The sequence below is a fragment of the Suricata suricatta genome, chromosome X (assembly GCF_006229205.1).
Source record: "Suricata suricatta isolate VVHF042 chromosome X, meerkat_22Aug2017_6uvM2_HiC, whole genome shotgun sequence".
NCBI classification, from domain to species: domain Eukaryota; kingdom Metazoa; phylum Chordata; class Mammalia; order Carnivora; family Herpestidae; genus Suricata; species Suricata suricatta.
In genome coordinates this window covers 30,930,093-31,002,181 of record NC_043717.1, presented here as the reverse complement: position 1 = coordinate 31,002,181, position 72,089 = coordinate 30,930,093, and the positions used below count along the sequence as shown (strand labels likewise).

General features: G+C 41.4%; 1 protein-coding gene across 1 annotated transcript; it reads right to left on the bottom strand.

Moving 5' to 3' along the window:
• Positions 1-24,224: 24,224 nt before the first annotated feature.
• Positions 24,225-56,494, bottom strand: LOC115283546 (cytochrome b-245 heavy chain). Its single transcript, XM_029929726.1, has 13 exons — positions 56,263-56,494; positions 53,938-54,033; positions 52,564-52,674; positions 44,717-44,801; positions 42,800-42,945; positions 40,602-40,792; positions 37,398-37,527; positions 34,676-34,768; positions 31,912-32,165; positions 30,913-31,075; positions 29,718-29,864; positions 27,591-27,715; positions 24,225-26,505 (listed from the first exon to the last, which is right to left on the bottom strand). Exons 1-13 carry the CDS (start codon positions 56,305-56,307, stop codon positions 26,379-26,381), a joined length of 1,713 nt encoding a protein of 570 aa, XP_029785586.1. The 5' UTR covers positions 56,308-56,494; the 3' UTR covers positions 24,225-26,378.
• Positions 56,495-72,089: the final 15,595 nt, after the last annotated feature.

Below are 72,089 nucleotides of genomic sequence, written 5' to 3'. Positions count from 1 at the left end.
GACAATCAAAAGATCACCTTTCTGTTGGAGAATAGGACTCATCTGAAGACCACTGGTCTTTTTATAATATTGAACCTGAGATTTACTACCGAGTCCCAAGCAGAAACATAGTTTCTCTGGTGAATCAAATACGCAGAAGTAGCAAGCCACTCCACTTCCCAAAGCAGAAATGAGGGAGGGAGCAAAGAAAGAGCGGTAATGTAGTATGAACGGAGGATTCTCCTCGCGGGGAACCAAGTGAAAGAGAACATTGTGAGTGGAAATTAAGAGCCTCTCCCTTAACACCTGGAAATGATTCTGAGGTTTAAACCCTGTGTAGCCTAACATTGTACAGGCTGAAGACAGCATGTCCTTGGGCCAGTATGTCCCAGACGTCATTACTTTGTCTTAATTTCATGGCCTACCAGGCCCTACCGTCCCCTCCCACCCTATCCCAGCCTCCACCATTTGGCTAGTGGCCAGACACTGCACCTGTTCCACCAATGATCCACAGGCAAGGGGAGAAAGCTAAGCCAGCTATTGCCCCGACTTAAGGCCAAGTCAGTATGTGTGGCAACCTTGATAATGTGAGCTACGGAGCTACCACTGAACTACCCTTCCTTGGTTCATCAGTACGCTCATTCTGGAGGGCGGTTCGACAGCGTCTATCCAATGTTTAGGTGTCCTATCCCATGACCATGGTTCCTAGACTCTATACAAAAGAAATACCAACATTGATGGATGAAGGAAAAAACCCAAGAATTTTCCTTGCCATATGGTTGTAAAAGCACATTTAAAAAAAGAAAACCAACTAAAACATCCACCACCATAACAAGAAGTAAATTGTGGAGAAGAAAAAGAGGAGGTATCACCTTGTAGTTTATGTCAGAAACAGTTAAGCAATTATATATTCATTTTAAAATTTAATTTAAATTACACATAAATGCATTTTTATTTGAAGCCTTTCCACGTAACAAAAGCTTAAAGAGCCTTTTGCCCTCTATCCTGTCTTCTCTTTGCTTTCCCACTTTGCCATCCACTCCCAAGGGTAATAAGAGGTAATAATTGCTGTGCATAGTAATTTCAATGTATATAATTCCAAGATTTTCCCATATATATATATATATATATATATATATATGTACTGTTGGAAAATTGTATAAGTAAATAGGAGTCTGCAGACTGCTCCTCTTAGATAACAGTATACCCTGAGGATCATTTTCATGTTAACACATACAGAGCCGCCTTGTTAAGTTTGGCTACTCTATTGCATCCATAGGATGAAATGAGCATACTTTATTCCTTTCTCTCTTGGTGGACAACTGGGTAATTCCCAATGTTGCACTCTCACAAACAACACTGACTTGAATACCTTTGCACAAACTGCCGTGTGTCTATATGCAAATGTTTCTCTAAAAACACTTTAAATGGGGCGCCTGGGTAGCTCAGTCGGTTGTATCCAACTTCAGTTCAGGTCATGGTCTGCGGTCCTTGGGTTCGAGCCCTGCATGGGGCTCTGTGCTGACAGCTCAGAGCCCACAGCCTGCTTCAGAGGCTGTGTCTCCCTCTCTCTCTGTTCTTCCTTTAGTCGTGCTCTCTCTCTCAAAAGTAAGTAAGTAATTATATTAATATATTGCATTACTTCTGTAATTTAAAAGCAATGATTTGTCCTTTTTTTAAAAGATTATTTAGGGGCACCTGGGTGGCTAAGTCGGTTAAGCATCTGACTTTGGCTCAGGTCATGATCTCGCGGTTCGTGGGTTCAACCCCTACGTTGGGCTCTGTGCTGACAGCTAGTCTTCAGATTCTGTCTCCCCCCCCTCTCCAACCTTCCCCTGCTCGCTCGCGCGTGCTCTCTCTCTCAAAAATAAATAAAATATATTTTTTAAAAAGCTTATTTACTGAGAGTTTGAGCATGAGCGGGGGAAGTGTTGGGAGGGAGGCTGGGAGAGAGAGAGACAGAGCCAGAGACAGACAGACAGAGAGAGGGAGACAGAGAGAGAGAGAGAGAGAGAGAGAGAGAGAGAGAGAGAGAGAGAGAGAGAATATCTAGCAGGCTCCACACTATCAGCACAGAGCCAATGCAGGGCTTGAACTCATGAACCCGGGAAAAATAATCATTTGTCTTAAGACAGAACACCATATGGGGAGGAATTTTCCTTCCCAGGGACACATATACAGCGTACACATACATGGTTAAAGAGATCTTGTGCCGGCCCTTAAAACAAACTCAGGAGCAAAAAAAAAAACAAAACAAAAACAAACAAACAGTTCTAGGCAGAAGTAAGAAGCACCTGGTGAAGAATCCCAGGGGATAGCAAAGCCTCCAGCAAGTGCAAGCTGGAAGAGGGGAAGTTAAGAAGGCCCAGAGCGGACTAAGAAGGGAATAGAGTGAGAAAGGCTCATGCTAGAATCCTAGAGCTGGAGGGGACTTGGAGGTTGCCTATGCTAACCCCCTGGCCACAACAGAGACTCTTTCTACAAACGCATTTGGCGGAGGGCTTAAGAGGGAGGTTGTGTAGGAGCGGGAATAGGGGGTGTGTTCTACATCCAAACCTAGTGGGCGGAGTAATGTCTTCCTTTAAACTGGCCGCCTTTGATGCTGAAATTACTTGACTAAGGAAGCAGGGTCGGGGTTCCGGAGGAAAAGCACTGGGAAGTCTTGATCCCAAGCAAATACACACGCACGTGCACACTGAGGGTTGGTACAGGCTTTGAAACACAGAATATTGAAATTCTCGGTTTGCCTTCTCTTTAAGGCATTTACCTGCCTGTGCAGTTTAGCTGTGCCGCCACCAGGGGACAGAAGGATGCCACTGTTTGTGTACTGACTGTGAACTTGAAAGTTTGTGCTCGCCCTGAGATTCAGAGAAAGCCTCTGCTCGCTTTGATACTCAAGATGTCTAGCCATAGATCTCCAGCTTTGCCTATAAAACGTATCTATGGTCTTAAAATGATTCAAATCTGTCAGACTTTAAACCCGTCACCCTGGAACCCACGTTTTCCAGGCCTCCAAGTATATGAGTGGGAGAAACCGTGGCAGTCTGATTTATATAGCAACTCTTCCTCAGAGAAATCACTGGAATTCCAAATCTTTCTGTTCCATTTGAGGTCTCCCAGCTGCGACTCATTTGTATTCCTCAGGGGCCCTTCCTGGCCTCCTCTTGCCAACCTCCCAAACTTGCTCTCCTTCCCTGGGCCCTTTCCACACACAGCCCAGGGTGAGATCAGAAACTCCCGCAGTAAACGTTCACTTCATATTCACTATGTGCCAGCCACCGTTCCAGGCTCGGGGGGGATCAAACCTAACCCTTCCCCCGTGGAGCTTACACTCCAGTGGAGAGGCAAACAATAAACAAATGTGCTCGGACGGTAATAGTTGTCATACGAAAGTAATAATAAATAAGAAGTAATGCACGTGTTACCAGACGGCGGTTCCTGAAAGCAGGTTCTGCTGCTCGCCACTCAGTCAGTACTTGAGAGACAGGGGATGGTGGGAGAGGAAACCTTTGTGCAGGACACTGGCAGTCTGGGAATATGGCAGGCTAAGGTCCCAAAGACCACGTCCCCGCTCCAGGCATAGCGGGAGGTTTTTAAACGGGAAGGCACGGGAAATGGCCACGGGGCTACACGCAGGAGAAGCTCTCCTTAGGAGGCTTCCAGATTCCTCCACTCGGCCAGGAATCAAGGCTCCCAGGTGTCTCTTATTGAGGATACCAGGGTCAGCGGTGGTTGGTTGTTTGCGTGCAGTCGGGCCGTATCTTCCATAAAATCTGATCCTTTGTTCCTCGAGGCTGGTGGTCTGCAGAATCTCAAGGGAAGTAGGTTAATTTTGCTACAAACAGGGGTTTAGGTCAGCGTGCAGGGAGTACAGAGGCTCATCGATTGGCGTGCTGTCACACAGGGGAGGGTGACAGGGAGTGATTCAAGGAGGGGACAGTGACAGAGCTGGTATTTTCCATGGGGTTGTTGAGAGCAGACCTCCCTCCGAAAGGGACTATGGGAGCTGAGACCTGGAGGTGAGGGGGTGAGTCACACGGTTGTGAGACCAGATGCATACCAGGCAGAGGGAACCACAAGTGTAAAGGTCACGAGGTGAAACCAATCTTGGTGTGTTTGTGGGATGACAAAGTGGCCAGTGTGGTGGGAGGCGAGTGAGAAGGGGAGAGAGAGATGGGAAACAGGAACAAATAGGGAACAGGGGACTCAATCACATAGGGCGATTTGTGCGTGAGATGATGTAGCCCCGATGGCTTCAAGCAGAGGAGTGATGTGGGCACCGTCGCTGCTGCATTAAGAGTAGACTGTAGGTGGGCAAGGATGGAAGCAAAGAGCCCAGTGGGGAGACCATTGCCATAGGTCAGGTGAGAGATGGTGGCTCAGTCTAGGATGGTGGCAGTGGAGAGGGATGAGATGTGGTCACATCCTGGAAATGTTTTAAAGGTAGGGTTGATAGGATTTGATCATAAATTGCCTGTGGCATTTCAAAGAGGGGTCGGGGACAGGTTTTGGTTGTGCCCGAAGCAAATGGAGTTTTCCGTTTACTGCAGTGGGACAGACCGTGGGGTACGCAGAGAAGTAGGAGAAAAACTCCAAGACTGTGGGCTTCTGAAAACTCAAGGAAAGAAAGTTTTGTAAGAAGGACAGTGTGACCAACCAGTGTGACCAACCATGTCACACACACTTCTGCAGCTGTGGCTACAGGTGCTGCCTGGCTCTCAGTCTCACTGGCATCGGTGGACTTTCCTGCCATGTCCAATGCTTGCTGGGTAGGGAGATGGTCCTCCTTTCCCGAGTGCTGGAGACGGTTCTCATACTTGACCTCAAAATGATGGTCTTCTGTGTTCTGTTCTCAGTTCCTGGTTTCCTGGAGCTCCTTTAGAGACAGACAACTGAACTCTCATCCTGTACCAGGAGACAAAGGGCCATGTCACTAAGAACTGTATTCAAAAATCTCTCCAAGAAGGACAGATACCATATGTTTGCACTCACAGGTCTAACAGGAGAAACCTAACAGAGGACCATAGGGAGGGGAAGGGGGAAAGAGAGTTGGGGAGAGAGAGGGACTCAAAACCTGAGAGACTATTGAATACTGAAAACAAACCGAGGGCTGAAGGGGGAGGGGGAGGAGAGAAAGGAGGGTGGTATTGGAGGAGGGCACTTGTGGGGAAGAACACTGGGTGTTATATGGAAACCAATTTGACAATAAACTATTATTAAAAAAAAATCTCCTCTCTAGCATACCCTGTTCAGTTCTTGGAACAAGTCTAATAAGAAGTCACGGGGTGTCTGGGTGGCTCAGTTGGTCAACGACTACCTCTTGATTTCTGCCTCTGCCCCGTTTGTGCGCACTTGCTCTCTCTTTCTCTAAAAAATGGAAATAAAATAAAAAGCAGAATCCAGAGTGGTTTTTTTTTCCACCTGGAATGCTGCTTCAGGTTGACCATCTACCTCAGCCCGACCCCCTGCAACTCGATCACCATTACACTCTCACATCCAATCTTCCCAGATAATCACAAGCACTCCAGACTCAGTGGCCTTATATCTGGAAACCACACTGTACTTTATTTAATAATTATGCTTTAAACATTTTGTTCAGGTAAATGGAATTACTAAAATAGATTATCCTCAGTTGTTAACTGTTTATTTAACATCATAACCTAATTGTGCTTTTATATACTGTCACTAATCAAAATTCTAGGTTTGAAAGGAGAATTCTCTTGCAAGATCATCTTTTGAGGTCAACTTCCATCCTGCATACCGGTGAATTTTGGTATCTCTGTTCATTTACCTTGATCATCACTGTTTTAAGATGATACAGGGTAGTAGTTATGTTTTGTGGAAAACACACCATCTACATTTAAATGCTAACTCCTTTATTTCCTAGATGGGTAGCACTGGGGAAATTGCTTAATACCGCTATGCTTCAGTGTCCTGCTCTGAAAAGCAGGAATAATAACTGTGAGGATTAAATGAGATGAAGCATATAAAGTCCTCTGCACATAGTAGAAGCAGGAGATGGAGCTTGCCTGAGCTCGGGTCTGTAAGGGACGAAAATGTTGAACACAGCCTCTTCTTAATGCCCAACCAACATGCCCTGGCCAAGTAGTACAGCAAGAAATAAACCTTTACTTTTATTGCTTTAAGGCATTGAGATTGGGAGTTGTCTGTTACTGCAGCATGACCTAATCGTGACTGACTGACATAGAAACTGAGATTGGAAGTAGGGCATACTATAACAAAACCTAAAATTAGTGACTTTCATATGGTAATCTGTTGATGGGTGGCAAAGAAACAGATAATGAAGTTTGAAAAAGTGAAGATCTCTGTTATGCAGAGGCAAAACATTGGTTTAAAAGAAATGTTGCCTGTAGTCATGTGGGAAGAACTTCATGTATCTGTGAAATCTGGCTAGGTGCACAAGATGGAAACCACAAGGCTAGGAATATTGTTGTTGGCTATTCACTGAGAATTCACTGGCTTGCAAGTAGAAATTATAGTAACTCTTGGGTTGCAATGAACATTCCTGGACTTGGAGCTTAATGCCGTGACAGGATGGGAGGCCTTTGGGGTTGTCAACCTTGGGCAAGGGCTGAATGTATTTTGCACACAAAAAGGATCATGAACTAGTGCCATTCTCCAAGTGTCCAGGATTACTTGTAGGGACATAACAGGATGGCACCTTCCAGGACCCTTAGTATTAGGTATAGGGAAGCCAAAGAAGTAAACACAGTCCTTTTCAAGTCATGTTAAAATTGTGAGCCTCTATCCTGGAGCAGTAGGAAATTTTAAAGGGTTCCTAAAAGAGGCATGACTGAGGATGGGCTGGCCGGAATTGCATTCCCCACTAGAACTTGCAATAGCCAATGTTTTTTGTGTGTGTGTTACGAAATTTACATTTATTTACATATTAATGGTAGGATTTGGACATCTTTTTTTCTAAGAATATAATTTATTGTTATAGTTATTGTTAACAAAACATTGACTTTTTCCCAGCCAATGTTTTGTCAACAATAACTATGCACAACTCTGATCATGTGAAACAGCATTAAAATATTCAAAAACTAAAACAATATAATATAACAACATAAAATATAACAAAATATAATATAGAGTAAAAGCAAGAATTCCCTTTCACTTAACCCCAAGTCCATTCTCTTACTCCCCTATTTTCAGGCCTTTGCCACACAGCTAAACACACAGAGCCCATTTTTTTTTTACATTAATGGGATCATATATATAGATCTACCTAGATGACTGTACTATAAACCTTCCAGTGTGTGAATACACTATAATAGTTTATCGATGTACAATTATGTTTCCAATACTGCATAAACATCCTAACAAAACTTAATTTCTCTTTTAAGACCCTTTTGTTACATAGACATAAAATTAATTAGTCTCTCAAGGGTTATGGCTTCACTGCTGCCCATGGAATTTGGGTCACATTTCCAGAGCCTTACACCAGCCAAGAGGGCGGGAGCATTTGGACATTCCCCCCATCATCTGTCCATTTTTCCCATCAAACTTAGTATCTTTCAGCTATTCCTGTGCCACATCTGGGCATGTGAAATTCTTTCCAGGAGACTTCCCATGGGCTCACCTTCATGTCCCGATGGCCTGTCCCTTTTCTCCCTCGCGTCTTCCCAACATGCCACCCCTTCTGTTGTACCTTTAATTTTATATTGTCAAGGTTGATAACTTTACTTTCCATTTTTTACCACAGCTAATTCTTCTGTGCTTTGTCTATTAATTAATTCTCAAATTTAAAACAGATAGGCATTTATAACATTTTGACATATTTGTGCCAAAATAATATGCAACAATTATATATATGTATACATATACATACATACGTACATATATATACATGCATACATATATACACGCACACACACACACACACACACACATATATACACATTTAACTTCAAATCGAATTGTGTGCTAGGATTATGTTTCCTTCTCCATGAATCTAAGCTAATGACTATACCACTAAAAAGAGAATATTCCTAGACTATTTGAATATATTTCCTTTTTAAAAAAATGTCTATTTATGTGTTTTGAGAGAGAAAGCCCATGCGCATGCGGTCTCACGCATGCGGTGGGGAGGGGCAGAAAGAATCCTAAGCAGCCTCTGCACACTGTCAGCACATAGCAAGCAGGGCTCGAACTCACGAACCCTGATATCACGCCCTGAGCTGAAATCAAGAGTCAGATGCTTAAGCGACAGAGCCACCCAGGCGCCCCTTTCTAACACTCCTACCAAATGCTTTTAGCATATGCTCAAGAAGCCCAACTCTCTCTATCCCCACGTATTCCGTTCTGTCTCTACTTCCTGGAGATCACTGTTGCAGCACTCTTTTCTCCCGCTTCTCTCTGCAAGAGCTGCTCAGCCTGAAACACTGCTCAGCCGTCATCCTGAGGCCTTCTTTCTCTGCTTTCCTGGGTTAGACACGTTGCTCTCTAGATCTTATTTCCTCATTTCTTTTAGTGACTTCCTCATTTTTCAAAACTACAGCGTCAAGTGACTTCTCAAGAAAGAGTTATGAGAGGTTAATTTTAGTATACCTAAAACTCTGAAAACATCTGAGAGTTCCAATTTCTCTGCCTCCTCACCAACACCAACGCTTTTCCACGTTCGCTGCGTTGTTGGATGTGAGGTGGAATTGCCTTGTGATCTTAATTTGCATTTTCCTGAGGGCTGATGATATTGAGAATTTTTCATGTTTACTGGTTATTTGGATATGTCTTGTTGTGACGTGGGTGTCTAAGTGGTTTGTTCATGTTTAGATTTTTTGTCTCTTTGTTATAGATCTGTGTAAGTTCTTTATATATTCAGAAGATAAGTCCTTTATGGGCATATGTATTATGAACATCTTCTCCCAGTCTGTGACTTGTCTTTTAATTTTTTTTTAATTTTTTTAACGTTTTATTTATTTTTAATACAGAGAGAGACAGAGCATGAGAGGAGGAGGGGCAGAGAGAGAAGGAGACACAGAACCAGAAACAGGCTCCAGGCTCTGAGCTGGCTGTCAGCACAGAGCCTGATGCGGGGCTCGAACCCACGAATGTGAGATCTGACCTGAGCCCGAGTCGGAGGCCTAACTGACTGAGCCACCCAGGTGCCCCATCTTTTAAATTTCTTGTCAATACATTTTGATGAACACAATTTTATAATTCTAAATTTTTGTAAAGCCCAATTTTAATTTTTTTATGTTTAGTAATCATTGTATACTGTTTATTAAATCTTTGCCTATCCCCAAGATCATAAATATAGACTCCTCTGCTCTATTCTAGAAGTTCTGTTTTCAAATGTAGGTTACCTTTTTCAATTTAGGTTACTTAGGTCTATGCTCTCTCTAATTTTGAGATGTGGTATGAAGCAGAGGTTTAGCTTTATTTTATTCAGTATGGATATATAATTGCTCCAGCAGCATTTATTAAAAAAAGAAAGACCATCCATCCTTTCCGTTGACTTATTGCAATGGCACAATATATACCTATAATGTAATACATAATATTAACTTGAATATATATGAATTTGAATATATATATTTGCTTATTTTTCTATTTTTGTTCTGATACTAGGCTGTCTTAATTACTATAGCTTCATAGTGCTAGTAGGAGTATAAATTGCGACAACCACTTTGGAAATGTCTCGTGGTGTCTAGTAAAGCAAACATATACTTTACTATGATTCAGGAATTTGACTCCCACGTTTTTTTCCCAAGAGAAATGAATGCATTTGTTTACCAAAAGACATGGAAGAATGTTTGTACATCTTTATTCATGACAGCCAAAAATTGAGAATAAACCAAGTGCTATTAATGGAAAATGGGTAAATGAATTTCAGTGGAGTTATACAATTCAAGATTATACCACAATAAAAAAGAACAAATTCCTGCTTCCTATAAAATGGATGAATCTCAGATATATTTTTGAGCAAAAGACAGAAAATTGAATATACTATACAATTCTAGTATATGAAATTCAAGACTTGCAAAACAAACATGTGATATTAGAAGTCAAAATTGTGGTTACCTCTAAGGAGCAGAGTATTGACTGTCAAGGGGCATGATGAAAATTGGGTTCCAGAAATGTTCTGTATATTGATCTAGGTGATGGTACATGGGTAGCTAAATACACAGATTTATTGAGTTGTACATTTAAGATTAGTGTTCATTATACACTTTGCTTTACATATGTCATATATATCAATACATTAAAAGAAGGAAATGGAGGGGCACCTGGGTCATTCAGTCGGTTGAGCATTGGACTCTTGATTTCCCAGGGTAATGGGATTGAGCCCCGCATTGGGCTCTGCCTTGAATGCTGAATGTGGAGCCTGCTTGGGATTCTCTCTCTCTTCTCTCTTAACCCCCACCCATTTGCATGCATGTGGTCTCTCTCTCTCTCTCTCTCTCTCTCTCTCTCAAATTAAAAAAAAAAGGAAATGGAAGTCTGAAACTGTTTTTGTTGTGCCTCATAGTTGAGTGATTAGCTAGGTTAAAGGACACAAACTGTGGGCTTCTTCTTAGATCCCCTCAAATGCCTCCTTACTTGCCCTCTTGGACAGCACCCCATTTCTGTGGAATTGCCCCTTTTCTTCCAGACTTCAATGAAATGTCCCAACACAGCACGGGAGATTTAGTTCCTGACATGTCTCTGGATAATGGCTGGATAATGCAACCCAAAAGTGTGTGAGTGAGTGTGTGTGTGTGTGTGTGTGTGTGTGTGTGTGTGTGTGTGTGTGTGTTGGGGGTGATGAAAAGGAAAAACTGTTTTTCCTCTCAACCCTACTTCACTTTTGGTCACCAAATGTGTGGACATTGTCTCACACTGACCAAATTTCCAACATTGGCTGGGTGTCCTACAATTCAATTCCGTTCGGACACTACCTGGAATTAACTCAGATTTCACAAGTTCAGAGCTCAGTCCTACAAGACCACTCCCATTTCAGATGACAGTCACAGGTCTCAGGTTGTCATCTATACTTCAGAGTGATCAGCTCTAAGCCAGATTCCCATGAACCCCTCCTCAGATTTGATAAATTGTTAGAGTGGCTCAGGGAACTCAGGAAAACCATTTACTTATCAGATTACCAGTTCATTACAAAAGGACCCAACTCAGGAATGGCTGGGTGGCAGAAGCACATAGGACAAGGTAGGTGGGAGGGATTGAGGACCTTTCATGCCCTCTCGGGGTGTGCCACCCTCTCAGCACCTTGATGTGTTCAGCAACCTGGAAGCTTTCTAAACTCTCTAGTTCAGAGGTTTCTATGGAGGCTTCATCACACAGGCAAGGCTCGATTATTAACTTAGTCTCCAGCCTCACTCCCCTCCCTGGAGAATGGGGGTGGGGCTAAAAGTTCCAAGCTTCCCACCATGGCTTGGTCTTTCACGTAACCAGCTTCCATCCTGAAACTGTCCAGGAGCCCATTAAGAGGCACTTCATTAGAACCAAAGATGCTCCTATCACTCAGGAAATTCCAAGAAATTTAGGAGCTGTAGATCAGGAACTGGGTCAAAGACCAAATGTTAGATCAAAAGATACTTCTGGCACCTTCTTTGCTTAGGGAATTACAGATTTTAGGAGTTCTGGCCAGAAACCTGGTACCTCTGTACTGTCTTTCTGGAACTTGTATACATTAGATAATGGACTCTCCTTTTTTCAGTTCCATGTCACTATTCTCCTCCTTTATATCTGGTATTCCAGGGTACCTTTCTAAGCTTTAGCATCCTCTTCAGATAATTCTGGTTTGGTTTCCTTCCTCCTAATTCATGAATTATCATTTCTCTACCAATTATCCAGTCTCTAGGGATATGTTGAAACCTTTTATCCCTTGAGGTCATCATCTAGTCTCTTTGCATGGGTTATCTATTATTTTTTTTTAATGCACTTTAAGACCTTGGGAGAAAGAGAAGGAAAATTGCCTAGGGTCAGTTTCCCATCTTGACCTGTTATGACATAGTTGAAGCTGTCTTTGTCATGTGACTTGTGGGTTTCATGGCTGTTTAACAGGACTACCTTTTTCTAAGCATTAGGCATGTTTTTGATTCCTTTAGCCAGAGTAACTTTCTAGAGACAAGTTTAGAGCTCTCTGCCATCCAAAGCAATCAACCCCACCTGCAGCAGACCTTTATCCAGCAGGTCAAAACTTCTTCATTTCTGAAAATAACTAACTGTGCTTTTTAAATACCACTAAGAAAGAGGAAAGTGAAACATTTACTCGTATATTCTGTATCTTTCACTTCCAGCAGAATATTTAAGGAGTTATTTTTTTGAAAAATAAAACTCTGTTCTTCTTCCTTTAATGCCTTAAATGTCACAGAATTTTTATCTTCCCTCCCTGATTTTAAAGCAACCTAATTCTTTATTTTTATCTTTATTTTAATTTATAAACAAATTTCACTTATTTAGGTAGAATCTACACAAGTTCCCCTTTCCTTTCCACCAGAAATCTGGGCATTACTGTACTGGAAATGGACAAACTTATCATACAAAATTTACCTCAAAACTCACACACACTAATACAATACTTAAGCCATCTGGGAATACCTTGGCACAAGCCATTCTCAATGCTTGAACTTTCCAGATGACTAGGGATTTACCTTTTATTTATTTATTTATTTATTATTATTTTAAGGATTTACCTTTGTAAAAAATGTTTATTTTTGAGAGAGAGAGAGAGAGAGAGAGAGAGAGAGAGGATGAGCGGGGAAGGGTCAGAGAGAGAGAGGGAGACACAGAATCCAAAGCAGGCTCCAGGCTCCAAGCTGTCAACACAGAGCCTGACGGGAGGCTCAAACACACGAGCCATGAGGTCATGACCTAGCCAAGGTCGGATGCCTAACTGACTGAGCCATCCAGGTGCCCGAGGATTTATCTTTTAAACATGGGCAAAAATCTTAATCATTACGCATGAATATTTTAGCTGACTTTACATGTTTTAGCCCTTTTGTGAATGGACTGTTAAAAACATGATTGCCATTACACAGATTATTGTACCAAATTGTAAGCTCTAATAAATATTCTCAGCTCTTTAGGTCCTGGATAACAGACTGATCAGAGAAAAAGCTCAGGATATATATCATTTGTTGAATAAGTGTATAAATAAATGCATTAATACAGAAAGAAAGAAATGCAGTACAATGATGCTCTTAGGTTCTGTTGAGGCACATGAAATTCTTTTATGTTATACCAAATGATGCCACACTACTGTGCTTCTGAGGTTTTCTGTCTGCTTGTGGTGTTCCTTTTTACTCTTGCTTTAGATTCTCTTGTTTCAATGTCTCTTGTTATGATTGTGTATATACCTACCTCTAAAAATCCTCTTCTTTTAACTCAGCACTTATTTTTTATTACATTTTTTATTATTTTATTTATTTGACAGAGACAAAGACATCAGGAGTTGGGGAGAGGCAAAGAGAGAGGGAGAGAGAATCCCAAGCGCGCTCTGCTCTGCCAGCACAGAGCTCGACGCGGGGCTCGAACTCACAAGCCCCACTGAAACCACGAGATCATGACCTGAGCTGAAACCAAGGGTTGGATGCTTAACTGACTGAGCCACCCAGGCACCCCACCACTTCCTATTAAGCATGGATTTGAGACCAAGATCACTAAATTTTTTTGGCAAGTAAAAATAAGCTCTGAGTTGAGTTTCTGATTGTTTTTTTTTTTTTAATCAGAGTTTAATGTGATGTTTGTGGATTTTAGTTCAATTTTGGTTGCTCAGACACTTTCTCCTGCCCTCCCATCCAGTTTTTACTTCTATTTCAGATAGTAAGATTGCCAGGTAGCTTATTTCTACATGGTGAAACAACGTGCTAGTTATTGGGGTAGAAGTGTCTAATATGAATTACCTGTATTTTTTTATGGCAATACCTTTAGGTTCTATGAGCCCTGGGATTTTCAAAGCAAGCATAACTCCATGTAAGTCATGATAATTCAGAAGATATAGTGTGTTCCTCAAAGTAAAGATAGTATGTTCTTTATGGTAATCCCCAGAAAAGTTTGCTATGCAATGTAAGCATGAATATAATCACCTAAAACTCTCTTCCTGGACCCCTCCATCTCTTTCATCAATTTTTGATACCATTTATATCAGTAGCTTCGTTGCCTAATAAATGATCGTAAAGTTAGGGCACCAGGGTGGCTCAGTCAGTTAAGTGTCCAACTTCAGCTCAGGGCATCTCATGGCTCGTGGGTTTGAACCCCACGTTGGGCTCTGTGCTGACAGCTAGCTCAGAGCCTGGAGCCTGCTTCAGATTCTGGGTCTCCCTCTCTCTCTGCCACTCCCGTGTTGACACTCTGCCTCTCTGTCTGCTCACACTCTGCCCCTCTTTCTCTCGAAAATGAATAAATCTTAAAAAAAAAAGATGTCTCAAAATGCATTTTTATATATACCACAGGGAAAGTAAACTTTGCTGAACATTTGCTACAAAAGAAAAAAGTGCAAAAATTCATGTTCTTAAAGGGTGTTTTACAGCCTACTTCCATTGTGAGTTGGATGTGGTCAACTTGCTATTGCTTTTGATCTCAGTAAAGCCACAGGCACATTGGCCCTAGCGGAATCAAACGCCAGGTGATAAATGCAACAGAATGTTGACACACACAGATGTCAGTTTAACATTTTAGCTGTGGGTGATACAGTCTCCAACTGGAGAACAGAGTGATCAGATAGCTCTGTGAACCGGCAGCAGCTAGATCTGGAATGACCACCATGTGAACTGAATGGTGTCCCCTGGTGATCTTAGGCCAATACAGGCTTGTTCATTAACCTCAGACTCATTTCTTATGCCCTGAATTTGCCCCCATCTGACAAGAAACAGTGATGTTTAGCTGTTTCCATGGGAGTGGGAAGGTTAGAGATTTTATTGTTACTTAATTGGGAATTGCATGACTAAAAAGAGGAAGCAATGTTTAGCAATCAAGTGATCTAACACAATGGCATACTTAGGGATTACTTAATATTTTAAAGTAATTCTAAAATTTATGAAGAACTTTTGAGCCTGATTTTCATATAAATCAAGTTTACTATATCTGAAGCAATCTTCTCTGATGGATACATTTCAGAATACAATACTTTGGGCTGTTTTCAAAAGTCAGACGGGCACAGTTCCCAGGTCATTGACTCTCAGAGCAAGACTGTGAAAATAAGCTCACAGTGGCTGCTACTCACGTACAATAGTTCTTAGTACTTCCTTTTGTCCACAACACAGTGTGCATCAAAATTTAGTTTCTTCTTACGCTTTAAACTGCTTTCTTGAACACTGCTAATCTGTAAGCAATAATGAGTATTAACTGGAATATCCGATTGTTGAGATTCCTCATCAAGATAACAGAAACTGCAGTTTTAAAAGAATCTCAGGTCACCTGGTTGATCTTTTGTTAAATTTTTAGAAATCTCTAGGGGTCAGACATTCTAGCCTACATCAGCAATTTGTTTTTCACCCAACAACACTTACAGTTGTGAAATTCTGTCCCTTTATAACTTGCCTTCTTCCTCATACAATTTTATTTCCTAACACACCCACACATATACTCATACCCACACACATTCACAACATGTACAGTAGTTGCCCATTCTCTGCCAGATAGAGATACATTATAAATAAAACAAATATCAAAAAGTAGATTCTATACATATTACTACATTTTAAATGTTTATTTATTTTTGAGAGAGAGAGACAGACAGACAGACCATGAGTGAGGGAGGGACAGAGAGAGACAGGGAGACACAGGATCTGAAGCAGGCTCCAGGCTCTGAGCTGTCAACACAAAGCCCGAAGCGGGGCTTGAACCCACGAACTGTGAAATCATGACCTGAACCGAAGTTGGACGTTTAACCGACTGAGCCATGCAGGCGGCCCAATTTTATACATATTATTGAGTCATCCTGGAACCTCCTTTACTCCAAACAGGATACTTTCATTTCTTGATAGGTCCTATCTTATCTTAATTTGAAAGTAAAAATTAGGTTACATGGAATACATGGTGACATAGGAGAAGCCAGCTCTGCAGCCTCCCTCCCCACAGAGACTAATAATCAGACACTATTCATGAACAAAAACAGCTATGGGAGAGCTCTTGAGTCCACTTAGGACATTTTAGAAACACAGTTGAACAAAACAACTGAGGTTAATCACACAAAAAGAGAAGGAAAACAAATTCAATTTGTCTGCATCATTCCATCTCCCAGGCCAGCGTTGTTTAATACCAAGAAGGAACTTCCCAGTTACAAAGCGTTCCTCTCATCTGAAAAGAGTGGGCTAAGTGACCAGCTTCCCCAGCCTCTTGGGACACTGCATAAAGGTTCCGCTTCACATTTACCCCACCCAGACCTGCAAAGTTGAGATGTATTGAGCCAGCTAAGAATAAGGAAGAAAACCAGAGGCTGTTATTAGCAAACACACAGCCGCAACAACCATTGTTCACAGACACTGCTCTGAGGATAAACTCAGTAGATTTTGCCACTGATGAGGCCAAAGGCTAGCGCAGCTGCCATGGACCCCCTATACATCTCTCTAACTTTTGCCCCAAGGATATTCATTTGCTGACGCTGGCTTCTTGAGTTCTCCTGCTCCCTTCCCACTCCCATCCTTACCAGAGCCTGGGACCAGCACCTGCAGCCATTTATGTCTCTGTGGCTGGGCAAGTGTTGAGATGCCACCCACCGAAGTCCCTGCCCGTCCCCACCAGAGCCCAGGAGCCATGCTCACAGTCAGCTCTAGCTTCTGCAGCTGCACAAATGCAAGACATCAGCCTAGCCTCCCTGCCCCCCTCAGCTGACCCCACTACTATACTTGCTCTGAAGGCTAGCCCCTTCAGCTCTGTACCTGCCCACCACTGGCCTGACGCCAGTCATTGGCTCCCACTGCAGCCAGCAGGCACAGGGAAAGAGGATACAGCCATGGGTGACTGCATCACCAGCCAGGGCCTTTGCAGTGCCTGTGGCCCCAGATCAAGCCCTTCTTCCATCATTGGCTGGCACCACCATGCCTACCTATAGCTAGCCCCTCTGGCTTTGTATGTGTACACTCCCAGCCTGTACTTGTCACCAGCCTCCACTGCAGTGTGCATCCCTGCAGGGAGAGTATGCAACCACAGGAGAGCACTCCAACAGCCAGGTCCTCTGCAGCTGCTAGTGAGCCCATAGTTAGTCCCGGTCCTTGTCACCTGCTCTGGTGCCCATCGTTATGAATGTGTCTGCAGCTGGCCCCTGTGGTCAAGTGTGTGTATACCACCAGCTCCGGACGCCAACACTGCCTACCCTGATCTTTAACTACTGGAACTGGAGGTGCTATTTAGAACCCCAATAGCCCTTGCAGACATTGAAGACTCCTCACAGTGCTAAAGACCACATAGTTATTGATGCTATGGATTGCAGTGGCTTGAGCCAAAGAGACAGCACACTTCCCCAGTCCTGGTGTTGCCACATTCCCCCACACGTGGTGCCTTGTACCACTAGACCCAGTGGATTACAGCATGATCCATTGTATTCCCACCCACAGATGAAACGCATCCCTTACTGAACTTACTCCGTAAAGTCTGGAGAGAGGTGACTGCTTCTTCAAATGTGCAGATATCTATGCAAGGCTACAAGGATCATGAAAAACCAGGGAAACGTGACACCACAAAGGAATATAATAAAACCTCAGCAGCTGGCCCCAAAGAAATGGAGATCTGAGAATTGCTTGACAGACAATTCAAAATAATTATTCTACCAAAGCTGAGAGAGCTATGAAAGAACTCAGATAAACAAGTTAACAATATTAGGAAAACAATACAAGAACAAATTGAGAAGCACTACAAAGAGATAGAAAAAGTAAAAAAGAACCAAATAGAAATTTTGGAGCTAAGGAATACAATGATTGAATTGAAGAATCCTATTGAGAGCTTCAAAAGCAGACTTGAGTAAGCAGAAGAGAGAATCAGTGAGCTAGAAGACATATCAATTGAAGTTATCTAGTCAAGGGGCAAAAAGAAAAAAGAAATGAAGAAAGCCCAGGTAAATTATAAGACACCGTAAAAAGAAATAATGTACATATCACTGGAGGCTCAGAAGAGGAAGAGATGAGGAAAGAGGTAGAAAGGTTAATGTCTGAGAACTTCTCAACTCTGGGAAGAGATTTAAACATCCACCTTCACGAACCTAATTGGTGACCTAAATATTTTAATCCAAAATAATTTTCTCCAAGATACATAACAAAACTGTCTACAACAGAAGATGAAAAGAGGATTCTAAAAGCAGCAAGAGAAAAAAAATCTCATACAAGGAAACACCCATAAGACGATTAGCTGATTTCTCAGCAGAGACCTTACAGGCTGGGAGAGAATGGGATGATATATTCAAAGTACCCAAAGAATGTGCCAACCATGAATACTTTATCCGGAAGCACTGCTTTTCAGAATGGAATGCAAAATAAGGACTTTAATAAACAAAGCCAAGGGATTTCATCACCAATAAATCTACCTTACAAGAAATGTTGAAAAGAATTCTTCAAGCTAAAACAAAAGGGTACTAATTAGCAACATGAAAACATGAAAATATACAACACACTGGCAAAGGTAAGCAGAGAGTCAGATGTAGAATCCTCTAATACTGTAGTACAGTGATATGTTAACTACTGAACTCTGGTATAATGGTTGAAGGAGAAAAGTATTAAAATTAGCTATAGCGGCAACAGTTTGTTAATTATTACATAATATAAAAGATGAAAATTATGACATAAAACACAAGAAGGTGAGAAAAGGGGTATAGCTTTTGTATATGATCAAAATTAAATTATCGGTGTAAAATATGATGTTTTATGTAAGCTTCATGGGTTCCATAAAGCAACAATATACAATATGTACACAAAAGATAAAGAGAAGGGAATCAAACTATAGCACTATGGAAAATCATTAACTTACAAAGGAAGGCAGTAATAAATGAGGAGAAGAAAAATGGATATACAAAATGACCGGAAAACTATTTAAAAGATGAAATTAGTACATACTTAACCTATCAACAATTATTCTAAATGTTAGTGGATTCTCCAATCAAAAGACAGGGTGGCTGGATGGATAAAAAATAAGACCCAACTGTATGGTGCCTATAGAAGACTCTTTAGCTTTAAGAGCACACATAGGCAAGGGGCGCCTAGGCGGCTCAGTCGGTTAAGCATCTGATTTCGGTTCAGGTCATGATCTCATGGTTCATGAGTTTGAGCCCTGCATCGGGTTCTGGGCTGGAGCCTGCTTCAGATTCTGTGTCTCCCTCTCTGTCCCTCCCCCATTTGTGCTCTCTCTCTCAAAAATAAATAAATGTTACAAATTTAAAAAAACCCACAAAAGCAGCAGAATAAATATTCTTCTCAAATGCACACAGAAATTCTCCAGGATAGACCAAATGATAGGTCATAAAACAAGTCTTAGCAAATTTAAGAAGATTGAAATCCTAAGTGTCTTTTCTGACCACAGTGATATGAAACTAGAAATCAATAGCAGGAGGAAACTGGAAATTTTACAAATATGTGGAGATTAAACATGTTCCTGAATAACCAGTAGATCAAAGAAGAAACCAAAGGTAAATCAAGAAATAGCCTTAAAAAGACAAAAACGGAAACCCAATATGTCAAAACCTATGGGATGCTGCAAAAGCAGTTCTATGAGGGAAGTTCATAGCAATACATGCCTACATTAAGAAACATCTCAAATAAGCAACTTCATTTTAGTCCTCAAGAAACTAGAAATAGAACAACAAACTAAGCCCAAAGTTAGCAGAAGGAAGGAAATAAAGATCAAAGCAAAAATAAATAAAACAAACACCAGAGAAATAATAGAAAAGATCAATGAAACTAAGAGCTGGTATTTTTGTAAAGATAAACAAAATTGACAAAAGTTTAGCTAGACTAACTCATAATAAAAGATAGGACTGAAATAAATAAAATCAGAAGTGAAAGAGACATTATAACTGATACCACAGAAATATAAAGGATCATGAGAGAATACACACTATATAACCCAAAAGAAATGGATAAATTCCTAGAAACATACAATCTACCAAGGCTGAGTCATTAAGAAATACAAAATCTGAATAAACCAAGAAAAAAACAAGAGTAAAAAGATTGAATCAATAATCAAAAACCTCCCAACACAGAAAATTCTAGGATCCCATAGTTTCACTGGTGAATTCAACCAAACATTTAAAGAAGAATTAATCTCAATCTTTCCCAAACTTTTTTGAAAAATTGAGGAGGAGGGAACAGTCCCAAACTCATATTATGAAGCCAGTATTACCCTGATACCAGGGCCAGATAAGGACATCACAAGATAAAAAAAAATATAGGCTAATGAAAACAGATGCAAAGATCCTCAACAAAACACTAATAAACCAAATTCAACGGCACATTAAAAGGCTCGCATGCAATGGTCAAGTGGTATTTGTCCCTGGGATTCAAAGATTATTCAATATACACAAATCAATAAATGTAATATACCATCTCAATAGATGTAGAAAAAGCATTTGACAAAATACAATATCTTTTCAGGATAAAAAATTTTCATAAATTGGGTATAGAATGGAGATACCTCAAGACAATAAAGGCGATACATTGACAAATCCACAGCTAACATCATACTCAATGGTGAAAGGTTGAAAGCTTTTTCTCGAACATCAGGAACGGGAAAAAGGTGCCCCCTCTCATCACTTCTATTCAAGAGAATACTGGAAGTCCTAGCCAGAGAAATCAGGCAAGAAAATTAAATACAAGACATGTAAATAGTAAAGGAAAATTAAAATTGTCTTTTTTTAGAACTAATCAATGAATTCAGTAAAGTTGCAGGATACAAAAATCAAAGACAGTTGTATTTCTATATACTAACAACAAAACATCTAAAAAGGAAACAAAACACTCCAATTCACAATAGCATCAAAAATAATAAAATATTTAGGAATAAATTTAACCAAGTTGGTGAAATATCTGTATACGGACAACTACAAGAATTGAAGGAAAGAAATTTCAAAGATAGAAACAAATGGAAAGATATCCTGTGTTATGCCTCTGGAGAATTAATAGTTAAAATGTCCATATTATCCAAAGCCGTCTATAGATTTGATGCAATCCCTATCAAAATGCCAATGACATTTTTCACAGAAATAGAATAAACAATTCTAAATCTATATGGAACCACAAAAGATCCTGAATAGCCAAAGCAATCCTGAGAAAGAACAACATTAGAGGCAAACTATGCTACAAAGCTATAGTAATAAAAACAATATGGTGCTGGCATAAAAACAGACACATGGACCAGTGGAACAGAATTGAGAGCTCAGAGATAAACTTCCATACGTATATGGATGACTAATATTTGACAAGGGAGCCAAGAATACTCCATGGAGGGAAAGGATAGTCTCTTCAGTAAGTGGTGCTTGGAAAACGGAATGACTATATGCAGAAGAATGAAATTCTTCTATCTTGCACTATTCACAAACATGAACTTGAAATGGATTAAAGACTTAACTGTAAGACCTGAAGCCATAAAACTCCTACAAGAAAACATAAGGAAAAAAGGCCTTGAGGTTACTCTTGGCAGTGATTTCCTGGATATGACACCAAAATTGCAAACAATAAAAGCAAAAACTTATAAGTGGGACTACATCAAACAGACAAAAAGCTTCTACACAATGAAGGCAACAACAAACAAAATGAAAAGGCAACCTATTGAATGGGGTAAAATGTTTGCAAATCATACATTGGACAAGGGGTTAATATCAAAAATATATAAAGAACTCGAACAACTCAATAGCAAAATCAAGCAATCCAATTAAAAATTGGGCAGAGGGAGAGCTTGGGTGGCTCAGTCAGTTGAGCATCCGACTTCGACTCAGGTCATGATCTCACAGTCCATGGGTTTGAGCCTCGTGTCGGGCTCTGTGCTGACAGCTCAGTGCCTGGAGCCTGCTTCAGATCTGTGTCTCCCTCTCTGCCCCTGCCCCACTCGCTCTCTGTCTCTGTCTCTCAAAATAAAGTAATAAAAACATAAAAAAATAAAATAGAAAAAAATTGGCAGAGGAATTAAATAGACAGTTTTCCAAAGATGATATACAAATGGCCAACAGGTACATGAAAAGGTGCTCAACATCACTCATCATCAGAGAAGTGCAAACCCAAACCACCGTCAACTATCGCCTCACACCTGTTAGAACAGCTGTCATCAAAAAGACAAGAGATGGTGAGTGTTGGCAAGAGTGTGGAGAAAAGGGGCCCTGTGTACTGTTGGTGGGAAGGGAAGTTGGTGCTGTCACTATGGAAAACAACATGCAGGTTTTTCACAAATTTAAAAATAGAACTACCCTCTGATCCAGCAATCCCACTTCTGGGTATATATCCAAAAGCATTGAAAATTAGTATCTCATAGAGACATCTGCACTCCCATGTTTACTGCAGCATGATTTCACAAAGCCAAGATGTGGATCAACCTAAGTGTCCATCAACAGATGAATGGACAAGAAGACATTATATATAATTATTATATAATTATATATAATATATATGTTATATACATATAATAATACTCCATCATGTATGAATAATATTTTTTTTCTCAGCCATGAGAAAGAATGAAATTCTGCAATTTGCAACAACCTGGATGAACCTTGAGGGCATTATGCTAAGTGAAATAAGTCAGACAAAGAAAGACAAATGCCGTATGATCTCACATATATGTGGAATCTAAAGATGCCGAACTCGTAGAAACAGTGGTTACCGGGTACTGGGGTGTGGGGGAAACTGAGAGATACTGCTTAAAGTGTAGAAATTTACAGTTATAAGATGAAAAAGTTCTGGGGATCTAAGATAAAGCATGATGATTAAGACTAATAATACTACATTATATACTTGAATGTTGCTAAGAGACTAAATTTTAAATGTTTTCATCAAAAACACATCAGTGGTAAGTATGTGGCAAGATGGAGGTGTTAGCTCACACTACAGTGGTAATCATCAAAAAAATTTTTTTTCGAATGTTTTATTTATTTTTGAGAGAGAGAGACAGCATAAGCAGGGGAGGGGCAGAGAGAGAGGGAGGTACAGACTCTGAAGCAGGCTCCAGGCTCTGAGCTAGCTGTCAGCACAGAGCCTGATGCAGGGCTTGAACCCACAAACTGTGAGATCATGACCTGAGCTGAAGCCGGTCGCTCAACCAACTGAGCCACCCAGGTGCCCCGGTAATCATTTTGCAATATATAAATATATTGAATCAACTCTTTGTACATCTTAAACTTACACAATATTATATGTCATATCTCAAAAAATCTGGGAAAAAAGAAAAGAAATTTGCAGTTTACTGAGGTTTCAGAATCCAGATATTTTGTAAACATCATTATAAAAATTCAGTGAAATTTCATTAATGTATGCTCAAACGACTGGCTAAAAGGCTATTGGAGAAAATGAGATTTGTAAGGTCTCAAAGGGTTCCCCAAATGTGACTTACAAGTTACAGAAGTAAGATGAAACCTTTACATTTATAACAGAAAAACCTGGTGATCAAACTTAGTACCATCAATAACAGGACAACCTGAAAATACCTACCCTCTAATGCAATACACTGAGGATACAAAGTCACTTGTACACAGACTAGAGAGTAAATGTTAGTTCTGTATCAGTGTTCAATGTCTTGGATTTGTTCATTGCCTTGTGGTTATATAGGTAAAAATTGTTCTTTAGAAAAACACTATTTGGTGAATCATCATGTGGTATGCTTTAAATATCTTACAATTTTATTGGTCAATTATACCTCAATAAAGCTGAAGAAACATTATAAATATAAATAAAAGTAAAAATTAACATGAATTGGGTTAACCAGCATTTCTTAAATTTTTTTTAATGTTTATTTTTGAGGGGGGAGGGGCAGAGAGAGGGAGGCACAGAATCCCAAGCAGGCTCCAGGCTCTGAGCTGTCAGCACAGAGTCCGATATGGGGCTCGAACTCAAAAACCAGGGGTTCTTTTTGCCTCAGAGATTCTTTCCACAAGGTGAGGTGACACTGTCTTGTCTCCTACCAGTGCTTGAGGGTCACTAGGACATGAGCAATAGAACTCAGTACCCAGTCTTCCCTTCCCAACCCATGAATCAAGACGTGTTTGGCATGTCACATGCGAAACCACAGAGAATCTCCACCCCACGGGGGCAGAGCAAATCTTTGCTGTCTGAATCCACCCTTTAATATGAAGAAGATCAATAACACAGACACCAAAAGAAGCTCATCAATTTTAATAGTTGAGCATTGTTTTAACAGTTCTTCCTAGGAATTATCTCCTAGGCCCCCCCCCCAAAGTATTCAAATACAGCACCTACAAGTATTCAAATTTCATAAATGCAATATTGCAAAAGCAGAACTCAGAGAAGCCTTCATAGCGTTGAGATTAAGAACAATGCTTAGTCGTCCTCTTGGTACCTGTTGCTAAGTGCTAAGTACTAAAAGCTGAAACAGCTGTGCCGGCAGCGGGCAGCTAGCGTCTTGGGAGAAGAATCCAGTAATGGTGAGCACGTTTACACTTCATTTTTCATCTCGTAACCAAGATAACACAGGACAGGGCTGTCTGTTTTGGTAACTATCCTGGTATCAAGGTAAAAAAACCCCTGGAGGAATATTTTCAGAGCAACAGAGGGAGTTGGTTTACAAAGGCCACAGGGTTAGAGGGGGCCAGGATTCTCAGAGTCCTCAGAACTGTGGCTGCTTTCTCACATGTTGGTATAAAGAATTGAAACTATGAGCACAAAGCCTGAGTCATAGTAATAGCACAATAAAAATTTGGCGAATGAATGAAGTGATACCTGGGCTGCAGTGTGAACAGGCTGGACCTACGTTTCTCTGAGTGAAAACCTTCCCGGGACATTCTGGGGAAGCAACGTTCCCACGGCAAGTGTGACTTTGTCGGGACTGGCCCTCAGTGACCTGCGTCCTGAGAGCCCAAAGGAACAACTGAGTTCTTACTACTTCATCCCAGCCCAATGAATACACCCATCCAGCATCAAAATGTGCAACCAGAATCTCAGATTCAATACCATATGTAATAAAAAAAATGAATTACGTGTAAGCTGCCTTCAGTGATGTTCAGTACATAACAAGACTAAGAAATTTAGGGTGGAGAGTGACCAATGTGAGACCTTTGCTGCTTTCTCTCACTCTCCTGTTCTCCTCCCCCTTCCCTCACCCTTTCCTCCTTAACCCAGTCTTGTGCCCTCCCCCAGCTTTCTTTTCTTTCTTCCTCATTACCAAAGTAGTTCTAAGTATCTGTGGCTCTAGAGGGTGGGGCAAATAAAGCTGTTTTAGTTTCCAGAAATAGAAGCGGTTCTATGAAAAAAACAAGCATTTCTGGCCACACTGTGATTTAGACAGCCTTTCTTGAACTCACGGATATCTAGAACATTCTATGGGGTGTGAATGCAATACCTACACAGTTAAGCTGGGGATTTTCGTTTCTAGGTCATAAATTTGATGATGATGATGATGATGATGATGATGATGATGATGTGACAATAAAACATTAGCCACAAAAATAAGAACCATTTTGTGTGTGTATTTAAGTAAAACAAGGGGTAGATGCTTTTTTAAAGCAGATGGGCATATCACATACCGATTTGTCACCGTCCTTAGTTTAAGGCTTTAAATTAATTCTATCGGGGGCCTTGTATGATTCTAAATGTCCTTTCATTCATTCATTCAACAAACTTTCATTGAGTGTCCACTCTGCCAAGCATTACTGTAAATGCTGACTGATACACTAATCCCAGTTAGTCCAACGTTCTTTCCTAGGACAAATCGCTGACCCAGTTAGGGTGCTGCTTTGCGAAACTGGGGTATGCTCAGATGTCTGTCCTGTCGCTCTGAAGTGGGCAATCATTCTAGGCATGTATTATCTCCTCAATATTTGGAGAATTCCATTCAATATGACAATAATGATAACAAAGAGAACAAACAACGGAGAATGAATGGCTTCCTTTGGGGAGTAGACGAGCCCATTTCCTGGCAGCCTGCTATCATGGAAAGACCACGTGTACTACATCCAAGCTTCATAATGTTAAGAAAGTTACTTAAGCATTTGGAGTCCCTGGTTTTTTTTTATCCTAAATACTGAGTCCAGGAATCCTTGTCCTACATTTCTCTGGCATTACCGTGAGTGAAAAATGAAACAGAGTTTGTAAAAGTGCTCTGAAAACCATAAAGCCCCATACAAAGGCAAATTATCACTACCAAATGACCTTTGACATCCCTTTCAGGGAAAACCTGCCCAGTATAGCTTCATTTTCTCTCTCTTTTTAAGGGGGGAGCTTACATTATCAACTAGCATTATTGGGTTGGGTACTTGGCAGCATAACCCTCAGTGATCTTCTCATGGAAGAGACCAGTTAGAAGTTTTCCTTGTTGAAAATGAAATGCACTCCCCGAGGGCCAGAATCAGAGTTGGAGATGCACTGTTTGTTGAGGGTTTCTGCCAAGGCTTCAGGTCCACAGAGGAAAACTCCTATTCTGGTACTTGGGGGGAAAGAAAGGAAAAATAAAACCATTTTAGGCTTCTGGATGAAATAGACTACAAAGCACACAGGGAAATTTCCTACTTCCCTTTCCTTTGTCTTTTCCACTAATGGCAGAGTTCGGATTACCCGGCAGGAGAGTGGTCCAGCCGTGTTTGTGGCGACAGCTTCAAAAGGCAGTTGACTGCCTTGGGAAACGGCTTTCAAGTAGAGTTTACGGAAACCTCTACCACAGAGAAAATGGTGGTGAATTCGTGAGTCTGTGGACTACTTCCCTTCAGGGCTCTGTATCCCTAAATCCTCTCCAGCATCTTGAAATCAGGAACATATCTGCTTTAGGTTCACCAACTCGGCCAACAACTTGGTGGGGACACGTCCCTCTGCGTTTTAGATTCTAAAGCCTAGTTCCTCAAGGTGTGGTTCCAGACCAGTAGCCTCCTAGTCAGCTTTTTAAGAATGTAGGTTCTCAGCTCCCACGCCAGACTTACTAAATCAGTATCTGCATTGTGACAAGATCCCCAATGATTTATATGCTCATTAAAGCGTACAAAGCAATGGCCTGAAGGGTGTGTTCAAGGTGATTCTGGAGTTTATCGTGAGTTCTAGTAAGATAGAGGATCCCCTCAAAGTTTCAGAATGGCTAAAGCACTAACGAAGGCAGAAAGGACCGTAGGATGTCTGGCAACATATGATTTTAGACCCCAAAACTAAAACTGAAAGTGGGGATGACGTCTTCGTAATAATAAAAGTATAAATTGTACTGAATTAGAAGAAGTAGATACACATGTGCAATTTAGGAGCTGAAAGAAAAGAACCGAGTTAAGGTCCTTCTTGGGAGGAGGAGGGGTCAGAAAGTTGCAGGTGGGGGGCCCGAGCATCTTTGTTGATAATAATTCTCCAGGTAATTTTGGTGTGATTTAAAGACGCTGTTTTTGTAAAGTCATACATATCTAGAAACTCATACTGGGTGTGAAGAAAGTCACCTAGTGCTTTGGTTTTCAGAGCACACAAATTTAGACATGTTTGGGAGCTGCTGCTTTCGGCAGACCGTGGGCCTCAAGAACACCGAGCTGGGGGACTCCTTACTTTGGATGTTGACTTGCAATGGTCTTGAATTCATTATCCCAGTTGGGCCGTCCATACAAGGTCTTTTGTTTCAGGCCTGTGATCACATCTTTCTCCTCATCGTGGTGCACAGCAAAGTGATCAGCCTGCAGGAAAGGATATCAATTCACTAAGAGACCTGCTGTAAAAACCACAGATACCTTTTCATACCCATTCTAACCATATCTCTATCTATCTATCTATCTATCTATCTATCTATCTATCTATCTATCTATCTAGTTGATGGCTAGAAGGTAAACAAAGATAAAAAAAACTGGGTCTCCTCAGGTATTTTACAGTCTAGAAGCACAGACGTCTACGAGAATTGCTAAGAACTAAAACAACCACAGACTATAATGCACTGATATTTTGGTAACACAAAGAGACAACAAACCAAGTCTAAAGCTAGTCTGTGTGTGTGTGTGTGTGTGTGTGTGTGTGTGTATACATAGTCACGTGTTGTTTTCTGCTACCCTTCAAGGGGACCTCAGTTTGAACAACAAATATTTTTCATAAAAGCAGTTCATTAAATGTATTTAAAACTTAAATCGGATTTTTGAATTCACTGGGCAGGGCTGGATGACGGCCAGTCTGGTTTCATAATCCTGTAGGGCCCAGTTTTGTAAAGCAAACTAATTGTTGTTCACTGCAGATACATTTCCCATTTTAAAAATGGTGCCTGGCTTTTTAAATAAAAGAACTGCAAAGTGATTTCTGTATTATACATTTTCCCCGGGTCTCGTTTTGATCAAATATTTGTTGTTGTTTTGCTTTTAAAATTGCAGAAGTGGCATTGTGAAATCCCTTTTTCTAGGGCAGCAATTTTCATGGTCACATGTCCCTGGATCTACATTTGCAACAGGACTCATGTAAGCCTGGGAGAGTCCATGATAAACAATACCCCAAAACCCAAATGAGAAACCAGTTTTCACAAATACCAGGTGCACGTGAAAGGTGCCCAGGACTCAGGAGCCACGGTGTGGCTATGGCCAGTAGAGACACTGGCCAGTGATAGGCAGAGACTCTTGTCGTAGCTCCTCACACAGAGGGATAGCTTCTGTGGCTTCCAGGCCAATGAATTAATTTTTGATTTTTAGAATCCCTAGGAATCATTTCAGAGTTTCTCAATATTAGCAGTTTTGACATCTGAGGACAGATAAGTCTTTGTTGTGGGGGCTGTCTTATAAACTGTAGAATATTTTCATTGCTAAATGTGCCTGGAGGGAGGGGTGTGTGTGTGTGTGTGTGTGTGTGTAACATGTTATGTATCATGAATTACATATTATACACACATACATATATGCTATATACATACATATCCACATATATACACAAATATATATCATCTTCATTAAATATGTTTTGATTGATTTATATGTGATAATCACAAAGTACTGGGAGTCGTTAAGTGCAGGCTTTGGAACATTCTGCCGCTGCCTCTTACTGGTTGGGTACTTTTGGACCATGACCTAACCTGTTCTGGGCTTTGGTTTTCTCACCTGAGAAGTGTGGATAGTTACACTAGCTGCTTCATAGGGCTGTTGTTAGGATTGAATTAGACAATCTATGAAACACTAATAAAAGTACCTAGCACATAGTATAGGCTTAATAACTATGAGCAGTTATTATTACTACTTATTAAATGTGTTGTGTATATTAAAAACACACATAAACATAAAATTAAAGGAGTATGTGTGTGTGTGTGTACTGATAGAAAGGTGTGTGTGTATATATATATATATATAGAGAGAGAGAGAGAGAGAGTGAGAGAGAGAGAGAAAGAGAGAGAGAGAGAGAGAGAAAGAGGTACAAAGAGAGGTGGATCATCTTGTCCCACCGGGTTTGACACCCCTGGTAGGAGCATGGCTTTAATAAGGTCAAAGTCATGGCTCTTATTCCCTTGTAGGTTCCTTAGCTTTGATTTGTTCCTCAGATACCTCGTTACTTGGAACACATCGGGATTTTGAGTGGGGGTGGATGGGCTGAATCACCGAAATCCATCAACTGTTCTTGGTAAAAACGGTACACCAAACACTCCCGTACCCAAAAGGCAGTCAGTCAGGCCTGGGCTCTACTGAAAGCACGCGAGATCTGGGACGTGGCCCTCACCTGAGACTCATCCCAGCCGGTGAGGTAGATGTTGTAGCTGAGGAAGTCGGCGTTATTCCTCTCCTGCATCTGCGTCTCTAGCAGCTGCAGCAAGTCGGCAAACCACTCAAAGGCGTGCGTGTCCCGGCACAGCCAGTAGAAGTAGATCTGCAAGAGCAACAGATCGTGAAGCGGATGAGACCGAAATGGGCCTTATCACAACTGATATATGGATTTCTACTCTCTCCGCCCCCACTTGGCTTTTTCCTGCTGCTCAGAATGCCTAGAAACCTAGGTTTTCAGAAAGCACCGGTCTCAGAAATACATGATGTAGGAAAAAACATCAGCTCACTACTCTCCCTCTGCGTCTGCCCTTACCCACCCCAAATCCCTGGCTTTCTTTGTACCTCCTCCCAGAAAGCACAATAGGATCAGGCATTCCTGAGTCCCCAGGGGAAAAAAGCAGGGCTCCCCACACCTCCTGCGTACAGTAAGGAGAGCAAGGGGAGGATGCAAAGTCAAGGTGCGCTCCATGTCCCTATTAAAGGTTATCTCTATAGTTACTAGAATGACTCATGTTTCATTCAAGATGCCCTTTACCAGGCAAGGAAACAAAATTTACACGTGACCAAAAAAAAAAAAAAAAAAAAAGCTCTGGGAATTTATTCTGAGGAGCTGCCCAGAAGAAAGTAAAAATTTCATGAAAGGACATGTCTTTTGCCGTCCCCTTGCAAAATAAACAGTATCGGGGGACTGGACGTGGAATCAATCTCAATGTCTAAGGCAGGGTGATGGAAAAGTTATTCTATATCCTCTCAGTGGAGCATGAAGGGATCATTAAAAAGGATCATTATAAAGCCCATGACAACACTGAAAAACACCATAATCTGTTTTTGCTAAAGCAGGACATGACAGTATGTTTACAACTTTTCAAGAGTAAGTAAACTTGGGAGAAATACTGGAAGAGGATACACAAAAATGATAGCTACTGGATTGGGGTTGTGAATAATTTCTGTCCCATCTTTCTTTCTGGTGAATCTCTACTAACGCTGCGCAAGCGCAGGATATTGCTTTCAGTAAGAAACCTGCTTCTGCACAAGCACATTTCACTTCTCAAATAGCCCTTTGATGAGAAGCCTGTCTCCCGCAACCACACAGAACGTGTCTTCGCTTGCTTTGGTCTCTGCCGAGCCCTGTGAAAAATGAGACAACTTACCTTTTTGAGCCTCAGATTGGTGGCATTATTGCAATATTTGTACCAGACGGACTTGAGAATGGATGCGAAGGGCGTGACCCCGATCCCTGCTCCCACCAGCATCACCACCTCATAACTGAACACATCTTCACTGGCCGTGCCGAAGGGCCCATCGACAGCTATCCTGGAAGGATGTGTGCGAAGAGGCAGTTACGGAGCTATCTTGCACTTCAGAGTACGATGGGGCACAGGTTCTTACTGGGGACGTGAAGTATGTCACGTGGAACTGGGGCGATGTATCTATGGGGCACTTTCTTTTCTGAAATAGCTTTCAAGTAACTGACTTAGTGTCAACATTGTGGTTGGAAGTAAGAAAAGGAAGTTTTAGCTAACTGGAAACACTTGATAACTCCCAGGGTTTTTCTTTTCATCTGTCCATCCCCTTCACCTACCACACACACTCACACACACACACACACACACACACACACACACACACACCTGCACACATACATCTGTACCTCTTACCAGGGCATCTCACACTGGAGATTCCTGTTTACATCATACCCTGAGATAAGGTGAGAATCCTCTGTCATAACATCTTATAAATTTAATACTCCCACTTTGCATTGGTGTATTCACTGAGTCTCAGGCATGCGGGAAGGAGGGGGAAAGGTGAATAATCCATGACATTTACTCTCAAATAACATACATCAAGTACATTTTAAGAACATCTTTAATACACTATAACTTTGTTAGAAAAGTTAATGTACCTTGGCCTTGTCCCTTACCTATTTAAAGGAAATTGGGAATCTTCATTATTAATATGTGATTCAAATATTTTATGTTTCACACAAGACTTATAAGTAGATGCGCAAACACACAGCACACATACAATGGGGAACACAGAGCCAGCTGCCCATACGTGTAGAACTTGTGAGTTTTGTCAGCAGAGAGTATATTGAAAGATGTGAAAACAGGAGCTATGTAGTGACATTTTTCCTGAATTCGTGCACTTACTTAGGTAGTTTCCAAGCGTCTTGAAACTCTTGCTTATCACAGCCACAAGCATTGAAAAGTCCTTCTGTCCAGTCCCCAACGATACGAATATGGATGCTAAAGAAGTCCTCCTCAGGGGCAGAGGTCAGTGTGAAAGGGTGCCATTCCAGCCTGGACACCTTGGGGCACTTGACGAAAATGTATTGCCCCACCTCCATCTTGAATCCCTTCTTCTTCATCTGTAGCTCAATGGTTTTGAAAGGGTGAGTGACCACCTACGGAACAAAACATGTCTCTGGCAACTACACTTTCCTCAAATACTTGCCTTTTCAGTGTCCATATGGACAAAAAGGCAAGCTAAGATACCTTACCCCCATCCCTCTGTCAGGGCCAACATACCACCTCCTCAAGCAGACCTGTCTCTCATTGAGCACTGTCCTCACCTATAGCACATGGCCTATGATGAGCAGGGATACGAAGGCCTGGCCCCTCTCCTCAACTTGGGATAATCCCAACCCTGGCCTTCCCTGCAACATCAGCTGAGGCTGGAAGTTGCAACCTCATTAAGGGTCAGCTATTTCTTCCCCAGTCCTGACTTTCTTCTCTTTTGCAGGTTCATCTCCTGAGAACACGCATCAATAAACCTTCTATATGCAGTTTGCTGTCTCAGAGTCTTTGCCAGGCAATCTAACCTAAGACACCAGCCTATTGTGATATTTTTTTTCCCAAGAAGTCAAGGCAGGTACTACAAACAGGAAGAAGAAATGTCTTTCTGTTCAGTCTTCCTGTCTCCCCACAGGATGACTGAGAGCCTTGGCAGCTGAATAGAAGAGGAAGACCCATTGGCTGGTTACAGCCAATCTTGGTCTATCTTTTTCCTGAGTCACACCTTGGATCTGCCTGTTTCCATGCATTGTGTCTACATTTCTACATACCTGAGAAGTATACCATCCATCTCTCCCAAAGCCAGGCCCCACCCACCCATGGCCATCCTCATTCTCCATGTCTACAAGTGTTCATGACAGACTTGTTTATTTATAAGAGCAAAAAATTGGAAACAGTCGAGACAGCCAACAACTAGTGAGCTGGTAAATAATTTAAAAGAAAAACACAATAAAAAGCTGCCATTACAATACAGAAAGTAATATATTTCTGGGACAATTCCTGAGATACCTAGGACTTCCTATGAACAACTAAAAAACAAGAGACAACAAGGAAAAGAAAAACCAATAGAAATAATACGGCAGCTTCCTAAATGTTGATGGATAATGAGAAACTTTCCTTTCCAGGAGCGAGGAGGAGTAAAATGGAAAATTGTTTTGATAAACATTGCCAAACATTTCCAAAACTTGTGATTTAAATACATGTTAAATGACAGAGTTGTAACTGACTTCCTTTCTTCACTGAAACAAAGAGCCACAAAGCTTCATTTTGAAAACACAAAATAAAAACTTACGAAAATTATTTTGAAAATGATGTTCACATTGTTGCAATTTTGTATGGTGAAAACATTTTTTTTACCCTTCTTGCAATCTCGATACCACAGGCAAAATTGGAATGGAACTAAATAAAATGCACTAGTAGATAGAATTGACATTGTAATACTTTTGGATGACATCTTCTTTCTTTCTTTCTTTTATTTTGAGAAGAAAATGAATATATATATATTTATGAAGAAAGTGAATACCTATTTTCTCCACAGGAAAAGAAGTTTGTCTTTGAAATATGTTTAAGGGAAATTCTTGTCTGCTTAGTCAGGGCTAGCCTAATAAGGAAAATTGTGTGGCAGCTCTTTTTGCTCATCTTTGGGCTTTTTCTTATAATACAATATGAGTATCGTAAAAAGAGAAGTGCTATAGCTTCCTATATTTCAAGATTTCCAATGCCAGCTGGACTGACTTTCCTCTGGCTTTCCGTAGATGCCAACAAAGAAAAGTTAGGGTGCAGAATGGAAAGAATTCATGTGTTTTGCAAAAATAGCCCATAGTAGGCTTTGAGTGAACATTTTAAAAACTGTATTGAGTTTAATTAAATTTTATTTGATAAAACCAGCATTGTCTGTTGTTTCATGAAGCTATAAGCAGGAATTTTTATTTCTATTTATTTGGTCGGATATTTACTTAGTAATGAGAAGTAGCATAGAAGTATGGGGGGGAAAAGGGTACCATATACCTACGTGGTGTTAGTGGACTCAATTCTAGATGCAGTTTAGTTATTAACCTTCTTGAGACTTTGGGTTCTTCAATTCTGATATTCTATGATTACATACACAGCACAGAAAAGGAAATAAAGGGACACCTGGAACACTATCTCAACCTACATCAGACCTGCCCTTGATCTCCTGGTTCCTTTGACATCTGAGTATTTTAAGGCTCAGTGTGTGTCCTCTTGAACTCACGTGTTTTGCCTCTTTACTCTTAATCTGCTCACAACATTACTGTATGCTTCTCCCCTCTATACACACACACACACACACACACACACACACACACACACACACACACTGAAAGAGAGAGAGAAAGAGAGAGAGATTCATGCACACAAAACAGTCAGCTTTATTTTTCAACAGAAAATGTTAAATTGTAGCTCTTTGACTTAAAAGGTCCAACCACTTGATTATCAAACTAAGTACACTGACTGAAATTAACTGTGGGTCTTCTCTCTGCCCTATGTTTCATCAAAAGAAACCGAGTGAAAGACAGCTCTGACCAGTGATCTAGAGAACTGGGTAAACTTGTGCATGATATAGTTCGATGCTATTAGTAATTCCTAAACCATACAATACCTTGGTGATGACCACCTTCTGTTGAGATCGCCAAAACCGTACCAACCTCTCACAGAGATACAGAAACATGGGACCCACTATCCAGTACCAAGTCTGTAATCAGAGCAAAAAATGAAAACAGGATGTATTAAGGGGTAGTACAAATACAAGATTCACGAGGACAAAACATTGTAGAAGTCAAGTTAATCTTTGTAGGTTTGTTTAAATATTTGATATTAGATTAGTAAATTGGTGATATAGCAGAACATATCAAAAATATCTAACATTAAAGTAAATTTTTGAGTCGATAAAAATGAGTGTTCTCCTTGGCCACATTGGGGAACCTCTTCTACAATATGAAACTTTCCCAAGAGGAACTGCCCAAAAGAATGGGATTTCCTCCTCGTGTTGCAACAGCAGTTGCAATAACCTTACAGCAGAGCAAGGTTGGTTTCAGAATTAATATTTCTCTTAAGGATAACATTTCAACAACACTATATATTTCAATGCAACATTGTAGTTTCTTTCTCTCAGCCATGTACTCAAAGCCTAATCTTTTGCAAGATATGAAATTCTATGCAAGAATGCAGCTGTTTCTCCAATATCCTGGTAAGTTCTCAGAGCTGTGCAATGTACCCGATGAATAGTGATAAGCCCAAAGACTTAGATTTCTCTAGATCCCCTTCTGGTCAGAATCTCCAGTGTTTCACAACACTGGAGTTACCGTGCAGTATTATTGGGTATAATAAAAGCCTTTAGGACAAACAGATCCATCCTGGGGCTCAGTCAGTTAGGTTCCTAGTTTAATACCTGAAATAGCAAAGAGTTTTAGAAGACAACATCACTTAAAAAGATGGCATTCCAGAATGGATTCCAAGAAAGAAAAGAAAAATGCCAAGGTCTTACATATGGTCTTTCTATTAAATTTTTTGAAGAAACTTGTTATTGGACGTTGAGAACACCTGAGTGTTCCCACCTCCAGCCGAAGTTGAAGAATATCTGCCCTGAAAGTTAGAAATATTCTGCTGCTGGCCTTTGTTTTCATGGGACAGGTTTAAAAAATTTTTTTTAACTTTTTAAATGTCTACTTGTTGATTAAGAGTGAGAGAGAGCAAGGTAGGGGCTGAGAGGGAGGGCGAGGGAGAGAATCCCAAGCGTGTCCCATGCTGTCAGTACAGAGCCCAACGTGGGGCTCAAACCCACAGAACCATGAGATAATGACCTGAGCCCAAATCAGGAGTTGGATGCTTAGCCAACTAAGCCACCCAGGCACCCCTTCACGGGACACGTTTTTAAAACATCCTGGCATCTGGGGTGCCTGGCTGGCTCAGTCGATTTACTGTCCGACTTCAGCTCAGGTCATGATCTGATGGTTTATGGGTTCAAGCCCTGCATCATGCTCTGTGCTGACAGCTCAGAGCCTGGAGCCTGCTTCCAGTTCTGTACACCTCTGCCCCTCCCCTGCTCATGTGCTCTCTCTCTCTCTCAAAAATAAATAAACATTAAAAAAATGAAACATCCTGGCATCATCCATCTATTTCCTGGGTGTCACAATGGGGCCCCACTGAATGGAGCCAGGTCTTGGACATTGCCTCTAATCCCAGAAACCCAGAAGCTCCTTTGAGGTAGATGCCTATTAAGGTAGTACTCTGATTCCAGCTGTCTTCAAGGAGCTGTGCCCTTCCCTAACCCATAGGAAGGCCTGGAACACAGTTTCTTTTTTTCCACTTTCTATTGATGTCTGTTTGTAGTGGGGGCAGTGCATTGATATGTCTGGTGCTTCCATTAATGAGCATGGATGTTCAAGATGTTAAGTCCCTGGACAGCATAGTGAGTCTTAGAGGAAGAAAAGTGTCATATTAGGAGAGTAGAAAAAATAAAGGAGAAAATGGATGGGACGTGTGCCTTTGTGTTCTACTGTGCTTAACAAAATTATAATCCTGTCCAGAAGCCTATAAAAAATGTTGATTTCTGTCTAGTTTTATACCAGTGGTTAGCATGATAACCAACAGAGTACATGGCCTGCCAGTGGAGGAAAAGCTATGAGGAACACAGGGCCTACTTGTCACTCAATGGAGCAGAGATATTGAGAACACACAAAATGGAACTCTGCAGAGCACCCAACAGGAGCTCTGAACAGAGGGTAAATATTCCAGCGTGTTTTCCCATGGGCACCCTTGCCACACTCCTGCTCTACATGCAAAGACTCTGGGTGTTGGTAGGAATCTGGCTGTCCAGCATCCTTGATGTGCCATAGACAAGGCTTCCTGATGCTTAAAGGCAGCCCTATGTGTCACTTCATCCATTTCCTTCACAGTTTTGAAAGCTGTGTAGAAAGTCTTACTTCCTAGTATCTGAAGAGGCTCATAGCTCCTTGTAAGGGATTATCTGAGCCATCCAACTCAGCTCAGAATGGAACCCTTCTGGAAATCATTAACTGCTATTGTGGCCCTCATATCCAGAAGAGAATAGATGGAATTTCTTGAACCCCAACAGCACCTTCAAAAACAATCCTTTTTCGAGTTTTAGATCAGGATGTTCAGAAGAGACCAATGCAATCCTTGCTTTTCAAGAAATAATTCTAGACAATAAATATAGCAGGAAAAAAAGTGGACACTGATAACATTCTAGCAGTTCCATGGCCTCATAATGGACGGGTCTGTGACATTTGTGTGTATTCCTTAGACACAGTTTGAAAATGGTTGGTAAGGAAATTGTAATAGTAACAATGAATTGTACATACCATAGGAGGGTTCCCGGAGAACTGTGGGATTGGGCACTCCTTTATTTTTCCCCATTCTGAGGTTCTATTCTTACAAAATGTATAATTGTGTTCTTTCAAACTCTGTGGTGTCTGCCCACGTACAATGCGCCTGGGGAGGAAATGTAAGTCCGGACCGTTTAGTAGCAAGAAATCAAGGTCTTAGTTTTTTTGAAATTCTGGGCATATTTCAAGTATTCTAATATGGATCCTGTACTTTCCACTTACCAGTAATATCTTATTGACCCCTCTGAGTAGATTTGGGAAAGGGAAAGAAAATACATCTTCTTCAGCAATAGAAAGACGATACGTACAATGGAACAACATATATGTAACATTGTACAGGGTAAGTTTTGGATCATCAATACGTGTTTTCTTAAAGGGAGCATCTGTGCCTCTGTTTCGAGTATTATTTTCATTTATAAACAAACAGAAACAGGAAAATTGGAAGTCTAACAGAGCAACTAGTAGCCCGCATGGTGCCTTGGTGCAAATCAGAAAAAGACGCCACCTCTGTGAAGGCAGTACTAGAGGCAAAGAGCATGGCCGGCAAAGCATGGGCTAATTTTAGGCCCTGTGGATAGGCACCCTTGTGTAGCTGACAGTCCATATAATCATACACAGTAGATTTGAGGCTTAGTCTAAGTGCTTCATCTGTTGTCCCCAAATTGTCTAAATTATGACATTCTCACAGACATCAGCACTAATGGTATGCCCTTTGAAGTGCTCAGAGCCCATTCATTTCAATTCCATACATTTTATTTGAGCAACTGCTAACACACAAGACAATGTGGGTTTAGTGGAAACAGAGGAAGGGAGGAACAAAGTCAGGTAAGTCATGTTCCTGACCTTAAGGAACATAAATGGCAGGGTCTTCAGAATATCTAAGAAGAGGCACAGAAGGCTCTTTGTAATAGTTTCTATGTGGGGATTAAAACCTATTGTGCCACTTGGTACATTCTGCAAATGGCTTTTTTGAACCTGTTTTTTAGAGAGAGAAAAAGAGAGACAGAGAGAGTGGAGGAGGGGGGGGGGAGAGAGAGAGAGAGAGAGAGAGAGAGAGAGAGAGAGAGAGAGAGAGAGAGAGAGAGAGAGAGAGAGAGAGAGAGAATTCTAAGCAGACTCCACACTCAGCGCAGAGCCTGACACGGGGCTCAGTTCCACGACCCTGGGATGATGATCTCAGCCAAAATCAAGGGTCAGACACTTAACCGACTGAGCCATGCAGGGGCTCCTGTGAATGTTCTAATTCAAGGCTGTTAGCCATTCCTTTCTGTCCTTAGGTTTGGGGGCAAAGGATTACTGTGTATGGAGAATCTATTATGTGTCCGGCCTGGGGAAAGGCACTCTTCACAAATTATCTAGGTGACTTTCTTAACAAGATTGAATGGTAAGTATTAGCCCCCCATTTTACATATGAGAACACTAAGGCTTATTAGAGAAACTGGTTACTAGAAGCAGAATGATTTGGAGAAAATACTTCTGGGCCTGACATCATTGGTTTCAAATCCCACATCTACCCCTTGCTAGTTTGGTGGCCTTGGGCAAGTTATTTAACTTCTTCCAAGCCTCAGTTTCTTCAGCTATAAAAGAGGTAATAATAATACCGAATTTAAGGTTTATTTTAGTGATCAATCCTCATGATGCATAAAAAATGCCAGGCACAAAGTAAGAGTCTAACAAAAGATAACTGTCAAAGTTTCTAATGCCAAGTTCACATGCAGAGTAAGTGATAGAAAAAAAAAAAGATTCTCCCTTCTTCTCACTGCCAGAACCAGAAGTCAGAAAACCTAAATATTAATCGTAGTTCAGCTGCTGCCTGGTCAGGAGACTGTGAGCAATCAGCCAACCAATGTAAGTAGCGATTCTATTCAGATGGAGAGTGGGGTAAATGTGTCTCCTCTGCCTGCTCCAAAGGAAAATGTATAGTTGAGAAACTATACAAGCGTAAAGTGATGGAATTCCTAAGCTGGAGATGGGGAGAGATTCATTTTTACTCTAGGATTTCTTTAGGATTCTAGGAACATTTAAAAATGTTCAATTGCCTTAGGAGAGTCAAAAGATTCTTTGTCTACACAGATTTTTCAGTGCTTAGAAAGAGTTGATGGGAGGTTGGAGTCAGCAAGTTGATTAAGAATGCACACAAGTAGTTGCTCAGTGCTGCTCCTTCTCGCCCTTCCCCTTTTCACACTCATATCTTTAAATCACCTCTAGGCCAACTTGGCTCTCAGCAGAGTCATTGAGCCTTGAGTATCTACTCGTTTCATGCTTAGCTATGGAACCCCAGACCCAGCAAGGTACTTCCCCACGCCTACTTTTGCATGCAGGTGCGAGAATCAGCTGGTGTGAAGTAGCATAAAAAGGAAACCTGGTATAAATAGGATTCCTAATAAGGGAAACTGTCGCAACCACACAGGCGGGCACTGAGTCTCTATGAGAGTCTTTGTCACAGCCTGCCTTAGACCAGCCATGCCACTTACAAACCGGGTGACCTGGGCTACCTATTTTACCTTTGTTAGTCTGTTTCTTTGTCTACACTCTCCCCCAGGAAATAGGGACGTGAGAGCATCTTTTCCTAAAAGAAACTTTTCATGTCTATAACAAATGCTCAATAGAAGAGAGCGCTTACCTCTATCATATTAGAATGCTGGAAAGCAATAACCATGTATTTTTCCTTCTAGTATTCCCCCATGGTGCCCGAGATTAGTCCTCAGACATGATAGGCAATCAATAAATGTCTAGCTTGAATCAAAACTCATTGAACTACAGCAAACCCTTTCATTTGCTTAATCATTAGCCCCTCAAGTTTGGGAGTTGGACTAATTTCCTAGCAATTAAACCATAAGGAACTTCACTGCAGACATCCAAGACCCCTCCAGCACCCTGAACATGTCTTACATACTTGCAGAGATACTGAAACTTTGGTGCATTTTTCAAGCTTGCTAGAAATAACTGCATTAACAATAGCTATTATTAAATAACTGAAGAAATAATAGCTATAAATCAGATGCAGGAAACCTAAATGTCACTGAGTCGTCTCTCTCAAACTGACCTCTGTTGTCCCTTCATATTCCATCAGCAGACAGGCTGACCACACGTAGACAAGGAGGTCACTGTGCCTCTAACAGCATCACACCTGGAAACGGAAGGACTTAAAGTACTTGATGTTGGGGATTAAACACTCACTCAGCTCCGTGGATGGCAAGACCGATGAAGAAGATCACAAAGAGATGGTGTGTGTACCAAAACACTTCAAAGTAGGATCTCCGGATGGTTTTGGTGGAGGAGGTGATAATTAATATGAGGCACAGTGTGATGACAATACCAGTGATGCCTGCCAACCGGGTCACAGCCACGTATAAGCCTCCTTCAGGATTCTGTAAAACACACACACACACACACACACACACACACACACACACACACACACACACACATTACTGGTAGGTTCTCAAATGCAGTACTACCTATTTACAAAGTTTCTAGTGTATAGGGCCAAAGGTATTCTCTCTTTAGAGAGTGATACAGACTTGGAATGGATATATCTCAATTTGAAAACATCTTACATGGTTGAGGTGTCATAGAAAGTACTAATTGATACACTGAAGTAGTTGCAAGGGCGTATTGAATAAAAGAAACCAGCCAACTAGAAGATGCCCTAAAAGAGTCTGAAGCTCTTTCTCCCTTTGGTTTGGAAAAGACCACAGTACTTTGTTTTGCAAATGTATTCTGGACATGCCTAACATCTTAGGCTGGGGTCCCCTGAAGCAGATAGACCTTGAGATGAGGGTGCATGAGCGAGTACTTTTGAAAAGATGTTCCAGGAAGAGACTGGTCAGAAGATGGGTAATAGGACACAAAAGAGGAACAAGTCAAACAAGAGGGTGATCGCAGGCTGTTTTTATGGAGGGGAGCTTCCACCTGATGCTGCCGAGGAACTGTGGAGGGTAATTCACACCTCAGAGTTCATTCTGACTCAAGACAGTGAAGCTGGGCTTTCATGGTCTGCCCTCATCATTTATTGGCTAGGGCTGCCCACAAAGAGATTGCCATCAGGCCCTTTCAGCTCTCTGAGCTTGTGGACCAAGAGGCGTCAATAGCCCCATAGTGGTCCTATGCAGAAGAAACGTGGGTCTCAGAAATTGAAAGTGAAAACACACAGAAAGATGGGGAAGCACAGACAGAGTAAACGTGATCCAGAGAAATCCAGGCAGAGGACCACAGTGCCGGCACATCTAGGAATGTTCACAATGCTTTCCTTATACATCACTGTACAATGAACAACATCAAAGAAAAATTATCCCAGGCATTACAGAAAAAGAATTTGTTTTCTTCGATGCAGGTATTTTTTTCACGATAGCCTGAGAATTATTTCTACAAAATTAAGGGGCTTTTTTTCATACTCTTCTAAACACAAGGAAACATATTTGGAATTGGGTGTGTGGTAATTTGACCTGGCCAGCCTCCCAAGCCGTTGAGCACATGAGGATGACTTGAAGCTTCTCCCTCTGAGTGTAGGAAGCTTTAGCTACTGCTGGAAGGGAGGCAGTGCTTGCTGTGGATCCCCCGGGAAGACCGCTGAGTTACTACCAGTGCCCTTCACTTCTCATGGAATGGCAGTTAGCAGACACAGGCCACCCCTCAGGTGTAAGCAAGAGAGAAGAAAAGCATCTCTGACAATTGTCAGTCAGTGGCCGGCCTAGTACTAACACCGAGGCGGAGTGTTCCCTGTTTTGCGTAACCAAGTGCATAGAACACCCACATCAGATGAGGTCATTCTGTGACTGTGATGGAATGAGACAAAAATAAAACGACTCCAGAATTATGTCTGAGCCAGGACAACAACACAAGTGACTGCTGCTTCTTTAACCATTACAGATTTGGCCCCATTCTATTCCTCCTAGAGAAACATTCCTGAGATACCCAATCCTAGAAAGACCCCCAATTCTTGACCATCCCTGATGCAGAGCAGATCTTTGCCTTCTTAACCCCTCCAAAACCACCTTCCACAAGCCCATGTCCTTTATTAACACCTTCCTGGAATGTCCCAGACTTTCTCATGGTGCGAGGCCAACTTTGTTCAACTAGATGTGTGTTCCTTTCTTTGACAGTGGGCATTGTCATGGGTGAGCCTGAGTTACTCTGGGTTCCACAGCTGAGCTTAAAGAGCTGGAAAACTTCTAGAGATCCTCTACACGTGGGGTCGGGAGTGTGGGAGACATTTCCTCAGCACCCACATTCTTAGAAACTACAGAATTGTCCCGCTGACAGTCAACTTTTGTCATTGTTGTTGTTCTGGCCAAGTGGGGTTCTTCACTCACTGAAATCTAGTCCTCAGTTTTAATGGCCTAGGGAACATCTGAATCAGGAAACAGGAGACTTACCTTAAATCTCTTTTCAGCAAAATTGAGATAACTTTCACCAGGTTTATATCCAAGGTCAGAGAGTGCTACTAAATAAGGTTTGGACTTTCCGGAACGGGCATCCACACACCACTCCACATTAAATAGATGTGCAATAGTATGAATCGCTGAAGAGGACAGAGAAGGGAAACAAACAGGGTGAAGGGTGTGTACAATTTGATTATAAGCTGGGTTTCTGCTTATAGCCCCTGACTCTATGATAAGTTACAGGGAGATACGGGGATGGCCCAAGACACTCACAAATACAAACTGGGTCCCCGGGCCAGAGAGGCAAGGCCGTCCTAGTCAGTCAGCTATTCTCTAGTCGTGTGATCATACGCAAATTATTTGACGACTCTGGTCTTGGTTTCCTCATTTGTGAAAGGCCATGCTAAACTATACCATCCTAAAGATCCAATCAAGTTTGGAGATTCTACAAAATAACCCTGGTCTCTGAGGATATTTAGATGTGCTCTCTCTGTCTCTCTCCCCCCGAAACATTTATGCTCAAACAGAAGACTCTCATGTAATGTATGCCTTTAGCTGGCCCACTCACCGGACTCTGACAATTACCCCAGACAGATAACAAAATTTTATTGATCTGATATAAACCAATGGCCATAACAGTTAATATCTTCTTTAAAACTGTATTCCTTACTTAACAAGCACTTACATATAACTTATTAGGTGCCAAGGACTGTTATAAGTGCTTTTTAATTACTCTATACTTATGTTGATCCAATGATATAGGGACCATTACTATCATTTCATCTTACAGATAAGGAAACGGGCATAGAATGCTTAAATATCTTGCCCAAGATCACCAGGCTAGGAGGTAGCAGAGTTAAGAATCAAATCCAAGCAATCTCAAATCTATGCCCTTAACCATTACACTATATTGCTTTCTAATTAGATTTTATCATGCATTTTGCTTTTGAACCATTTTGTTTGCCACAGCTCAGAAAGCCTCCATGATCTACTAATAGGGGTTGGGGGTGAGAGGATGGGCAAAATAGGTAAAGGAGATTAAGAGACATAAACTTCTGGTTATAAAACAAATAACTCACAGGGATATAAAGTACAGCATAGGGAATATAGTCAATAATACGGTAATAACTTTGTGTGGTGACAGATGGTAACTACACTCATCATGGTGAACATTTAAAAAAATTTTTTAATGTTTTATTTATTTTTGAGAGACAGAGAGAGACAGTGTGAGCAGGGGAGGGTCAGAGAGAGAGACATAGACTCTGAAGACGGGGTCCAGGCTCTGAGCTGTCAGCACAGAGCCCAATGTGGGGCTCAAACCCAAGAACTGTGAGATCATGACCTGAGCAAAAGTCGGATGCTTAACCGACTGAGCCACCCAGGCGCCCCCATGGGGAACATTTCATAGTGTACGTGATTGTCGAATCACTATGTCTTACACCTGAAACTAATATAATATTGTATGCTAAGTAGACTTCAACTTAAAAATTTTAAAAATACAACATATCCAATCACCACCTAATCTACTTAAAAAGGCTGATCTCTTATTTTATAAAAGGCATCTAGGGGCACCTGGGTGGTTTGGTCAGTTAAGCGTTCAACTTCAGCTCAGGCCATGATCTCATGGCTCGTGAGTTCCAGCCCTGGGTCAGGCTCTGTGCTGACAGCTCGGAGCCTGGATCCTGCTTCGGATTCTCTCTCTCTCTTTCTCTCTCTCTCTCTCTCTCTCTCTCTCTCTCTCTCTCTCTCTCTCTCTCTCTTTCTCTGCCCCTCTCCTACTCCCACTCTGAGTCTCTCTCTCAAAAATAAACATTAAAAATTTTAAAAATAAATTTAAAAGGTATCTAGGAATAGAGGGAACTCTCTGGTTCCACGTTTTCTTTGCAGTCTCTAATATCTTAATAAGCTTACCAGTGTGAAGTGCAATCATCCATGCCACCAGTTTATGAAAGGTGAGGTTCCTGTCCAGTTGCCTTCGAATTCTTGTTGAACAGCACTTTAGATTAAGGGGAAAAGAACAAAGTAGCCATTGTTAAAAAGAAGGCTTTCCACGCACCAGCACTAGATGCATCTCCTCTCACTTCATTCTCACAACCACCCTAAAAATTATGGCATGCTGTGCTTTTACCAGATGAGAGAATGGAGGCTCAGATATTTGTAGTCGTCTTCCCAAGGTCAAACCAGTTTAGTAGCATGCCTGACAGGTTCCTGCAGTAACCACACATATACACAACCAGCTCAGCCCCAGAAGCCTGAGGTTTGTTGAGCAGCGAGTGTTAGGTCCCTACAATCAGGTTCTGCATCTTTCACCTGGACCTATGGGAAGAGAGCTCCGTCTGTCTTCGCCATCACTGTTCCCGATCCAAGAACGTATATGAGCTCTCATGGTCCCACCCTGGGCAGTTAGCAAAGGCTCATCCTTGTGAAGACGTTAACCAGTAACTTAAGTGTTAGTTAGGTGAGAGATTCAAGCGTCAGCTCTCCTCGAACACTGGCAGGGTAACAGGATTCCCTCCAAGGGGAAAGGTGTATGTATTTCACATGACCCTGAAGTCTAATGGGGACACAGACAAGTGACCAGTTCTAGAACAAGTGAATACTTTGAGAACAACATCCTTCTAAGACATACACTATGGGAGGAGAAAAGGTTTTCCACCTGCCTCTGTTGGTAGAGACATCGAAAGGAGATATCATTAAACAGATAATAATAGCAAAAGTAGCAATAGCAAATATTTCCAAGGAACTTGTGCAAGGAGCTGGTTTAAGTGTTTTATATACATTTTGACACTTTTCATTCTTACATCCATCCTATCAGGGTGGTACCATTTTCTTATCACTATATACCAGATTAGGAAAAAAGGCGTAGAGAGGTCACCTTGCCTTAGGTCACATACTTAATAAGTGGCAGAGCTGGGATTTAAATCCAGAGTATCAGATTCCAGAAGTATCAATATTCTGATATTTCATACCTTGTATGATTACCCTGATGTTAAAAAGAGTATTTTGGTCAGTACTCTAGCGTAATTGTCCTATTAATGCACATTAGAAGATGTGGGTGTGAATCTTGACTCAGGTCAATGCACAAAGTAGAAAAATAAACGCCCTGCTTTCTGGTTGAATCGAAGCTTTGTCCTCCTGGAAACTGGTCAAATGCTTGTTCTGGCTGCTATGTTCTCAAGTCTAAACGTAGTACCACAGAGATACAGAGAGCATTTTAAGGAGAGCCAAGTGCCAAAGAAAATCTTAGGTATTATAAGTATCTGATTCTAAACATACTCAATTTATTCTAAAGGTGGTTAATACTTGGTTTGCTTACTTTTAATAAAATGTTCTGATTTTATAGAAAAAATGTATTTGTGTGGAAAATTGCGCTTACCCCACTATGTCTCAGTTAGCTACATCTACAGAGAGCATGAGAACATGAGACCTGATTCCTGAGCTTGCGGTGAGGAAGACACTCAGGTTTCCAGAGAAAGGAACAAAGATTTCGGTTTTATTGAATGCTTTCTGTGAGCCAGACAGCTAATGCATAATCGTGACCTCATTCATTGGCAACAAGATAAGGATCATTATCCTCATTTTACACATAAAAAAACTAAAGCTAGGTCTCAAGCTGTCTGGGATCCAAGTCTATTTGTCTTTAACGTTCACACTCTTTTTCACTAAACCAATTGCAAAGATATCGCCACTATTTTTCCATGTGTCTAAAAACCCAAGACGAGAATTGTAAGTTTAAGTACTCAGCTGCAAGGTGATCACAGAAAAAACAAGGTCAAGGGAAGTGAGACTAGGAAGAGAAGGAAACCAGTGAAGCATGTATTAATCAGATCAGCTACCTCTATCATATATCATATCATATCATATCATATCGTATCTCATGTCATCATAGTCTCACTAATCAGAGGATTTTGAGAGATTGTGTAGAAAATACCCCAGAGGGGTTTTTTTTTTCTTTTTTTTACCTGAAGGTTTACAAAGTTTAGGTATTCATCCAACAACTCCTATCCGTCACTGGCTGAGGGCTAGTTCCAGGGCACCAATTCCCTGGCGTTTCAGGCTTGCCCCGGGAGAGGGCTGAAAGAAAATTCTGATGCAGAGAATGACTAGGGCTTGCAGAAGGCAGCTGCCCCTTGGGGTGCAGAACCCCAAGTGCGGAGGGAATATTAGTGGACTACTAATTGATTGCCACAACGGCATCAGCTACGACTAAGAGTCCGTTGGTGGAGCTGGACAGTAACTCGGGCAATCATAATAAGGGTTTCCTGTTGGAAATCACTTAGTTTACATTTCTGTTGGTGAAAAATTGTCCTTGGTTTCTTACATAGCCTTGTCGCCTTTTGTGTTTATTTCAAGTGCTGTACATTGTTTTGCTGCTTTGTGTTCTTTACAGTTTTATTTTATTCTTTTTTTAAAGAATTTTCTGATGCATATTTACAGTGACCCTACTAGGTCAAGGCGAGGGAAGGAAGGTGTTCTCTCTCTTTTTTTGTTGTTTATTTATTTTTTTTTTTAGAGAGAGGAGGGGAGCGGCAGACAGAGGGAGACAGAGGATCTGAAGCCGGCTCTGGGCTGACAGCAGAGAGCCTGATGAGGGGCCCAAAGTCACAAACCACCAAATCATGACCTGAGCCAAAGTCAGATGCGCAATTGACTGAGTCACTCAGGTGCCCCTCTTTACAATTTTAAGAAAATATACTTTTTCTGTTTCCCAATCTCTAGGTTCCTCGATAGTATCTTAAAGTCCCTGAGGTAGGCAGAATTCAAAGATGATGTCCAATGACATTATATAATCTCCTCTGTTTGAGTGCAAGTGGGTCCTGAACTGTGAATATGATAGGACGTCACTCCTATGAGTTTGTTATCTTATATGGTAGAAGGAACTTTGCAGAGGTAAGTAAAGACCCAAGTTGACCTTATGAGAAAGATTATCTGGATGGGCCTGAACCAATTTCATGACCCTTTAAATCTGGCTCTAGAACACAGAGACTGAAGAATTTAGAGATTCGAGCCACAAGAAGTATTTGGTGCAATGCTGCCAGCTTGAACATGGAGGGGCGGCACATGGCAAGGGTACAGGGACATTTAGGATCTGAGAGCAGCCCCTGAATGACCAGTCAGCAAGGAAACAGGAACCTCAGTCCCACAACTGCAAGGAACTGCATTTTGCCAACAAGAATGAGCTGGGAAGATTTTGACCCAGAGTTTCTATTTGAGAAGTCAGCCCAGTGCAGAGCCTGACAGTGCAGAGCCTGCTTGGGATTCTCTCTCCCTGCCCTCTCTCTCTGCCCTTCCCCCACTAATGCTGTCCTTAACTCTCTCAAAATAAATAAATAAACTTAATTTTTTTAATTTAAAAAGCTAGTTAATATGAAACATGTACATCTCATGAAAAGGAAAAATAGGGGCCATTAGTCACTAACTGGCCAGGATAGGAATGGTCTCACCAAAGCCTCAATCCGTAATTTTCCCCAGCAACTGCCTATGGTATTTCAGGATGGCAAAGAAAAGCCAAAGAAAAGCCATAAGACACGCTTATATGGGGTTTTTAGATTCAATTTCTCGATTTCTGAGAAGGGAGCAAGGCAGCTGGTTGGTGGGGTCGGAAGGAAAGGCTTTGCTGCCTGTGACTGCCCAGGGCTTTTTTGTTCCTCCTCATCACACAGATACAAATCTTATCCTTTTGAGTCACTTCTGAATTATTGCCAGCCACCTCCTAATTACCCAAGCTGCCATCATGTCTCGTGGCTTCCTCACTGAACTACCTCTTGGCCTTCTGCCGTTGACCTCTAAAGGGAAGTCTCTTTGCTACTGTCACCTAAAGCCTTGCCTGATCTCACTAAGCTAACATTCAAGTGTAAGGGAGACCATTGACTCATCTCCATTTAAACTTTAAGAGAAAAAAAATTTTTTACATGAGAAATGAAACTAAAAAGAAGTGCATGTTTAACGGGGTATAACATGAGTTTCTGTAACATGTACACCTGGTCTCACCACACATGCCATGAACTCACCTAAATTAGATGTTTAGGTGAAATTTGGGAGAAATTACAAAAGCCATTCTTGAATCTACAGAACCCAGGCAAAGGAGCTGACAGTAATGTCCAGTAGGATGGTGGCAGTAGCATATGTAATAAATAAGAACATCACTGTTTATAACTTGGAAATCACGTGTTTATTCTCTATCTCTTTCATAAAACTCGAAGCTCCTTGAGCTCATGGCCCATTCATATCTTACGCTTTACTCACCATGTGTCCCCAGTGCTTAGAATATAGATGGCACCTCACAAATATTTGTTGACTGGCAACTCAGCAGTTGACAGGCTTAGTCAATTAATATATGCTTTTAGAATGTTATGCTCATTCTTACATTTGCATTGTCTCACCTGCTTTTCAGCTAAAAGGAAAAAAAAAAACCCTACGAGACAGGAAGTCCAAGAGGCTTTCCTAAACCATATGGTTAGAGATAGAGCCGCAATGAAGGCCTCTGACTCTCAGATTATATAATGTTACAGGTAAGAGCTCACTCTCTCACTATCCTTTCTCTTTGTGATCTTAAGACCACAACTCCCATCCAGTTAGAATTTAGTTTCTTCATGGCAAGCTGGGATTACTAAGGTTTCTGTGGGGAGTTCTGCATGCTGAGCTCCCTCCTTCCCCATCTCCCCCAACAAAGCAGGCTAAGAGTCTTTATCTTTATCTTTCCTGGGGTGGGCCAATACTGGGGCTTTATTTCTCCAAATAATCAGAAGGATTATAAAGCAGAGTCCGACTCATGAAGACCACTAGAAACTGAATGGAAGTTCTGTGACTATGTGGTTTGCATAATGCATAATGTCCTACTAACAAATCCTTGAAGTTACAACATCCTGGCCTGGTGGCCTTCCTGGGCCTTCCCGGTGAAAACCTTGCCTGTTTCTCAGGGTTTACTTCTTCTAACTAGCCTGGAGGCTATTCAGTATGCCCCCAACTCATAGATATTATGGACTTTTTTTAAAGACCATAATACCACAACAAGACAGTTTTGAATTTAAGTGGCACATGGGAAAGCGCGTGGGCTCTGAGGGCATGACGAGCTGGGTTTGAATTCCAACATTATCATTTAACTTCATCCCCGTATCACTGGTTGGACATGCAGGTTTTATGAGGTGAGCTCCAGGAAGACTCAGGAAGTGGCAATTATTCGGATTTCCAACATTGATCACATTGAACACACTCATTTTAATCCCAACCAGAAAAGAAGTTTCACTTGCAAAGTTCACATTTTATGTTGGGAAACCCAGAAGGAGGGACACGCCTTGTCTATAAAACAATGTTCCTTGCTGTTAATTTTAAAAAATGTATTCTCCTGGGGCGCCTGGATGGCTCAGTCAGTTAAGCATCCAACTCTTGATTTTGGCTCAGGTCATGATCTCATGGTTGGATTTGTGAAATTAAGCCCCTCATCGGGCTCTGCCCTTACACTGTGGAGCCTGCTTGGGATTCTCTCTCCCTCTCTCTCTGCCCCTCCTCCAACTCTCTCTCTCTCTTTCTCTTTCTCTCAAAAATAAAATAAACTCAAAAAATATTCTTTTACATATAGATCTGTTAGCAGAGCTTCTCTGTAATTTGAAGAGCAGCCTTACTCATCCCTGTCTTTAAAGACCCTCATGAACATCTTCCCTCTGGGACCACAAGAAGCCTAACTGCAGCCAATATGACATGTGCTGTTCATGGGTCATGGCCGTTCAGTGGCCATGCAATTTGGGCCTGTGAGGTAAGAAGGATTTCTTAATGGGCCTTCCTGGTGAAAACCTTGCCTGTTTCTAAGGGTTTACTTCCTCTAAATAGAAAGTATTCAAACAGGGCTAAGAGGAAGGCTACAAAAATGAATCGTGCCTTCCTAAAAACAAACAGCTACAGTACCTGAGTTTCATTTAGAAAATGTTCGCTGGGTGACTACAATATACCAAGCACCATACTTTACAGGCGGCTCATTGATAGAACTTGAAATCAAATGTAATTTTACCTCTGTGTTTGAGAATATTATTTAGAAACCCTTGTAATCAGGGGTGCCTGGGTGGCTCAGTTGGTTGAACGTCTGACTTCAGCTCAGGTCATGATCTCACGGTTCATGGGTTTGAGCCCCACATCGGGCTCTGTGCTGACAGCTTGGAGCCAGGAGCCTGCTTTGGATTCTGTCTCTCTCTCTCTCTCTCTCTCTCTCTCTCTCTCTCAGCCCCTCCCCCACTCATGTTCTGTCTCTCTTTTTCCCTCTCTCTCAAAATAAATAAACATTTTAAAAAACCCCAAAGAAACCCTTGTAATCAGTGTCTACTGTTAGTTGTGTCCTGCTCATCTTATATTTGTAAATCAACTAGCAAATTTAGTAAGACTAGGAAAAACAAGGCAGTGTTCAAGGCAAATTCTACTTGTTACAGACATTTTAAATCACTTTCCTTCTGCCGAATATTCCGTGACTGGCAAATTAGGTATTAACACCTCAGCCATACATTTAATGTTCTAGTTTACCAGCAAAGCTCCAGATCTCCTCTGCAGCCTTACTTCACACAGCTTCCCTTTACAATCCCTACATCCCCATCAAAGCGGATCGCTTCCTGGTCTCTTCTATAAATTATCTCTACCTAATAGATTTTTAAAGCTGTTTAATATAATATACATACACTTTATTAAGAAGAAAAACAGAGGCTATTAGTTACTAATGATCTAGTAGAACAGGTCCCACCAAGACATCAGTCCCTAACTTTTCCTAGCTACACTCTTTGGTGTGGCCAGGAATGGCCAACAAATCCAACGAGAAGCCACATGTCATGCTTATATGGGGCTTTCAGGAATATAATTTCCTCACTATTTTCTGTGCTTCGGCCCATGCCATTTTCTCCATGCAGGATGTCTTTCTCTCTCATTTACATCTCCTCGTGGCTTATTTTATCCCTGTATGCCCATATTTGTTGCCATTTTTACTAAGACGATGTTCTTCCTTCCCTGACCCACCTGATGTAACTCCCCCTTCTTTGATTCCCCCCAGCCCCTTATTTCTAACATTTTGTGGGACCTGTATATTTTGCTTTGTATCATATTTATTTGAGTACACAGATCTAAGTACATTCTAAGCTCCTTGTTTCTCCCCCTTTATAATAATAACAATAAGAAATTCATATACCATTTATGTTACAAGGTTTCTTCTGACATAATCTTTTCTTTCTTCTAGCATAGTACATTTAGGGGCTCACCAAGTTGTTGAAGTGAGGATTAAAAAAAAGCCCTGAGCATTTAGAAAGCTCTAAACACGATTCTGTGGACTTGACACGTCTTAGTCACCCTCATTGTACTTCTCGCTCATTGGTTCCATCTGCTATCCACAAAGAGATTTTCTCTGACTTAAAAATTTTTTAAAACATGGCACTGTAAGATTATTCCCAAATTGCATGTCAACCTCATAAAGCCCATAATATGTTATATATGTCTGGTGTGTGTGTGTGTGTGTGTGTGTGTGTGTGTGCACATGTGTGCATGTGTACACACATGCACAAGTGTTTTATTGCTCTTCTTGAGGTGTAGGTTGGTTGGGGATTTTTTAATGTCTATTGTGAGTTAAATGGCTGTCCCAGGGAGCTGCACTGACAATGAATATACAAATAAAATGGAAAATCCGGCAGGGCTTGGCTCATGCATATTGCAGACGGGTTGGAATCCTCACAAATCATTAGTTTGCTTTTCTTCAAATTTCAAACTTCAATGTTGTACATGTTTGCTCTTACCGCACTGGACCCCCTGAGGAAGGAGAGCAGATTTCGACAGACTGGCAGCAGAATCAGCATGCAGTTGAAATTCAGGCAGGCCGCAGGGGCCCTGGCCAATGGCAGTGCAGCCTGGAGAGCGCAGGAGAGGGAGTGGGGTAAGGCATCCAGTCAGCTGAAGAGGACGGTCCTTCAGAGCTGAGTTTACCTTAGGGCCTGCTGGGACCCTGTGTTTTCATCCGGCCCTTGTCTCCCACCCCAACATTTTACTATGAACATTTTCAAACATAAAGAGGATTTGAAATGATTTCACAATAAATACATATTTGCCCAACTCCCAGATTCCACCATCACGTGTCTATCCATCCATCCTCCCATCCCTCTGTCTATCCACCAACACATCTTACTTTTGATGCATTTCAAAATAAGTTGCAGACATCACTTCGCTTTCCCCTATGTACTTAAGCATGTGTATCATTAATTGGGGTTCAGTATAGAAACTGGGGCTTCCTAAAGAAGGTTTTCTTCGCACTGAGACTCACTTAGGCAGTAACTCAGCTTGGTATGGTATAATCCTTTGGCATTATAATTGTTCTTTGTAAGGCCTAAAACAGTTGCCTATTTTGGAGAGGGAAGAAAATAGAAATCCTCCTTCTCAGGATCAATGTGAATAAGTTAACAATAGTCATACTAGTGTAGTATAATTATGTCTTATAATTATTTATACAAATGACATATAATGTATATTATAATTAGTATTAAGTAATGAATTCATGGTTTTAGCATGATGTAAGAAATGATATCCTGTGGGGGCAGCTGTGATTGCAACTATTTTCGTTTGCCATGAGGAAGAGCCCTGCCATGCAGAATGCCAATGGACCCAAGGAAAGTTGGGGGCCTTCACTCTGCTGGCCTCATCAGTGAAAGCGACCCTTGGCCAAGTTCCACAAAGGCTCCATCTGTAGGGAGAGGCTTATTTCCTGAAGACAATTTCACAACATGCTAGCAGGAGCAGGCCTTTCCATGCACAAAAGTGTCAGGAATCAGGTGATTTAAAGAATATTGGAAGTCTCACTTGTCCCACCTGTGTCACTGTTGGATTGATCTCTCCAACCTGGCCTGCCATGCCAGAATTGGTATTAGATTTCTTCTTTAAGCTAAACAGTGGTATAGTAGTCCTTGGGAGGGGAGGGATGCCACGGACTTTTTGTTTGTCCCGCGCTGGAAGGCATAAAGCCTCTTGCCCCCCATGGTTGCAATGGAGGGGGAGATGCTGATGGTGCTGCTCAGGTTGGCCAGAACATTTATTTAAAGTGTTGAAAGGAATACGAACCAGAATCTTCTGATTAGAAATGTGAGCCAATCAACATTGTATGAGATGAGACTTATACTTACCCCAAGAAGGTCTCGAGTGTATAAGAATGTGTCTCTAAGTGCATAAACTCTGTAGTACCAGACAAAGAGGAAGACGTTCATCCCCAGCCATATCAGCTGCACAAAGAGAAATAGTTGTGTGAAGATTCCACATTTCAATGGGTAGAGTTCACATAGGATTGGTGTCAGACCGGGGTCAAGACTTCCCCAAGGCTAGCCTTCAGCAAAGGGGGTTAGAAAGCTGGGAGTGACCAGCTTAAAGCCAGATCTTTTGTACAACAGTGCTGCTATACTCTGTAATTGACCTTTCCACCTTCTCTTGTTGCCCATGATTGTTTTACTGCTGGCCAGTACGCCAGGTTGTCATCAATCTCTCTCTCCTCTGTTCTTCTGCCTCCTCTTTTCTTCTTAGCCTCAGACAGATAGATAGTGGCATGTGAGTCTTCTCAAAAAAAGAAGGGAAAGGAATATGTAACTGTGCTGTCCCCACATCGGTAAAACGTCGTGTTCTATTCTCGCGGGTGCGTCCCTCCTCCACACGGTGTCCCAACCCCCAGGTAGTGGGAGTCGTGTCAGCTAAAGTGTGGAGAAGTTGTGCCAGATTTTTGAAAGAGGGGATATTCAGCATCAATGAGCAGGTGAAGGGCATGGGATTTTTTTTTAAAGAGGATGGAACTAGAGAGTATTATGCTAAGTGAAATAAGTCAGTCAGAGAAAGACAGATATTATATGACTTCACTCATATGTGGAATTCAAGAAACACAGCAGATGGCCATAGGGGAAGGAAAAGAAAAAATAAGACAAAAACAGAGAGGGTGGCAAACCATAAGAGACTCTTAAATACAGAGAATAAACTGAGGGTTTGCTGGAGCACGTGGTAGGTGGGGGGATGGGTTAAATGGGTGATGGGCATTAAGGAGGGCATTTGGGGGGATGAAAAAGGAAAAAAAAGAGACGCTTCTACATTTTGACTGTTCATTTCATCCCAAGAACTGATTATATGGTAACACTGCCCAGTCCTCTACCTTCAGCTCTATAGTGATCTTTTCTAACCTGTGTTCTGACACTATTAAATGTCCATAGGTGCTTGACAACAATCTCTTTAAAAAGAAGAGCGTTCTAAAACAATTTCTCCATTACCTAACCTTGTCTTTCTTATTCTTGATTTCCAAGCTGTGTCTTTACTTTCAGGTATATGAGTGTGTAATTTAGAAGGAGGTTATCTCCTGGGGAAAACTCTGGTAGGAATTCAAAATATACATATGAACTTGGTTTCTATAGGAGCAATCTGGTCTTAAAATGGTGGTAGGAAGTTGAGTTAACAGCTCTGAGTCCTCAGAAGAATTCTATATTGCATTAGAACGTTGGTTTGGTATCATTGTTTATGACGATATGTCTTGTTTTTACTTTATTTATGCAACTAATTCCTCTCTGTGTGTACAACTCAAAGACTTAGTATTTACTTCATGAAAAATTTTTTCAAAAGTCCACTCACAGGTGTTCTTTTTAACATCTGTATGATACTTTCATGGGCTACTTGGAAAGGCTACTTATCAATCACATTTCTGTCTTCCCAACTGCCCGTGATCGCATTGCGGAGACCACCATCTTAAAATAATAGTTGATCTTTGTTATGTTAAAAAACTAAAGAGATTAACATGCTTATTTGAAAATTAGCGATACTTTCACTTACAAAAATTGTTTCTCAAGATGGATCATATCGATTTATATATATATATAACATATATCATATATCCACTGTATATATGAGTCTAGTTATTTCAATTGCTTTCCCTTGAATTTTTATAAACCTCATAAAGAGCTCAAGTTTACATCAGAGAGAAAAAGTTACTTTTTAAAAAAAGAAAGTTGAGAATTGCAATTATTTTTGGTTCAATTACTGAAATAAAGGCCAATTTTCCATACATGAGCCAGTCTTGTACCTATTATTTGGGAAACGGTGTAAAATTACGATTGCCCATTTTTAAGTGGTGTAAACACATAAAATGTAGAGAACTTTACAACTTAGACTTGGAGATCATTAGCATGAAATGTCTTCTACCCCCTCAGTGAAATGCTGGCTAATTTAGTACTCCCAAAGACTCAAGAAATAAAGTAGATGAACTGAGTCCCCAGATACATTCTTCCCATTAATATGTTTGGAAGAATGCACTCAGTCCAGCTTACAGCTTACAGATAGAAAGAAGTATGTTCACACAGTAAATCAGTTTCAACACAATTTCTCAAAGAAACAAAACAAACAAACAAAAAGTTTTGCCTCATTCATTTTCCGAGAGAACCCAGATAAGTTCGAGAACTCCTCACTTGTCTCTCGTGGGTACTTACGATGACAAAGATGGAGAGTCCCTCGTTCTCAACCCAGTTCCCCATGGTGACAGAGGATCAATGCTTGTGTCTGCCCTTCTTCTCTGCTCTGCTTCTTCTTCCCATGAGGAAATGAAAACAGCAGCCTTGGGGCAATCAGTTTCCTTTTCTATTATCAGAAATTAGCTAATCATTGGTCAACTGAAAATCTTGTGTCCATAAGAACTTTAAATCTTTTAACCACAAGAAAAAGAACGCTGCAGAAAAGGAGTCTGTAAAAATCCAGTCATAACTAAAACATAGTAGGAAATGAAACCAATTTCTACTGAGAGACAAATAACAGTCCAACGAAGGGATAGATTTTACACACGGACTTAACTTTTTCACAACCAGTTGTCAAGCAGCAATTTTTAAAAAGCCCTGACTCAGTGCTGGGTAAAAATCATTAAATATCTTTTGACAAGTTGAGCAGCATTTTACAGTCTTGTTGAGAAGAATGATAACAATAATGATGGTTGATATTTATAGCATGCTTACATCGTGCCAATTTTCTAAAATACATATGTGTACGTGTGCATACACTTATATACACACATACATATACAGACATATACATGTACATGTGAATTGATACATGTGTGTGTATAAACACAGACACACATTCACACGCATATATAATTCAGTAAACAAATAAATTCACTTGATTCTAACAATTCAACCCCTATAAAAGAGTAGTTTCTTTTTTTTTTTTAAGTAATCTCTACACCCAACGCGACGTTCAAAGTCACAACCTGGAGACCAAGCATCACACGCTCTACCGACTGAGCCAGCCAGGAGCCCCTAAAGTAGTTTCTATTAGTATGATTACACTTACAGATGAGGAAACTGAAACCCAGAGCAGTTAAGTTACTTGGCCAAGGTCATGCAATTAGGAAATAGTAAAGTTGGGATTTGAAATCCAAGCAATTTGGCAACACTTCTAACCAATACCAGAATAAAAAAGCCTAACTATGTCAATCCCATCCCAAATCACCCCGAATACAAGCGCAGGAAGTAAAAATATAACAAATCTAGCAAAACGTTTGGATGACTGTAGTACTCCTAAGCAGACATGGCATCCTCTAGGCTAGCTATGTAAATAGGGTCAAAACAAAGGTGTATCAGAGGCAGCAGATGCCAAAAGCCAGATTGAGTATTTTTTCTCCTGACTACTACTCAGTCTTCAGGACATGAAAGAGACAGGAGGGTACGATGGTAACCCCAATATGGGATCAAAGCTGACTAATGGCACAAAAGTGGTCGTACAACTGTTAGAGTTAATGAAAAGGTAAAAGCAGAAATAGCAGGAGCATACGGGAATGAGAGAATACAAAAGAGAAGTATGAAGCATTGTGGTTGTTTATTTATGAATCACTTGAGACAGTCTACAGGATTGTGACAATTAATGAAGTAATACTATTTTTCACTTAATATTGAAGGAAAGTGTTAAACTGTGACCGTCTTTGTTGCTCTTGGATCATGAGTAACCCACATAAGGACAGACGGCTGCATTATTCCAGTCCACACAGCAGTGAATTCAAAGAAACACAGTTAGACAACCCAAACACGTGCCCCATCTTCGCCTCTTTGCTCTGAGATCTATTCCGCCCTTTTCTTGCTCTGCTCCATTTCAGGGAGCAATTCAGAACTGTATTTGCTGGGCTCGTTGGCCCTCTGGCTTCTGGGGGGTTGGTCGAATGGGAGGATGAGGAGCAGGAGAGAAGCCAGGGTGTTTTCCCCGCCAGCTTTCTGCTTCAGGTGGCATCTCTGAAGTGGCTGCATCTCCACGAAGGCTCCAGCTGCTACCAGTCAGCCTTTCCCTCTAGGGCATGAGCCCCTGGCGGCCATCGCCTCCGTAGTCCTAGCCTACCAGATGGCTCTGGCTTCTGGGCTTGAGTCATACCACCTCCTTCTGGTGTCCCTCCAACATTGAGGGTGGTAACCACTTCCTGTAGCTGTTAATCTTTGTGTTGCCTCCACACCCATGTTGGGATTCTTCACTTTCCCATCGTCCATGTAACAAACTCTTGGTATGAAATTCCCTGTGTTAAAATGTGGCGGTTTGTTTTTCTGACTGGACTTGGCCTGATACAAAAAAAAAAATGTAATTCAGGCATGTACTCTTTTACTCGGGCAATTAAAGAAGTGAGGCAATGAATAAGGTGCTTAAACACCTGCTCTCCCCCTCTGCTGCTCTCAGGCTCCTCAGGGGGGTGTCTGTGGCTCCATCATGCTCTTAGAAAATTATCAAAATCTTCTCTCTACTCTCGCCCCTTTTCTCTTTCCCAGCCTGCTGGTTCGCCTTCCTTTACCCCATCTAAATCTTCAAGTCTCTCCCACATTTTCTCATGTACCTCCTGATGCCTGTGCTCTGCTGGGGAAGCAATTTGAAGGGGACCATGAATATTCATATGCTAGGAAATGATATTCTTTGTTTCTTGAACGTTTTCCAACTGCCTTCTGCTCCCTCCACAATTTGAGAGAAAATTCAAAAGAGAAAGAATATTTTTCATGGGTAACCAACCATTCCCTCCTATTGCTTTTTCCCCCTTTTGTAAAAGTAATCACAGGGTTCTGAGTAGAGATTTCTTGAGAGCCTTAAGAACCTCAATCAGTTTCACAGCTGGAAGAAGAGAAAACAGTTGAGAGAGAGAGAGAGAAAGCTTTCATTTATGGAAAGTACCTTCCCTTTTGAAAACATTGTTCAAGTAAATTGTAATGTGCTCCGCTCTCGGAAAGACAGAGGGTTTGATAAAGAAGCAACAGGTCATGGTTGACCGGCACTGACCGGATATGGAGAATGAGGAAAATTGGGCCTCTGCATCTTCTCCCAACCACGTTGGCCTCCCCTGTCTCCTACGCCCTTAGTGTCAGGCCAGACTGTGTTGAATAGAAGAAGTGCTCACCCTCCCAGCAGGCAGTCATGAATAACACCCTTAGATGTGATTAAAATCCCGACATCTCTGGCTGAGACAAAAAGATAGAGATGAGGAGACCCAGTCTCTAGGAAATTCCCTAACTGTGCCTCCTGAGTATAAATCCTTCTTGATTTTTCAAATTAAATTAGGCTAATAAATTAGGCTCCTAATTTATCCCAAGAAGGATATGTGAAATTGCTGAAGAAAGGGAGGTGTGCTACCACATGATTCCCAATGCGTTTTGTTCCTGTTCTCTTTCTCTCTGCTGTGTATGCTATTCTTTTGAGAACTGCCATGCTCCTACTCTATATGCTTCTATGAATTATGTGACCCCACTTTCCTTGCCTAGTAAGGATGACTGATGAGGGGACATCATCTTCTGGGACACAGTGTCTGTCCCAGGGGTGGGCACTTGACTCAAAGAAGGTCAATTACAGTTCTTTGCCTGAGGAGAGAATCATTAGACTTGGGAGCAGAGAAGGTGAGGCTTTTCTATCTTTGTGAATGATGTGTGCTGGTTGCTGCCATAGACTATCTCTAGTACCTTGGGCTAAGAAGATGAATAAGAATTGTGCCCACACAGACAAAATCAAATCAGAATCTACGGAAGGATGGAGGAGTTTGGAGCCAGATGTGATGACAATGTTTGAATTCCCAGGTCAGATCTGCCTAAGACACTTGGACATCTTAGTTATTCTTATAGATTGGGTTTCCTGGGATGGAGATTAGTGTTCAGGAGTTTAATTACAGAGTTTCTTTGGAGGTAAACACCCACGGAAAGGAAGGGAAAATAAGAAACCTGGAGTGGTCAGACGGGAAAGTTGAATTATCAGTGTGTGGTCACAATAAGGCCTCAGCAACCCTGTGGGGAGATCTGAAACCGGGATGACTCAGAATGCTTTTGGACAAGATGGCTCTCTTCACTGAAACCATCGGTGCCATAGATGCTGACAGCAAGAGAGCAAAGTTTTTGTTCCTGAAGTTCAAACTGGTGGCCATGTTATAGCATCCAACCCAGTTACATAAGCCATTAAGTCCCACCACTACCACTTCCTGCTTAAAAAAAAAATAGCTTGAGTTGACTTTCTACCACTTACACCTACAAGGCTTTTGACTAAAGCATGGTTAATGAAACCCGCGTTTACTCCATAACCACAGTCTCAAAGGTGAGCGAAAGTTGACTACAGCTGCTAGGGATCCAGATGTTCTATCCCATTTGATGGGATCCAGATGTTCTATCCCATTTGAGGGTGAAAATAAGGTAACAGAAGAGACATTTATCGAGTGATACAGGTAATTAAAGGCATTGCAGACATGATTTTAACTGGCATTTCATTTAATAGAAAGCTAAAATGTCTAGTGATAAAGATTAAATTTTTAAAAAAATGTTTATTTATTTATTTTTGAGAGAGAGAGAGAGAGAGAGAGAGAGAGAGAGAGCGAGCGTGCGAGCGCACACATGCAAGCGGGGAAGGGGCAGAGAAAGAGGGAGAAAGAGCAAATCCCAAGCAGGCTCTGTGCTGTCAGTGCGGAGCCTGACGCGGGGCCCAATCTCATAAACCATGAGATCATGACCTGAGCTGAAATCAAGAGTTGGACACCCAACCAACTGAGTGACCCAAATGCCCTGAGATTTAAATTTTTAACTCTTTATGTTAAAATGTGATTTGTATACATTTATTCATCAGAATAAGGAAGAAAATGAGGAAAGCTCACATATATTCTCTCACTCATCATTAATCTGAATTTAAAACTTTTCAGTACGCCTCCTGTGGTAAATTTGTGATTTCCTTTGTCTTTCTCAAAAAAAACCCTCAGTTTTTACAGACTTATTTTAATAATAGCTTTGTAAAGCATTTTACCTGTGCCAAGTGCCTTATGTGATTAACCTTATTCAGTTTTAAAATTTTGATATCTACTTGTAGTAGGGTGAATATTGATCCTTTCATCAAAGATGTTTAGGTACTGGTAGGTTCACAACCATCTCGGGAGCATTTCTGGTACAATCTGAAACTAGCCCCTGTGTGCAGAGGCAGGAAGAGATGGAAGAAAGAGGCAGGCCTTACCATGTTCATAGGTGGGAATTTTAATCATAAGCAAAGGGAACTTACATATGAGGCTTGTCTTGGGTGGCAGCAAGATGAATAGATTCCCACAGTTGTCCTCCAAATCTTAAAAGTTGATATAAAGAAACCCTAACTGGATTCAAGCACGTATACTGTACAGGCATTTTCAACATTACATCACAATCTAAGGCTCTGTTCCTAAAGCAGACTCTGGGAGCAGAAAAAGCAGGTGGAACCACAGTCCAAGGACAGAGCAGGAGGTGAGGAGCCTCCAAGAGCCCTGGTTTAGCTCAGAGTCAATTAGTAGTCACATCTTTTTTGATCACGTTCCCCAACAGTACAAATCCCTGGAACCTGTGAATATATTACCATATGTGGTAAAAAGGACTCTGTAGATTCAATTAAAGACTGAGATGAGGAAATTAGCATATATTATTCTGGGTGGGCCCAATGTAATCATAAGGATCCTTATTAGAGGGAGCCAGGAGGCTCAGAGGCATGCAGAGAGGATGTGAGGAATGAAGCAGAGATCAAAGAGGAGAGAAGATGCTAAGGAATGCATCATCAGCCAAGGAACGCATCTCTAGAATATGTAAAAGGCAGGGAAATGGATTCTCCTCTAGAGTTTCTAGAAGGAATATAGACCTGCCAACACTGTGCTTTGAGCCCATTGAAACTGATCTGAGAATTCTGACCTCCAGAATTGTAAGAAGACAAATTTGTGCTCTTGTGAGCCAGGTGGCTTTTGGTAATTTGTTGTAGCAGGTGGCAGGAAAGTCATACATCATTTTAGAGATGAGCGATGAGAGCACCGGGGGGGGGGGATAAAGTCATGTGTCCAGAGTCAGGTGGCTACTTGGTGTCAGAGCTGAGATTTAAATCTGAGAAGGCACTGCTTCTAATTTCAGCCACGAAAACCCTTTTGTAAAGCTGGTGCTTCATCATAAATATAAAATCATTTCACGAGTATCAGCTGCTGACCCAAAGCCCCAACGTGAACCCTGCTACCCTGCTTTTGTTTGCAACAGGTCACATGACTCTCTGTCACAAGACTGATAGAATAGCCCTAGGTTTCTAGTCCCCTTCTGACAGCCTGGTCACTGACAGGTTCCTGCAGTAACCACACGTATACACAACCAGCTCAGCCCCAGAAGCGTGAGGTTTGTTGAGCAGCGAGCGTTAGGTCCCTACAATCAGGTTCTGCATCTTTCACCTGGACCTATGGGAAGAGAGCTCCGTCTGTCTTCGCCATCACTGTTCCCGGTCCCAGAACGTATGTGAGCTCTCATGGTCCCACCCTGGGCAGTTAGCAAAGGTTCATCCTTGTGAAGACGTTAACCAGTAACTTAAGTGTTAGTCAGGTGAGAGATTCAAGCATCAGCTCTCCTTGAACACTGGCAGGGTAATAGGATTCCCTCCAAGGGGAAAGGTGTATGTATTTCACATGACCCTGAAGTCTAGCTCCCTGGATACTTTCAGCAAATAATGTTTGGCCTAACAAAACTAAGAGGGTCTTACTGCTTGCTAGTGAGAAACTGAAGATGTTTCACATAAACACGTATAGTCACATACATATATACATACATAACCACAGTACAATTACCAATATTTTCTTTTTGTTCTAGCACAGGATCCAATCTAAGATCATATATGGAATCCAGTTGCCATGGATCTTCAGATTCTTTTAATCTGGACCAGTTCCCTAGCTTTTATTTTCTTTCATGACATTGACACGTTGGAAGAATGAAGCCTGGTCATTTTGTAGGCATTGCTGATTTGAGGTGTGTCTGAGATTTGTTTGTGACTAGATGTAGGTTATGCATTTGGAGCAGGAATATTCTAGAAGTGATGTGTGTCCTTCTCAGTGTATCATATCAGGAGGCATGTGATGTTGGTCTATTGTATTATTGGTGATAGCCTTGCTCTTCGGAAATGCACACAGAAGTGTTTAAGACTAAATGTAGGCAATTTATTTTCAAATGGTTCAGAAAAAATAATATGGAGAGAGAAGAATAATGTAAATGTGAAAAAATAGTAATAGTTGATAAATCTGGGTCAAGAGCATACTGGATTTCTTTGTACTATCCTGGTCATTCTATGCATGCTTAAAATTATTTTCAAATAAAAAAGTTTTAAAAATTGGACATTTGAAGCTGTCTTCAGCATGTAAAGATTTCTCTGGCAGTTGACAGCCGAGTGTGTTTTGGGGGAGATGCTGTTCTTTTGTTAGGGAAGACACTGTGGTGGGCTTTATGGTGATTCAAAGACCCTGCCTGGTCTAGGTGTCAGTGGTGGAGTCAGGAAAGACCTAAACTGCATAGCACAGTAAAATGAAAGGGTGACATCCTTGTGTGGAGAAACTTATAGTGTTATCTGATTTCAAGCTTCCACTGGAGATTGTGAAAGAGCGTGTCATGGTGGATACTAGTGGTTCTCACAGAGATGATGACTAGGCCCAGAACAGGACAGAATGTCTGGCCCCAGAGAGGACATGGCCAGTGAGGGACTTTCCTGTTCATGGTGATGATCGTAGAGAACAGGGACACACAATAATTACTGCTGGTTTTCCTTTTCCTATACTGTAATGATTTTGTGTTGCTTGTGTGTCTTCACTGGAGCTGATAAACCTGCACAACGTAGCATCAGCTTGAATTAATGGTCATCTTGGAGGATAAGGCAGATGCCGGCCATGGGTGAAGGAGGCTAGAAGGGGCTGAGACCGTAGGGATCATCTCTGATGAGATGATCAGAGATGACCCCCAGGAGCAGCAGGAGACAACCAGGAGGGTACCAACGTCTGGAAATCCCCAAAAATACTTGGGAAAATACACAGGACTTGCAGGTATGCTCTGGGGTTTGAACTGTAGTTATTTGCATATTAAGGGGGAAAAGACTGCAGAACCCTAGAGAACTTGACTATATACAGACAAGCAGCGTTCATTTGCCACTTACGAAATCACATACAATCAATAGGATGTATATTTACTTATTGCAACAATCATTAGGAGAATAACTTCTGATCTAGCAAGGTAAAGTCATTTGTTGTAGATGAATGGGAATTTCCTATGTTTGTACTTCCAAATTTTGCTAATTTAGGGACCATGTGTAAAAAACAATAAGAAGATAATATTTATTTCATTTTAATGCAGTGAGATAATTAAGTTATGGTCATTTGTGAGATTTACTAAACTGCTTTCTTGAGTCTGAGATCTCAGTAATTAAAGAAGCCTATGGAACTCAACCAAGAGTTCAAATGAATCATAGGGTTTTATTTTCTCACCATTATGGGAAGACATCTGCACACACTGAACTTGAAACTACAGGCTAAAAATGTAAATATTGCTGTCAGTTCAAGGAAGTGAAGATATTTAGACTGAAGCCAGACTTTTATATAATTCAGAGACCACATACATTTCCTGTTCTAAAAAAGTTCCCTGGGGTAGGTGAATTAAAATTTTGAACAAAGGCAAACATTTTGGTGGAAATGAAACCACAATTTTAAAAACAGATTTGAAGACTATGAATGACATTTAAAATTTCTTCAGTTGCCTTTGAAATTTAAATATCTACATCTATCTATCTATCTATCTATCTATCTATCTATCTATCTAATTGAGTAACTACCAGTCCTGTCAGTGTGATTCAAATTTAAAACTATTGATTTGGCTTAAAATTGAAACTTGCCCATCAAAAATGGCAGTCTCCAGGGCACCTAGGTGGCTCAGTTGATTGAGTGTCTCACAGTACATGAGTTCAAGTCCCACATCGGGCTCTGTGCTAACAGCACGAAGCCTGCTTGAGATTCTCCCCCTCTCTCTTTCTCTGACCCTCCCCTGCTTGTTCTTTCTCACAAAATAAATAAGTAAACTTTAATTTTTTTTTTAAAAATGGCAGTGTCTGTGTAAATATGGTACACATATAAATATAGATGCTAAAACTCTCATACATCATCTAGCAATATGGCCCAATGATGAGCAATGCTTGGGACTCAGATGACTGTATAAAATTGTTATCATTAATGAAACCGCTGAAATCAAAGGGACACCATGAGCAATCCAAGCCGAGAAGAAAACGAGGCGCTCCCTGGCTGTACTCACTTCACATTTCTCCAGAATAATTTAGTCTATTAAATACCAGCATAACAGTGTTGTTTTTGACTACTCCAAAGATTTTCTCAACTTCCTTCTCTCCTGCTGCCTCCTAATATAGAGAATGAAAAACAAATACTAGGTCTCGCAAACTTCCCCAAACTCCTTGCAAGTAGCCTTAAAATAAAAATTTCCAGGGCACAGGGGACAAATCATTACTAGAAAAGCTTTTTATTTTAATAAATAATAATAAAGACAGGGACGAGGTCAGCAAAAATGGTGGTATTATGGACTGAATAGTGTCCCTCTAAAATTCATATGTCTAAGTCCTCCTAACCCCCAATGTGACTATATTTGGAGATAGAACCGTTAGGGAGGTCATTAAGTTTACATGAGGTTGTAAGGGTGTGGCCCTAGTCTGATAGGACAGTGTCCTGGTAAAAAGAGGAAGAGACACCAGAGATTTCTTTCTCTGCCTGTGCTCAAAGGGGCCATGTGAGGATATAGCTAGAAAGCAGCAGTCTACAAGCCAGGAAGAGAAGCTTCATTAGAAATCAACCATAATGGCACCTTGAGCTTAGACTTCTAGCCTCGAGAACTGTGACCAAATACCTTTCAGTTATTTAAGCCACCCAGTCTGGAATATTTTGTTACAGCAGCCTGAGATGATGAATATAGGCAAGTAAGGAAATCCAGGGGCCTGTCCATCCCCAGAATCATTAGAAAACCTGGGGGAAACGGTCAGGATAAACTTTATCAGAACTTTGGGAGATAATGAAAGGGTTACAGCAACTGAGCAAATGTTTAACTAAGGGAACGGCCACTAAAACAGTGGAAGAGCTTTGCGGCATTTTCCCTTGCCCTTGTCCAATCCCCTTCCCCTGTGTGGCAGTGGCCTTGAAGACTGCAGACTGCGTTCCCTTTGGAGGGACTTGGTTGTAGAGGGACCAGAGCAGACCTTGTGTCTGAGGACCAGCACTGGTCTGTTTTGACCTATCTGGGGGCTCCCCGAGGGACTGACACAAGGTGCTTCATTTTGTTTCCCCTAAATCAGAGCTCTTTCAAGGTGAAGTGGTTAAGCAAAGGTCCTTCCTCAAAGACATTGGAAGGAAATCCACTTTCACCTGGGGCAAAAACACAAGACACAGTAAATAATAGATACACTGGCGGCCCGGTAAGAAAAGCTGAAGTGTGAGATTATTTGCGGAATAAGGGTTTTGACAAGGATGCATGCTCATAAAAGACCTAAGAAAACCATAAGCTTCCACTTCTGGTGGATCTTTAGGCTCTGAGCAAGTAGGAAGTGAACATTAAGGCAGAATTGTACATGTCCTGGCGAAGGGTTGAAGGACCGCCCCAACACAGGGCCAATCCTCAAAGACCTGAAGAGTATCTCTCTCTCTCTCTCTCTCTCTCTCTCTCTCTCTCTCTCTCTCTCTCTCTCAATTTGACTCCATGCATTTAAGGAAATCTCTGTCAGATACGTAACTGACCTCTGAGTTAAAGGAAAGGGACCTCATATCCAAGGCAAAGAATACATTCTTCACAAAAGCAGTTTAGGAAAGTCACTAAACAAACAATTGCGACCCATAGCAAGCAATGACAATTCCTGAAATGGGGGAGAATCTAAGTCACCATACCATGATTTTCAAAATATCCAGTTTTCAACAAAAAATTACAAGGCATGCATAGAAACAAGAAAGTATGAAGAAAGTATGGCCCATATGAATAGCTAAAGAAAATGTATTCAGCCATAAAAAAAAAGAAATCTTACCACTTGCAATAACAAACTGGATAAACCTGGAGGGCACTATGCTAAATGAAATAAACCAGAAACAGAAAGACAAATACTGTATAACCTCGCTTATTTGTGGAATCTCAAAAAGGCTAACTCAGAGAAGCAGAATAAAATGGCAGTTGCCAGACATTGGGGGTTGGGAGAAACGAGAAGATGTTGGTCAAAGGGTACAAACTTCCAGCTCTGAGATGAATAAATTCTGGGGATCTAATGTGAAGCATAGGGACTGGTTAACAATACTGTGTTGTGTGCTTGAAAATTGTTCAGAAACTAGATCCTAAATGCTCCCGCCACAAAAAAGAAATATTAACAATGTGAAGTGATGGAGATGTTAACTAACATCATATATATTTTCAATATATCTATGTATCAAATAATCATGTATGCCTTAAACTTACATAATATTATTTGTCAATCATATCTCAATAAAGCTAGAGAAAAGAAAAGAAAAGGTCATACAGGGGTAGGACGGACCCTGAAAGCAATGAGTAGTGTCCTTATATTAAAAGAAAAAAAGAGGATGTGAAGGGGGGCCTGGGTGGCTCAGTCGCTTGCATGTTCAACTCTTGATTTTGGTTCAGGTCATGATCCCAGGGTCGTGGGGTTGAGCCCCATGTTGGGCTCTGTGCTGGGCATGGAGCCTGCTTAATATTCTCCTTCTCTCCCTCTGCTCCTCTCCTCTGCTCATGCTCTGTTTCCTTCTCTCTCTCTAAAATAAAAATAAATAAATAAAAAATAAAAAAGATGTGAAGACCTGAGGGGAGAAGACAATGTGACAATAGAGACAGAGATCGGGGTGCTGCAGCTACAAGTCAAGACTGCTGGGACTCGCCAGCAACTATTAAGAGCTAGGAAGAGGCAAGGAAGGATTCTCCTCTACAGGCTTAGAGGGACTGTGGACCTGCTGACAACTTGGTTTAGGAATTCTAGCCTCTAAAACTATGAGAAAATAAATTTCTGTTGTTTAAACCACTCAATTTGTGGCATTTTGTTATAGCCTAAGAAACTAATATACGCCTCTTGTAGAGAAAACGATGTGCTCAAAGGCCTGGATGCAACAGAGAATATGGCTGAATCAAGATCTGCAGCTAGCTCAGTGTACTTGAAATTAATAGAGAGGAGGTTGGTGAGATGCATGAGCAGGGGTGAGATTATGCAGGAGTTTGTAATTTATTCTAAAGATAAAGTCAAGATACATTGAAAGGTTTAAGAAGGGGAATAAGATGATTTGTGTCTTGGAAGAGTACTATGACTTCAATAGGAAATGGATTGGGAAGGAGCACTATAGACAGAAGTAAAAGTTAGGAGGCCCTAGAATTTGCCTCAGCGAGTATGTAAATTGGCTATTACAGTGTAAGAAAATACCCCAAACTAAGTGGCTTAAAACAACATCCAATATTATTTCTTGTGGATCAGTTGATAGATGACTAATCTAGGCTGGGCAAGTTGGGGGTCAGCTGATCTGGACTGGGTGGGGCTGACTGTGACTCTACACCCTGTGGTTTTTCTCCTCCTCATGGGGACAACGGGCAAATATGGGCACATCCTTCTCATAGAGAAGGAAGAAGCACAGGAGAGCAAGCCCAGGCAGACAAGCGCTTTTTCAAGCCTCTGCTAGCATCATGTTTGCCAAAGTCCCATTTGGCAAAGTGCACTGCATGGTTGAGCTCAATTTCATAGGGCAGAAAAAAGATACATGTTATCCTTTCTTGGGAGGAGCTGTAAAGTCACATTTTATTTTTTATTTTTATTAATTTTTTTAATTTTTTAATTTATTTTTGAGAGACAGAGAGAGACAATGTGAGCAGGGGAGGGTCAGAGAGAGGAGGAGACACAGAATTTGAAGCAGGCTCCAGGCTCTGAGCTAGCTGTCAGCACAGAGCCTGACGCGGGGCTCGAACCCACCAACCGTGAGATCATGACCTGAGCCGAAGCTGACGCTTAACCGACTGAGCCACCCAGGCACCCCAAAGTCACATTTTAAAGGCTGTGCACACAAGGAGGGGTGAAGGATTGAGGCCATTAACAGAATCCACCTATCATGTGGGAAACTACCTTAAAAGAATGGTGGCCTCCAAGTACACCACCAGGCAAACTATCCCAGAGGTTGCAGGAAAGACAGACCCACAGACCATATGAAAAAGCTTGAATCACATAGTTTATCAGACAAAGTTTTAAACACACAGAGAACAGCAACGGGAAAGAGATGAGGTAGGCTGCCAAGCTGAGCACAGGGTGCAAACAAGCAGAAGAACCACTCTTCCCGAATCCTGGAATGTGCTGTGGGCACACCCCCGTCTGTCTGTCTCTTGCTGCATCAGCCTTCCCTGTTGATGGTGTGGTTATGAGCGTTAGAATTGAAGTCTGAGCCAGTGGTCTGCAGACAGAAAGTTGCTAGGACCACTGGCACATACTTTCTCCGACAGATGCAGAGACAAGTATACCAAGCCACAGCTGGAGTTGTCAATAAGTCTGCTGAATAGCTGAGGTTTCATTTGTGTTTTGTAGGTAGAGGGCACATGGGACCAGGATGGTCTCGCCAGTGAGTGGCCAACGTAAGACTTCACAAATATGGAATCCCTCATAATCCTCATGTAAAACAGTATGCCTTGAGAACCTCGGGTATGTTTTTCATACATATCATGAGGATTAGTATTTCCTTGTTTCTTCCATCCTCTTCTATCTCTGTTCATACACATATTCTGCACTTACTGTACTTATTTCACATCACATGCCTTCCAGGTTAATAACTTACTTATGGTTTTGAACTGAATTTTGTCACTCTGAAATTCATATGTTGCAGCTCTAACCTTCAGTGTGAGTGTATTTGGAGAAAGGCCTTTTAGGAGATAATTAAGGTTAAATGAGATCATACAAGTGGGACCCTCATCTGAAAGGACTGGTGTCCTTATAAAAGAGGAGGAGAAAAAGATCTCTCTTTTTCTACACACACACACACACACACACACACACACACCAAGGACACTTTGTGTATAAACACACAACAAGAAGGCAGCCATCTATAAGCCAGAAAGAAAGGCCTTACCAGAACTTAATCATGCCAGCACTCTGATCTCACACTTCCAGGCCCCAAAAACTGGGAGAAGATAAAGTTCTGTTATTTAAGCCACGCAGTCTATGGTATTTTATTATGACAGTCTGGGCCACCTGGGATACTGATCTCTGCCCAACACATTGTATGAATTTCACCCATCCCATTCATTTTCTTGTCTTTCTACAGCAGAATTGAATGTTCTTAAACAATACAGCAAGTATGCACTATACTACCACTGTGAGAGATGGTAGTGATGTGAATTAGACTACAATAAACTAGAGAGAATGGCAAGGGAGAGAAATGGAAACTTCAGAAGTAATATTGCCAGGATTTGTTAACTGAAGAATTAGTCGGATGAGACTGAGGGACAGGAAGGAGTCAAGGCTGACGTCTGGTTTCTGGCTTGGGCAGCTGAGTTGATGGTAATGCCATATGGAGAAAATGGCCAGGAAAAACAACCGTTATGCAGAGAATGGTAATGAAATTCAGTTTTATACAAGATTGAGTTTAGGTGGGTTGGGAAGAAGAGATTACCAAGGGGAAGCACTGGCTGGTTAGTTGGATGTATAAATGTGGGACTCAATAATGAGTTCTGGGTGGAGGCATAGGTGTGGGTGTCATAAGTAAGCAGAAGGTAAACAAGGTCATAGGAGAGTGCAGCAGTAAGAAAGAAGGAGGCTCAGGGAAGACACTTCTAGGAGACTTTGGTTTGAAGGACAGCAGAAGAGAAAGAGTCTGAAATGGAGAAGAAAGGCAGTCAGAAAAGATTAGGGCAAACGTACAACTATGGAGCTTGGCAGCCACTAGGGTCTCAGGTAACAGTTATTTGATGCCAAGAGTTAAGTATGATACAGAATAATAAGTGAGCCCGAATCTAGCAATATAAGTAAGTTATTAGGGACGCCAGTAACAGGTTTTGGTAGACAGCAACAAGGGGAGACAGATGTTAGTGGGTTGAGATGAAAGACTGGGATCACCTCAAGATGGCTGGCTCTGATAGGGAAGAGACAGCATGGCTATAATCGAGACGACATGTGGACACCAGAGGAATTTGGTTTCATTTCATCTTTAAGAGCTTGTAAGTATTGTTGAGAAGGAGCTAGGACAAAGTGAGAGGCTACATTTGGAGGATCTTTGATAGAGCAAGGTTCCTGCGTAGAGGGAAGGAAGGAAATTGAAGGTTCCTTAGGCAGGTGGGGGAGGGGCTCTTCTCTTATAAAAGATGGAAAGAGTCTGCAGATGCAAAAAGGTCTGTAGGGCTGGTGGCAGGAGTTTGAAGGACTTCCTCTTTGTGGTTTCCATTTTCTTTGTGAAAGAACAGGAAAGGTTTTGTGTTGAAAATGAAGTGGTTAATGGACATTTCAGGAAAATGAAGAAAGCTTTCAAGTTTTGTGTCTGCTGTTCAAACATAGGGCTTGGATGTAGAAAACAAAATGATTTCAAGGCAGAGTTAAGAACCCAGTTGGGTCTGAGATCATAAATCAGCAGTGGTATGAATCTATCGGTACTTTTCATAGCTCTCCTTGCCAACTTATGTGCAAGCATAGAGGAAGAAGGTGGTTGAGGTGATCAGGGTTGGGTTTTGGCTAATGGGTGGTACAGAAGGATGGTGTGGGGGGCGGGGAGTTCAGGACACATGCAAAAGATGGCTGAAGTGATGTACGGTAGAATTGAAGATGGGTAGAGCACCAGAAAGTGAATATGCATGAGGAAGGCAAAGTCAAAGAATCAAAGAGAAACCAAAGGTTTTGATGAAGTTGAGACAGTCACCTTGGGTGTGAGGGAATGAGGAAGAGAGAGAAGCAGAAGTGGTGGTCTAAGGGGTCATGTCTGAGATGGAAACTTTAGAGTAGGTATACTTCTGAGAGATGACCAGTTTCAGAG

What these genes read in the sequence shown, in the direction of transcription:
- LOC115283546 (XM_029929726.1), bottom strand. Translation starts at nt 56,307, where the DNA reads ATGGGGAACTGGGTTGAGAACGAGGGACTCTCCATCTTTGTCATC. An exon ending in TTGCTGAAAAGAGATTTAAG is followed by an intron (nt 40,793 to 42,799) that starts GTAAGTCTCCTG and finishes TGTGTTTTACAG; the next exon opens with AATCCTGAAGGAGGCTTATA. An exon ending in AGAAGGTGGTCATCACCAAG is followed by an intron (nt 32,166 to 34,675) that starts GTATTGTATGGT and finishes TTTGTTCCGTAG; the next exon opens with GTGGTCACTCACCCTTTCAA.